This window comes from Ixodes scapularis, unplaced genomic scaffold (genome assembly GCF_016920785.2).
Source record: "Ixodes scapularis isolate PalLabHiFi unplaced genomic scaffold, ASM1692078v2 PGA_scaffold2__306_contigs__length_199485367, whole genome shotgun sequence".
Classification (NCBI taxonomy): Eukaryota; Metazoa; Arthropoda; class Arachnida; order Ixodida; family Ixodidae; genus Ixodes; species Ixodes scapularis.
Genome location: NW_024609857.1, coordinates 194,941,300 through 195,002,247, shown reverse-complemented (window position 1 = coordinate 195,002,247; position 60,948 = coordinate 194,941,300). Strand labels below are relative to the sequence as shown.

General features: G+C 45.8%; 2 protein-coding genes across 2 annotated transcripts; one reads left to right on the top strand and one right to left on the bottom strand.

The window, feature by feature from the left end:
• Positions 1–826: 826 nt before the first annotated feature.
• On the bottom strand, positions 827–21,676 carry LOC8053160 (protein FAM204A). The gene is made up of 6 exons (XM_002435920.4): positions 21,375–21,676; positions 19,249–19,394; positions 18,848–18,938; positions 16,135–16,224; positions 3,640–3,746; positions 827–986 (listed from the first exon to the last, which is right to left on the bottom strand). Exons 1-6 carry the CDS (start codon positions 21,558–21,560, stop codon positions 944–946), a joined length of 663 nt encoding a protein of 220 aa, XP_002435965.3. The 5' UTR covers positions 21,561–21,676; the 3' UTR covers positions 827–943.
• A 226-nt stretch (positions 21,677–21,902) lies between these two features.
• LOC115317132 (zinc finger protein OZF) lies at positions 21,903–45,100 on the top strand. The gene is made up of 3 exons (XM_029976694.3): positions 21,903–22,180; positions 22,239–22,355; positions 41,521–45,100. Exons 1-3 carry the CDS (start codon positions 21,979–21,981, stop codon positions 42,915–42,917), a joined length of 1,716 nt encoding a protein of 571 aa, XP_029832554.2. The 5' UTR covers positions 21,903–21,978; the 3' UTR covers positions 42,918–45,100.
• The last annotated feature ends 15,848 nt before the right edge of the window (positions 45,101–60,948 follow it).

Below are 60,948 nucleotides of genomic sequence, written 5' to 3'. Positions count from 1 at the left end.
GTGCCTTATCTGAACTGCAGTGTTGCACTATGATCCACATGAAAAGTTATTGTAGTTGTGGGTGGCTGGCATTTGAATGATATTTTTTCTTTTTAGAGCGCAGCTCTTAGGGGCCCGTTCCCGGCTTGAGCGGCGTCGGCGTCACCAAGGTCATCCCAAGGTCACGTGGCCCCCAAGGTCACCCCAAGGTCACGTGACACCCAAAGTCACGTGACCACCCCCAGGGTCACGTGACCTCCCCGATGACGTCACCGGCATCCACATCGTCATCATCACTGATGAAGTCATGAGTGACGTCACTGATGACCTCACCAGCATCCGCATCGTCATCGTCATCACTGATGACGTCATCAGTTACGTCACTGATGACGTCACCGGCATCCGCATTGTCATCATCACGGATTACGTCATCGGAGTCCGCATCGTCATCGTCACTGATGACGTCATTAGTGATGTCACTGATGACCTCACGGGCATCCGCATCGTCATCGTCACTGATGACGTCATCAGTGACGTCACTGATGACGTCACCGGCATCCGCATCGTCATCATCACGGATATGACGTCACCGGCATCCGCATCGTCATCATCACAGATGACGTCATCAGTGACGACACTGATGACATCATCGGCATCGTCACGTGACCCCCCTCCCCACGTCACTTCACCCCCCAGTACCCTTCCGTCCTCCTCCTCAAGAGCTGCGCTCTAATTCGGTGTTACAGCGAGTGGTAAACGGCTTTCACTTTTTTATACCTATTGTAAACAATGTAAGCCTTCTTGCTAAGTAAGTTTCTTCATTTTTAAGCAACATGCTGACACGTCGTACACCCAGCATCGCTCCCCCGACGAGTTTGGCACCATTTTGGGTGCCCAGAGCGAAGTAGGCTTTATTTTCAACTGGAAACCATTCCAGGCAGCTCCAGAACGTCTCCGGGCAGTGTCACATGTTCCCCTTCATCTGCCACCTCTCCTTCGCTTCAAACCTGCAAAACGGGCCCCATGGCATTACTGCACCACACCATCTGTACGACTTGCAGTTCAATTCTACACTCCAGCGAAAGACTACACAATTTTTGGTAGCCATGCATGTCAAAGTAGATGTACAAATGTCACCAGCCCACTACGACCAGCAGCAATAAAGTGAGAAAGGCTACAAGTGTGGTTTCATGTTTTTGAGGTCCGGCGTCTATCTTTGGTACAGGACAGAAAATCAATGTATATAATGAGACTCGAGAGAAACGGGACCCGGCTATACGATTTCCTAATTTCCAGGGAATGTGCGCCTGACCTGAAAACTGCAGGCGAAAGAAGGAAATGAGGTAATGAGGTGAGTGGTTCCCAAAGACAGCCTCGCAGGCACTAGACCATTTGCAATATCCCCCAAGCGCCCCGGCCCATCCTGGAGGAATCATGAGAACGGTGTTCCTTCAGCTCCTTAGTGATCGGTAATTTCGACCCAATTCATGATTACAGTTTTCTCGCGTAATTCGGGGTCACCCTGAACAAGCACCTGGTATACCCCAAGCACTTGTCATATCGCTTTTAAAATTTCTCCTCAATGTCAATGTTTTTTATATTGTGCATGTTGTCCACCATTCAACTGGGATGAGCTGTAGAAAATCTGTTACATTATTGTCATTCTTTACAGCTTAAAAGATGCTGATATTAACTTAGAAACACTAAAAATGCTATAAACAGCCCCGCTGACTCCAAACTAAGTCCTGGTTTTTGTTGTGAATTCTCCGCTTTTTAAGCAATTCCTGCTAAAACAACAATCACGAGAATGATAATATTGTAAAAGTTTTGTGCAGCTCAACCAGATTGAAAGGTGGATCGCATGCACAGTATCAAAAATGCTGACATTTGCGAGAAATTTTAAAAGTAATACGACAAGTCCTTGGGGTATATCAGGCACTTGTTCAGGGCGACTCCGAATTATGCACAAGAACTGTGTAACTATGGCATTGGTCGAACTTAGCGATCACTAGGGAGCTGAAAGAACACAGTTCCCATGATTCCTCGAGTGCAGGCCGGGGCGCTTGGGAATATAGCAAATGGTCTATTTGGTGCAGGAACTCTGCCGTCTCGACTCAAAATAAAGCTGTAAATAAGTTCATTCCCTTTGGGTTTTTCTTGATCAAGGACAGCTCCAATTTGGAGTTTTTGAGTTTTCCCCAATTTTGGTAAAGCTGGCATGGGGATAGCTTTTTGAAGTTTATAGGGTACATATCTAAAATACAGAACTCTAATTATAAGCACGAGGCTAAATCCAGAGAAACCGCAAGAGAGGAGGAGATGGGAGCGTGCAATGATGTCGGGGCGCCGACCTCCAATTGTAAAGAAGGATTAATGAATAGACGCAAAAGCCCCTGCAAACAGGTAAATGGGCAGCTGGAAGAAACACCTAGTTGTGACAAAGGAGTTGCCACTTATTCAGAGTGCAAGTTCGTCTGCTTCTTGCTCGAGGGGTAGCGACAGAACGCCGAGCTCTTATTGACTGATTAAAAACAAATGGTGGGTCGACCTCGAGGCGTCTAGCATTGAGGTCTATCCACTACCGTTTCAACTAAAGCCAATCGCAGCTCGGTGTTGTTCTAACGTCGCTGCAATTCCTGCACAAGAAGTGGAAGACTCGATCCCTGCATAGCCTGCGCAGTGTACCATAAACACTCGCAGACGGGTGACGTAAGCGCAAATTGCACCCACGCTGCCAATACAACTGCGGAGAAGAAAAAGACGAGATGGAGGCAACTACTATACTGATATGAACTTCGTTGTTATTTTCTGATAAAACTTTCGTTCTTTCAGCAACAGGGAAGGCAAATTGTTTACACATATCGTTTAATACGGCACATTCGTTCAACAATTAGCGAAGGCTGTTTTGACAGACGTAACCTGAAAGCTTGCTAAGCACCGCTGTTCTGAACAATCTACAGGCAAGGCAGTAAAATGACTTCCCGTTAAAACTGGAGCCCCCGACTCGCTGCATCCCCACGTTTCCTTCGCACCGCAAAGTTTACAACGACCTCCCGAGAGACAAGGGGATCTCAATGCTTGGCCACAAAGTGGTCGGGTTTCTGGTTCCTTCATTCCTTCTTTGGATTGCCCTGTCCCACGAAGGTCGGCTCACGCGGCACGAGCCAATAGATGAGAGAAGTGATCGCAAAATAACTACCATAGTTTTCAGATTAAAAACCCCTAAAAACGGCCCCCAAAAATGTTAGTATAGAAGCCCTTTCCACGGTCAGCAGCTGCATGCGTAAGATTGCTGCAGCCTATGCTATTACACTTCAGAACACCAGAAGGTGCTCTGCCATTCTCCCTTTGCCATAAACATTCGTATGGCCATATGGCACAGTTCAGGTTCATACTTATAAAAAAAAAAAGACGAGCAAGTTGCATCGTTGTATAAAACCCATCGATAAAAACACGACTTGTACGCCAGAAAATATGGTAAATAAAACAGCGGGGCTAATAGCACCGATAAATTAAAAGATTTAGATAAGGAACGTGACAGAATCTATCAAAGAACAGGTAAAGAATATCGCAGAATAATATAGTAAAAAAAAAACGGGCCCTTTGAGCAGTCGGTTTCTCCCGACGTTTGCGACCGTCCGTCGTCTGCTGGCAACTCACCCCCACGGTAACTTCCTCTGCCTCTTCACATACTCTTTCAGCTTCTTCGCTTTCTGTTCCTCAGCAAAGCGCTTGGCAGCAAAGGCATTGGCAATCTTCACAGCAAACTGCCGAGGAAAAATTGGGATGAATACCACCGGGTGTACTCCCTGTCTACCACATCCAACTTATGCCAAAACTGTTTTCGAGTTCCTTACTTCTCGGGAACGACTCGCACGGGGAGAACATTCCAGGGGAACTGACTATCGCCTAGGGAACACCTTGGATCAGACTCTTTTCTGAGCCGACCATTCGACATTGACGTTCGTAGCGCCGTTGTTAGAATGAACGTCACCGTCCTCGACGCATCTGGCAATTGACTCCCGCTCCCTGGGCACAGCAAGCGAAGACAAACCTGCTTCCGTGGCACGGCATTGCTCCACGTAGTTGGGACTCACGGGGCCACGCCCACTAGAATCTCACTTGCGCACTAAATCGTCGAAAGCTTGATGTGTACCTTTTTAGATGAAATAGCATTTCTATAATGCAATTCAATGCAAAGGTGCGAGCGAGCTGGACATAGATGACGAAAATAATCCCTGGAGAAGGGGAACAAGGGAGACAAAGTACAAACACGAATCTCCAAACACAGCTAGGTGACTGGTGAGGGACCGAAAAAATCTGCCTGGTCCGTTATCGACCCCGGAACCTCTCCATTCCTGGACCAGGCGGATTTTTCCGGTCGCGCACCAGTCAGCTAGCTGTGTTTGGAGATTTGTGCTTGTCCTCTGTCCCTCTTGTTCCCCTTCTCCAGGAAGTATTTTCGTCATTCTTGTCCAGCTCGCTTGCACCTTTGCATTTAATTGCATTATAATTTTAACCTTAAAATGCGAGCCTTTCACCCTTGATGGTGTTAGACTGGTGGCAGCTGGTAAAACCTGTTTGCTCTACTGACGTCTAACCCTTGGTTAGCTCAGTTGGTAGAGTGCTCCACTGGAAATGGAGAGGTCCTGGGTTCGATAACAGACCAAGAAGATTTTTTCGGTAGTGCACAAGTCACCTAGCTGTGTTTGGAGATTTGTGTTTGTCCTCTGTCCCTCTTGTTCCCCTTCTCCAGGAAGTATTTTCGTCATTCTTGTCCAGCTCGCTTGCACCTTTGCATTTAATTGCATTATAATTTTAACCTTAAAATGCGAGCCTTTCACCCTTGATGGTGTTAGACTGGTGGCAGCTGGTAAAACCTGTTTGCTCTACTGACGTCTAACCCTTGGTTAGCTCAGTTGGTAGAGTGCTCCACTGGAAATGGAGAGGTCCTGGGTTCGATAACAGACCAAGAAGATTTTTTCGGTAGTGCACAAGTCACCTAGCTGTGTTTGGAGATTTGTGCTTGTCCTCTGTCCCTCTTGTTCCCCTTCTCCAGGAAGTATTTTCGTCATTCTTGTCCAGCTCGCTTGCACCTTTGCATTTAATTGCATTATAATTTTAACCTTAAAATGCGAGCCTTTCACCCTTGATGGTGTTAGACTGGTGGCAGCTGGTAAAACCTGTTTGCTCTACTGACGTCTAACCCTTGGTTAGCTCAGTTGGTAGAGTGCTCCACTGGAAATGGAGAGGTCCTGGGTTCGATAACAGACCAAGAAGATTTTTTCGGTAGTGCACAAGTCACCTAGCTGTGTTTGGAGATTTGTGTTTGTCCTCTGTCCCTCTTGTTCCCCTTCTCCAGGAAGTATTTTCGTCATTCTTGTCCAGCTCGCTTGCACCTTTGCATTTAATTGCATTATAATTTTAACCTTAAAATGCGAGCCTTTCACCCTTGATGGTGTTAGACTGGTGGCAGCTGGTAAAACCTGTTTGCTCTACTGACGTCTAACCCTTGGTTAGCTCAGTTGGTAGAGTGCTCCACTGGAAATGGAGAGGTCCTGGGTTCGATAACAGACCAAGAAGATTTTTTCAGTAGTGCACAAGTCACCTAGCTGTGTTTGGAGATTTGTGTTTGTCCTCTGTCCCTCTTGTTCCCCTTCTCCAGGAAGTATTTTCGTCATTCTTGTCCAGCTCGCTTGCACCTTTGCATTTAATTGCATTATAATTTTAACCTTAAAATCCGAGCCTTTCACCCTTGATGGTGTTAGACTGGTGGCAGCTGGTAAAACCTGTTTGCTCTACTGACGTCTAACCCTTGGTTAGCTCAGTTGGTAGAGTGCTCCACTGGAAATGGAGAGGTCCTGGGTTCGATAACAGACCAAGAAGATTTTTTCGGTAGTGCACCAGTCACCTAGCTGTGTTTGGAGATTTGTGTTTGTCCTCTGTCCCTCTTGTTCCCCTTCTCCAGGAAGTATTTTCGTCATTCTTGTCCAGCTCGCTTGCACCTTTGCATTTAATTGCATTATAATTTTAACCTTAAAATGCGAGCCTTTCACCCTTGATGGTGTTAGACTGGTGGCAGCTGGTAAAACCTGTTTGCGCTACTGACGTCTAACCCTTGGTTAGCTCAGTTGGTAGAGTGCTCCACTGGAAATGGAGAGGTCCTGGGTTCGATAACAGACCAAGAAGATTTTTTCGGTAGTGCACCAGTCACCTAGCTGTGTTTGGAGATTTGTGTTTGTCCTCTGTCCCTCTTGTTCCCCTTCTCCAGGAAGTATTTTCGTCATTCTTGTCCAGCTCGCTTGCACCTTTGCATTTAATTGCATTATAATTTTAACCTTAAAATGCGAGCCTTTCACCCTTGATGGTGTTAGACTGGTGGCAGCTGGTAAAACCTGTTTGCGCTACTGACGTCTAACCCTTGGTTAGCTCAGTTGGTAGAGTGCTCCACTGGAAATGGAGAGGTCCTGGGTTCGATAACAGACCAAGAAGATTTTTTCGGTAGTGCACCAGTCACCTAGCTGTGTTTGGAGATTTGTGTTTGTCCTCTGTCCCTCTTGTTCCCCTTCTCCAGGAAGTATTTTCGTCATTCTTGTCCAGCTCGCTTGCACCTTTGCATTTAATTGCATTATAATTTTAACCTTAAAATGCGAGCCTTTCACCCTTGATGGTGTTAGACTGGTGGCAGCTGGTAAAACCTGTTTGCTCTACTGACGTCTAACCCTTGGTTAGCTCAGTTGGTAGAGTGCTCCACTGGAAATGGAGAGGTCCTGGGTTCGATAACAGACCAAGAAGATTTTTTCGGTAGTGCACCAGTCACCTAGCTGTGTTTGGAGATTTGTGTTTGTCCTCTGTCCCTCTTGTTCCCCTTCTCCAGGGATTATTTTCGTCATTCTTGTCCAGCTCGCTTGCACCTTTGCATTTAATTGCATTATAATTTTAACCTTAAAATGCGAGCCTTTCACCCTTGATGGTGTTAGACTGGTGGCAGCTGGTAAAACCTGTTTGCTCTACTGACGTCTAACCCTTGGTTAGCTCAGTTGGTAGAGTAATCCACTGGAAATGGAGAGGTCCTGGGTTCGATAACAGACCAAGAAGATTTTTTCGGTAGTGCACAAGTCACCTAGCTGTGTTTGGAGATTTGTGTTTGTCCTCTGTCCCTCTTGTTCCCCTTCTCCAGGGATTATTTTCGTCATTCTTGTCCAGCTCGCTTGCACCTTTGCATTTAATTGCATTATAATTTTAACCTTAAAATGCGAGCCTTTCACCCTTGATGGTGTTAGACTGGTGGCAGCTGGTAAAACCTGTTTGCTCTACTGACGTCTAACCCTTGGTTAGCTCAGTTGGTAGAGTGCTCCACTGGAAATGGAGAGGTCCTGGGTTCGATAACAGACCAAGAAGATTTTTTCGGTAGTGCACCAGTCACCTAGCTGTGTTTGGAGATTTGTGTTTGTCCTCTGTCCCTCTTGTTCCCCTTCTCCAGGAAGTATTTTCGTCATTCTTGTCCAGCTCGCTTGCACCTTTGCATTTAATTGCATTATAATTTTAACCTTAAAATGCGAGCCTTTCACCCTTGATGGTGTTAGACTGGTGGCAGCTGGTAAAACCTGTTTGCTCTACTGACGTCTAACCCTTGGTTAGCTCAGTTGGTAGAGTGCTCCACTGGAAATGGAGAGGTCCTGGGTTCGATAACAGACCAAGAAGATTTTTTCGGTAGTGCACAAGTCACCTAGCTGTGTTTGGAGATTTGTGTTTGTCCTCTGTCCCTCTTGTTCCCCTTCTCCAGGAAGTATTTTCGTCATTCTTGTCCAGCTCGCTTGCACCTTTGCATTTAATTGCATTATAATTTTAACCTTAAAATGCGAGCCTTTCACCCTTGATGGTGTTAGACTGGTGGCAGCTGGTAAAACCTGTTTGCTCTACTGACGTCTAACCCTTGGTTAGCTCAGTTGGTAGAGTGCTCCACTGGAAATGGAGAGGTCCTGGGTTCGATAACAGACCAAGAAGATTTTTTCGGTAGTGCACCAGTCACCTAGCTGTGTTTGGAGATTTGTGTTTGTCCTCTGTCCCTCTTGTTCCCCTTCTCCAGGAAGTATTTTCGTCATTCTTGTCCAGCTCGCTTGCACCTTTGCATTTAATTGCATTATAATTTTAACCTTAAAATGCGAGCCTTTCACCCTTGATGGTGTTAGACTGGTGGCAGCTGGTAAAACCTGTTTGCTCTACTGACGTCTAACCCTTGGTTAGCTCAGTTGGTAGAGTGCTCCACTGGAAATGGAGAGGTCCTGGGTTCGATAACAGACCAAGAAGATTTTTTCGGTAGTGCACCAGTCACCTAGCTGTGTTTGGAGATTTGTGTTTGTCCTCTGTCCCTCTTGTTCCCCTTCTCCAGGGATTATTTTCGTCATTCTTGTCCAGCTCGCTTGCACCTTTGCATTTAATTGCATTATAATTTTAACCTTAAAATGCGAGCCTTTCACCCTTGATGGTGTTAGACTGGTGGCAGCTGGTAAAACCTGTTTGCTCTACTGACGTCTAACCCTTGGTTAGCTCAGTTGGTAGAGTGCTCCACTGGAAATGGAGAGGTCCTGGGTTCGATAACAGACCAAGAAGATTTTTTCGGTAGTGCACCAGTCACCTAGCTGTGTTTGGAGATTTGTGTTTGTCCTCTGTCCCTCTTGTTCCCCTTCTCCAGGAAGTATTTTCGTCATTCTTGTCCAGCTCGCTTGCACCTTTGCATTTAATTGCATTATAATTTTAACCTTAAAATGCGAGCCTTTCACCCTTGATGGTGTTAGACTGGTGGCAGCTGGTAAAACCTGTTTGCTCTACTGACGTCTAACCCTTGGTTAGCTCAGTTGGTAGAGTGCTCCACTGGAAATGGAGAGGTCCTGGGTTCGATAACAGACCAAGAAGATTTTTCCGGTCGCGCACCAGTCAGCTAGCTGTGTTTGGAGATTTGTGTTTGTCCTCTGTCCCTCTTGTTCCCCTTCTCCAGGAAGTATTTTCGTCATTCTTGTCCAGCTCGCTTGCACCTTTGCATTTAATTGCATTATAATTTTAACCTTAAAATGCGAGCCTTTCACCCTTGATGGTGTTAGACTGGTGGCAGCTGGTAAAACCTGTTTGCTCTACTGACGTCTAACCCTTGGTTAGCTCAGTTGGTAGAGTGCTCCACTGGAAATGGAGAGGTCCTGGGTTCGATAACAGACCAAGAAGATTTTTTCGGTAGTGCACCAGTCACCTAGCTGTGTTTGGAGATTTGTGTTTGTCCTCTGTCCCTCTTGTTCCCCTTCTCCAGGAAGTATTTTCGTCATTCTTGTCCAGCTCGCTTGCACCTTTGCATTTAATTGCATTATAATTTTAACCTTAAAATGCGAGCCTTTCACCCTTGATGGTGTTAGACTGGTGGCAGCTGGTAAAACCTGTTTGCTCTACTGACGTCTAACCCTTGGTTAGCTCAGTTGGTAGAGTGCTCCACTGGAAATGGAGAGGTCCTGGGTTCGATAACAGACCAAGAAGATTTTTTCGGTAGTGCACCAGTCACCTAGCTGTGTTTGGAGATTTGTGTTTGTCCTCTGTCCCTCTTGTTCCCCTTCTCCAGGGATTATTTTCGTCATTCTTGTCCAGCTCGCTTGCACCTTTGCATTTAATTGCATTATAATTTTAACCTTAAAATGCGAGCCTTTCACCCTTGATGGTGTTAGACTGGTGGCAGCTGGTAAAACCTGTTTGCTCTACTGACGTCTAACCCTTGGTTAGCTCAGTTGGTAGAGTAATCCACTGGAAATGGAGAGGTCCTGGGTTCGATAACAGACCAAGAAGATTTTTTCGGTAGTGCACAAGTCACCTAGCTGTGTTTGGAGATTTGTGTTTGTCCTCTGTCCCTCTTGTTCCCCTTCTCCAGGGATTATTTTCGTCATTCTTGTCCAGCTCGCTTGCACCTTTGCATTTAATTGCATTATAATTTTAACCTTAAAATGCGAGCCTTTCACCCTTGATGGTGTTAGACTGGTGGCAGCTGGTAAAACCTGTTTGCTCTACTGACGTCTAACCCTTGGTTAGCTCAGTTGGTAGAGTGCTCCACTGGAAATGGAGAGGTCCTGGGTTCGATAACAGACCAAGAAGATTTTTTCGGTAGTGCACCAGTCAGCTAGCTGTGTTTGGAGATTTGTGTTTGTCCTCTGTCCCTCTTGTTCCCCTTCTCCAGGAAGTATTTTCGTCATTCTTGTCCAGCTCGCTTGCACCTTTGCATTTAATTGCATTATAATTTTAACCTTAAAATGCGAGCCTTTCACCCTTGATGGTGTTAGACTGGTGGCAGCTGGTAAAACCTGTTTGCTCTACTGACGTCTAACCCTTGGTTAGCTCAGTTGGTAGAGTGCTCCACTGGAAATGGAGAGGTCCTGGGTTCGATAACAGACCAAGAAGATTTTTTCGGTAGTGCACCAGTCAGCTAGCTGTGTTTGGAGATTTGTGTTTGTCCTCTGTCCCTCTTGTTCCCCTTCTCCAGGAAGTATTTTCGTCATTCTTGTCCAGCTCGCTTGCACCTTTGCATTTAATTGCATTATAATTTTAACCTTAAAATGCGAGCCTTTCACCCTTGATGGTGTTAGACTGGTGGCAGCTGGTAAAACCTGTTTGCTCTACTGACGTCTAACCCTTGGTTAGCTCAGTTGGTAGAGTGCTCCACTGGAAATGGAGAGGTCCTGGGTTCGATAACAGACCAAGAAGATTTTTTCGGTAGTGCACAAGTCACCTAGCTGTGTTTGGAGATTTGTGTTTGTCCTCTGTCCCTCTTGTTCCCCTTCTCCAGGGATTATTTTCAGCAGCATTTCTAGAGCCATCAGACCGTAAAATGGTGCGCGTCTGTCCGTCGTGGCTCGATAGCTGAAGTTAGCTATCGAGCCACGACGCTATCGATAGTTAGCTATCGGCTAAAATGAAAGGCGCAACCGGAGTCCTGTTTATCTTACTTTAATTTCCCCCACGCCCACACACAAACGGAGTTTGGGATCCGCCCCTGGCTGGTGGCAGTAGCTGCCAAGAAAGTGTGTGATCTCTACCGAAGGTTCCCAAAATTCCCTGCCTCTTGTGGCACTGTACATTTTGCAACAGGTCTATCGGTGTATTCGGGAATTTAGCAGCGTAGGAGTAATTGGTGCAAAGATGGCACCGCACCGAGGCAGACGAAGCTCGACGGACGTCTGGAGATGCGCAAAAGATCCCAAATGAGCATCTCCTTTGGCAGCATCCAGAGGGAAGGCATATTCCTTACGACTCATGTGCCCTGCATACCTTTTAATAGAGTTCCATACATGACAAATTGGGGCAATAAAATAAAATTGTCAAACCCTGATATTGACAGGAGTATGAGGTCTGAGCCCGCCTAGCTCTGAAACATTTGCCACGGCGTGTGGATGTGACAAACTTGTGTGGTACGAATCGGCGACAGAACACGCGACCACTGGTCCTGGCTGCAAACTGAGGAGGCTAGTGCCAATAGATTTTTTTGCCATGTTTTTTATAGCAATTAGTGCATGGAGCAAGGACAGCTCTAGGCTATAGCCCAAAACATCCACCCGCATCAAAAATATGAAATCGGAATAAACAAAAAAAAAAATTGTAGGGCCCATCCACTTCACATGAACATGGAGGACCAGCGAAGCTGTTATCTTTACAACTATACGACATCTTTACGATTCACACATGATTGCAATGAAGGACACATACATGACTTTGTTGTTTAATTGTCTTTATTTAATTCTTAGTGACTAAAGTGATCATTGCCTTATGGGCAAGTTCTAAACCCAATTTTTTTAGGTACACCTCGAGGATAGTTTTTCTGGTTGAGCCCAGGTCTCTTTATCAGCATCGCGGAAGCGAAAGAAAAGAAGGTTAGATCGGTGCATTGTGCCCTCAGCCTCGTCACAGCGCACTCTTAGCTGAGATAAGTCAGTGACTAATAATGCCAAGGAAGACTGACTCGCGCAAGTCGCCTCCTCTTTTTATTTATACTTGCCACGACCAATCGGAACGAAAGAGTACCGTTTAAACGGGAGTTTTTTTGTTAACATCCATGGACGCATTTTTCCCCAGATCCTAGCACATACAGTTTACCGTAAAATCCTGAAAGATTCCCCACCCCCAAGAGATAGCCGACTTGTATTTTTGGCTTGATTTGCTATATTTTTTTATACACTGAAAGATAGCTCACTCCTAGTAATAGTAGTGTTGTGATCAATGATGACCTCGGCGTAAATGCGGCTAGTTAGCTTTGGCAGAATATAAGTGAATGTTGCTGACGGGGAAGTACAGTCATCTTTGCTTCGTTGCCCCTCACCACCATAGCAAGCTTAGAAAGGACACGACCTAAAATAGCAACTTTTTCTTTTTAACTTCGCTCGATTGTACATTGAAAGTTAGCCCACTCCATATTTTTACCGGATTTGCATTCAATGTTAGGTGAGCTGTCTCTCGGGATTTTACGGTAAGCTCATTATAACAGACCTTGATTTTGACCAAGATTTCGGTCTGTTGTAAGAAGAGTATGTTGTGTTCAGATATGAAGTTGAGTCGATGGCATGTAAAGGAAAACCAACCAAACTTCACAAATCGGTATGTTATATCCAAATGTCTGTTGTAACCAGCTAGTTCTGTTGCAATGAGCTTAGACTATAACAGCTTCGCTGTAAAAAGATTTGTAGAAATATTTGTTCTAAGCAAGGACTGTTTTTGTCAAAACTCTCTCTTCTTAGACGATTGTTGGACGTATGCTCCTATATAGAATCGAGCACCCTGCCAGTCCCAGATCAGTGGAATCAGTGACTTGGGAGGCAGTTGGTCACCAGGGATTGCTACAATGTGTTTGTTCTCTTTGAGTCAGAGCGGGACGACAGTGTTCGAAACTACACTGGTGGTTCTTATCGGTTCAAGGGCAACTTGCCTTCCTCGTGGCAGTAACATTTCGCTTGAAATCAATCCAATTTCTGTCATCGGAACTGTAGCGGGATACAAAGAAAACAAATGATTACATTAAGGTATACTCAGATTTTAACCCATGTTCGGACTCACGACCTGTGCTTTGTAAGTACTGTTGCATTTTGAGAAGCGTGAAACGTTATAAGGGTATACTAGTATAGTGCAATCCACTTATAACGATAGCACATATAACAATGTACCGCTTACAACGATCAGTTCTTAGAGTTTCTAGACTGGAAATGACCAGTTTCTAGTCCAGTTAAAACGATAACCGGTCATAACAATTAAATTTTTGGGTTTTCTCATTAACGTTATACGTGGATTGTACCGTATACACAAAATTGTAAATTAAAGGGAAAATCCTAGTTTTTTTATGAGTTGTTCTTTTTACCGATAATCACCATTTTTAGCCTAGATGCAAAACAAATAACCGAAATACACCAATCTTTTCAAAGAAATAAACACTGGGAAAAAAAACACCAATTTTTCTCGCAAATAAATTTGAAAATCTATGACCTACTTATATCTACCGTAGGCCGCAAAATTTAGACTTTATTTATAAAAAGAAAATCGAGAATGTCTTTCGCGTTTATTTTTATTTTTAATAGTCAGTGTACTTTGGAGATTTGTTCCCCAACATAGGCTAAAAACAGTGTTCGTTGGCGACGAGACGTTTTGGTGGCGCCACCTTGCAAGCGCGCTCCTGTGACGGAGCTGGTAGGATGGGAGCAGACGACGTGCCATGTCAAAGCACGGAGTGACTATGTTAGTTCGCATCTATGCTGATTAAAGATGGCTTATTATTTAAAGAAACACGTATGACGTGTCCGTGAGTGATCTTTCTAATGAATAACACTGCCAATTGTTCATATACAGTCAAGCCCGTTTATAACGAACAGCAGGAAGTGCTACGATCAGTTCGATATGGCAGGTAGTTCGATATAGCGAAAAAAGCATTTACAACAAACTTCCACGATGAGTTTGTTGTAAGGTGAGAGCTTCTCTTTCTTTCTCATCTCTTCATTCCGCCTTGTAACAACGTCCTAAAAAGTCTTTTTTTTTTTTTTTTTTTTGTTTTGCATGTTGCACAGTTTTTTTTTTCTTTTTTTTTTAATTTTATCTTTTTTTTTAGTCGCTTCTCTTTGTGGTCAAACGCTTTGGGATGGAAAGTTTTTTTGTTTTTCTTTTCTGTGCGTGAGTGTGTTTTTATTTTAGCCTTTTCCCCTTCTGAGTCACTTTTGTTCGCTCAATTTTGTTCGCAACTTGAGCTTTTGGAATTTTCGTTCTTTCCTACCTCTTTTTTGGGGGACGGGACAGGCTAGAAGACGATTGTTTGCGCGTTTCTGGAAGCCTTCTCGGGGGTGAAAAGTTCGATATAACCAATATATTGTTTGTTATAAAACATACTTTTTACATGCATTTTTATTTAAATTTTTCGTGACTTCGATATCGTCAATAATTCGCTGTACATGGGTTCGTTCTAAACGGGTTTCACTGTAAAAAGAAAAGAAATACTTCAAATGTTTAAAAACAAGCCTGGAGCCTCACATTACAGCTTGCACGGCATGTGCCAGGGCTATTCACAGCCTCTCTGATTCTTGCTTTTTCGGATCTGTGGAGGCTGCTGCAGAAAAAGGCTTTGCATTCACCAGGGTAAACGACGTGCTCTCTTCTTGGCTGTGCACGCGCGCACTGTTGCGTTGCAGAGCGCCACACACTTGCTTCAGCTATGCAGCTTGCCGATACCAACGCTTCCACCCAAGTGTGGCTCGACAGTTGCTGCCGAGCAAATGCTCTTCAGCAGCCAACGCTTAGCTCCTCCCGGATCGAGTATGTGGCAAACAAGTGACTGTCACACAGCAACCTCTGCTCGAAAGGAAAGCATTATCATAGTACAACAGTACATGCAAACCACAGACAATGAGTTTGGACAAAGGGTCAAAGTTCTAACATTTGTTAATATAATCATCGAGAGCTTTTTGTTTTCTCTTTATCCTGCTTTCCTGCCCTTGAAATGACAAAATTTTCTTTGTTTTAAGGAAAATGTTTCTGCCACAAAGAAAGCAAGCTGCTCTTGCTTCTTTTCCAAGATTCACCCGATAAGGACGACCAGTGTGGTGCAAACACTGCCATCCAGGCCTCATCCTAATAGAACAAGGACATAGTGACCGTCAGTACTGACCGACCCACTGACCTAACTCTCAAGGAACTGTCCCCCCAGTGATTCTGATGATTGGGTTCTAGTGAGGTACTTGATGTTAGGTAAAAACATGCACCCAAGCCACATCCAAGGGAGGATTTCTATGAAAACTATCCTCAGTTGGAGCAAACATTTTCACAATTTGGTGTTTTTCGGTTTTAACCACTTTTGTATATCTGACAACGACGGATGTTCACCGGCGTTTTCGGTTCAAACCGAGGGACCTACAACCCGCTTCAATCCTACGAACGTCAGGGTTAGGCTTAGACAGTGTTTAGCCAAAGAGAGAAAATCATCTAGCCCAGTGATCATCAACCCCTCACAGCCTCGCTCAGCCACGGTCAGCCAGCGTAGATGGCACCACTCCCTACAGTGTTTTTGTACCTTGCGGAGGCATGACAATGCCACTCCTCCGAATACTGCATAAACCGCACCAAACAACTGTTCTGACCACTGTGATTGAAACTGCATACCAATGTACGCACATAAGAATACAGTATCAATTGGAGTACCTTTGGCTCGCGATAAATAAACCCTCGTGAATGGAGAACGTTCTGAAACGACGATTGCTAAAAGCTTTGTTTGGGCTAGTTGGTCTACGAATATTTCGGGGTAAAACAGTGCAACGACGCGAATGAAGTAAAGACGGGACAGTACACAGCGCGGACTAGCAACTGAAGGTTCATTTTGCTCACACCCAGTATATAAACGCACGAGCGAAAGCCAAATGAGCAGAGTGCGAAGGAAGGAAGAAAAAACACCGTCTCATCTTTTACACCGTTTTACCCCGAAATGAGAAAATGAACGAGTGTTCAGCATTAGTCCCTACAGGCAAGCGGGCTCGAGGCCTGTGGGTTTAATTAGTCTGGAGATCCCTTCGACCCAGAGAGAAGAGGCCAACTTAAAACGAGGCGCCGCTGACGTCGGCCCACCGAGCTGCAATGGAAGGGTTCAGCAGCCTGGTTCATGATTACCTGTCGGTCGGCCAGGTGATTGCTGAGCATCTCGGCCCTATCCAGGTCCCCTTCTGCAATGGCTGCGTCCACCAGACTCTCCAGCTCTGTCTGGGAGGGACAGCCAGCTCAGCCAGGCAAACAAACAAAACTCACAGTGAATTGGCACAACATGCAGTATTGAAGGTGCCATCGTTTACATTTCTTTAGAAAACGTTTGAGCATCCTTTCTAGGAGAGAAGGAGAAACTACATGTTTATGAATTTACCCGCTAAATTTACCCGGGGAAACTGACTTCGTACAAAGGTCATGTAACGTCAATTTTCCAAATAAACTTAGCAGAAAAACTGAATTAGTGTTTGGGTCACGTGGCATCAGTTTCCCCGCTGAATTCAGCGAGAAATGCATGGATGGGTGGATGGATGGATGGACGGACGGACAAACAATATTTTGAGATTGGGGTGGGGGGGGGGGGGGAGTTCTATGGGAAAGCATTTCATGCTCTAGAAGCGACAGAAGCGGGCATGTACAAATTTGCAACATCTGTATTCGTCCCTTGGTGTCTTGTGCTTTCATTCCCGAATGAAGTCCAGCAGTGGGTAGCCATTGTTGAGGGATGCCCTTAATCCTTGGACCTGAAACTTTTCCGACAAAGGAGTCTTCTAAAACTATGTCACATCCAGTCTTGGTTCCATACATGCACCCGACGTTCTTAGTTACTCCTGGTGACGCAGCAAACCCTGTTGCACATCATCTTAGGGCCGAATGCAGTATGCATAGTCCGTGCTAATGCAGAACGCAATTGGCTAAGGACCTTTTGTTAACCAATGACAGACATTTATTCCTGCCACCAGAATGGGAGTGCAAATTTGCCGAGAAATTAAGCAAACGGGATTAGTGAGGAATACGCACATTCGAAGCGAGCGATGAATTTCGTTCCGGTGCAGATAGGATACGAGCGTAGACGTAGGGACGTTGTTACGATACCTTTGCAACTCTATGCAGCCGAAACGACTCAAACAATTGAGCGAGTCTGTTATTTAGGAGCCCTCGCTCGGATTCAAGCTTTGGAACTTGCTTCCTTATGCGACAGATTTTTCCCCGTGTTGGTGCGATATATTAGTAAAATAAATGCCTATGATTTACTACGCCGAACTGCACCCCAAATGAAGGACAAAATCCACAAACCACGCTCGTAAACGGCCACTGTCGCGAGGTTTTTTGACAAGCTTGCAGCCTCAATCTTGCAACTCTTTGAGAAAGTATTCTTAATAACAAATGCAAACTGTGAGTCCAGTTAATAAAATTTTCCTTCTTCGGCGGACAACACCATAGGCAGGAACTACTCTACTCCCTTCGGCACCTGCAAACACCGCGGGTATGGCTGCCGTGTTCCAGGCAATGAGCAGCATTGCGTCCCTGGACAGAGCTTAATGGACCATTTTCGAAAGTCTGTTGAGCCAACGCTCGCGGCCGCCATTTCTTGAGCACCAGGGGCGCGATTGGATCAGAGTCTTCGCTTGACGTTGATGTACCACTCGTTTTCGGTACACGTCATGTGCCGACGCAGTCTTCGTGTCCAATGCATGTACGTGCTCAAAGAATGGCACACTTGTGTGCCGTATTTGCTCCAGCAATGGCCGTGCCATTTATGAACAAACCCTGTGGGTCCGGTTCCCTGCAGAGGACGAGGACAGCGAATCACCGCAATCGGTAGAGGAATGGTAGCGATTTAAGGAACAGAGATAACATATTTGCGCAAAAACGCTATCTACACGGATCGAATTTTTACGGAAAGTCACATTCTCGACCTTGTTATTTGCTGCGTATTTCGTACAGAACACAATGATTGGCGGCCGTACATGTGCTCTACAGGTAATTGATTGTAAGAAGTGTGGCTATTACTCAAGCAAATACGGTAATTGCCACAGCAGCTACGAGGTGGCACACACTTTTGAAAGGGCTCTATTAATCTATTAAGGGGACATTGAACTCCCACAAAAAAAAAAAAAAAATTTATTTAAGTGTGGGATAGAATACCTACACCACAAAATAAACTTTCCCACCCAAAAAAAAATATTTTTAGTGCAAAGTTTCTGCTGAGAGTACTCATTTCGGGTTAGGACAGGGTCCAAAGCATGCCTCTACATAGAAATGTCGACCCCAAAATAAGAGCATGTTCCAGAATCACTCAAACGAGTCTCGCAACATACCTTTTTTTTCGAAGAAAAGTTGGTGTTGCCGCATGAGTGTCCTGTCCAGGCATTAAAAATTATTTTCTGGGAGTTTCCTTCAACGCAGGAGTGTGCACGAGTGGCGAGACAAATGCGAGCCAATTTCTAGGAGTATACGCTAGTTTCTTATCATTTATTTATGGTCTCGCGTTTATAGTTGTTTTTTACCAATTGGTCCAGTTGTCTGCCAAATATTTTTATTGCGTTCATAAGATTCGCGGGATCGACTTAAAATTATTGTTATATAAGCGTGTTGCGATGACCCCCAGAACCACCAAATATTTCAGAACCACCAAATATTTCAGATTGTATTATATAGTACAGATAGTCTGTTCAGCGCATTTTGCTCGTGTCATGTTTTTCTAGGAAGGTTTATGGACTGCCGGTCCTCACACACAGGCAGGAAAGTGTTTTCGTGACACAGAATGCACCGTACGATTTGGAAAAAAAAACCCACAATAAGCTAAGTACTTGTTAAGAAAAAAGCGAGTGAGGCTCACCTTGGGGCCGCAGTCTCCGTGGGACACTGGTCCGGCCAAGTGGTCGTTCACGGTGAGGAACTCCCTCACTCCGAACCAGTCCGAGCTCTCACTGCGCACAACCACACAGACAGGCAGTGACAGGTAGGTCATTTTGGATCTAGCTGCCACTGCCAATGTACTACAACTGGAGCCGAATTTTGAGCCCCACGGTTTACATTCTGTAAGCTGTAGGGGTCAGTCCAAGTGGAGCCCAATTGTGAAACAGGACTCTGCTGGATCCAGCCGGGAATGGCCTTATAATCCAGCCGAGCCAATTTTCACCCGGGAATGGAGAGGGTGCTGCTTTAGATGAAATGGACATAAACCCCTCTCGAGGCCCCGCCTCGTGTCACGTCAGCACAGTGGTGGGCGGAGCTCACGTTTGAGTGGTGCCTTCCGGAGCAGCGTTCGCTTCCCTGGCGAGCCTCTTCCTGAGCCTACACCGCCTGCGCTGCTCGGTTCTTCTGCTCAGGGCGGCCGTCCTTTCGCGCAGCTGACTGGCCTCTCCGCTTGCCTCTTGGAACCTCTGCACACCGAGACCACAAACTCAAATGCACTCTCAGAGGTACTCGTTGCATTTGATACAAGCTTCGTTGACGAGGAGCACGTCGACCACACCGTTGTATTTTGCCCGTTCTCGATTCGTAAGAGGCTGCTCAAACGACGTCTCACCGTTGGACGCTTGCAACTATTCGGGAGTTAAGGAGCGACGGGGATGAGGGAGATCTCACGCTTCCTCCCCCGTGCCGTTAATTTGCTTCAATGCCTGAGTGTCAGCGTAAGCATCCCCTGGCAGCCCGCCCTACGCCACTACTGCCAGGGGATGCTTACATTGACAATCGAGTTTTAGGTTCGTCACGGACTACAACTTATACGTTTATATCTTTTTAAGCGCGACTTGCACGTGAGCGATGGGCAAGGGGCCGAGAAGGATGTCAGTGTTATCGGAAGCATTTAGCGATCACACTCTCGACAACAGGGCTTGCTGCGCGCTGACGAGAGTAGAAGCTTAGAGACGTACATGAAGCGGCACTATGCGATTATGGCAGCAGTGCTGTTAGACGCAGAAGACGACACACTGCTTCCAAATAAAAGAAAGATGCTTTTAGAATGGGCGCACACGCAACGCAAAGGACATGGAATCAAAAAACAGTTGTACGAGGAGCGCCTCGAGGGCGGCGTTGATGAATATTGACAACTCCTTCGGGTGCCTCAGACGACATGAGCAACAGTGCAAGCCACAAGTTATGCAATCACAATGTCACCGCTAGCGTCTCGCTGAGCGAAATCAGTAAAGTTGCCAGACACATGAATAAAATACTGCCAAAAGAGAACCCACGCCAGGGCGGGCAGTGCTTGCGCGGCCCACCAAAAGCTTCCCCATCCCCCTGGGATGTCTACGTCAGCGCAGCTCCGCACAAAAGCATGACATTGTTACCACATGGCCCCCACTGACTCCCAATTGGAAAGCACAAGGCCTCACGGCGCCTGCGCGTCGATGGTTTCTTTCACAAATACTGCACAGCACCATCAAGGCTACTGCCGTGAGCTATACATGGCTTCCATCAACGTCACATCATTCGCCATTGCTCCGTACCATGCTCCTGTGCCCGCACCTTCTGCAGCCTACATTTGGCACGATCAAACTTGCTGAGAAGAATAAATTCGATGGTACGGAATCTATGCTGTGGAAGGGACGGGCACAAGAGCATGGCACAGAGCAACGGCGGCTGGTATTGTGCCATACGACGTCTCGTGCAAGGTATGTATAGCAAGTTACAGTTCAAGAAGGTAGGGCAAGGGAAAGGAAGGCTGGGAACAAAGAAGCAGACGGAACGCTGGAGGAGGAAACATCCTTCTCTCTCCAGCCTTCTGTATGCTTCCTCCTCCCCGGCCTTCCTTTCCCTCGCCCTAGCTTCTTGTGCTGCAACGAACTATAGCAAATGAAGTACTAGACAGAGCCACGTTCTCTGACCAGTACCTTTGAGAGCCTTGCACGCAGGGGCGGACGCAGGTATTTCTAGAAGGGAGGGGGTCAGGTGTTGGTCAGCGTACCCAATCTTTAAACCCCCGTTTCCACGCCCTAAATTTTTACACATGGAGAATTCAAGAGCAGGATTAGGACATCTGGGACCCTCCTCTGAATCCGCCACTGTTTGCACACGACATATGAAGCTAAAGAAGTTTGTACGCGTGGTTTACGGTCTAAGCACGGAGAACGGACGGCAACCGCTCTGTCGTAACTTTCACCACCGACAACCAGATATATTGATCAACAAGAATGCGCCGATGTTATGGTTCTGCACGATCGCGACGATGAGCGAATGGAGTCAACTGTACAAGGCAGCAAACTTGGCCAGTTGCTAAACGTTTCAGCGAACGCAGACGAAGAAAAGGAAGTTGTGACCTGTCGTGGTGTCTGCGCCTACTGAGCTGTTTATCCCCATCATGCACAACCAACCTAGCTCCGAGTTAAAAGCGTGGGCGCACTTTCTCGGAAACGCACCATTCGTAGATCGGGGCGCACGTATAATGGTGCCGACGAGGTCTGCGACAGAAATTTGGAAGAGCCCGAAGAAGTTCGAGTCGGTGACCCCTTCGGCTCTATGGGCCTTCTCACGAAAATGTCGATTTCTGAAAGGTCCAGCTCTTCGTCGTCATCGCTCAAAGCCGGGTGGACAGCAGCGTTCATTCTTCGCTAAATAAACTAAACTTAACTAATGCACCACAAATCACCACCGAATAAATAGAGACGTTCCAACTCGGCGAACTTCGGCCACTTCGGGCAGAGCAGCCGACACAGAAATTGGATTGGATTGAATTACGGCTTGGTGAAGGGTAACGTTGATTAAAGGGTTAAAACATAACACGACATTTTGACACTTATTTTTTGGTCTATTTGTGTTCAATGGAGCATTATCACATCAAACATACCAATCTCTGGTTGAAAATGACACGAAAAGGACTTTTAAACCGAATAAAACGAAATGCTTCGTTTGTAATGCCCGTCTAGGAACCTTGACAGTAGGGGTGTCGCGAACTTTCTTCGAACCGAATTTTTAGGTCGAACATTTGGGGTTCGACTGCACCACGGGCCGTCTGACAAAATAATGTCTGCTCTCTGTGTCGTGTGTGGTGCGACCAATTATTTTGACAGCAAAGACACCGCAAGGCTTTTTAGATTTCCATCGCCACTATTGCATCCCGAGAAGAGAGCAGCTTGGGTCGCTGCAGTGAGGAGAGTGCACCCGGACGGCTCGCTCTGGGAGCCTCTCGGGGACTGTCACATCTGCAGCGCGCACTTTGTCACAGGTACGGCTCCGTAAGATTCTGGCGAGCTTTACTCGATTAATGCGACTCTTAACTCTAGGGCGGCCATCGAACTTCAAGGACCGCCCTGACTTCGTGCCCACCGTGTTCAGCCGCTCAAGAGCTCCGGGCGATACCGCACTGCAGCCGTATAACTTCTGCGTGGAGAGGCAGGAAGGTAAACGCTGGATTTCTCTTGCCACCCCCTGCTGCGATCTAGGAGAAGCACCCGCTCTTGCGCTTCGAGATCACACAGGAGGCTGCACGTGCGATTACACGCACTGTTCCATGCGAGTTTCGCTTTAGCGTGTGAAGCGTGTTTCACATGCAGCGGTTTTGGCCCTAGAGCGGCGCGATTTCTGCCGTCACGGCGCTCTGGCCAGCACCAGCGGTTGAGCGGCACGAGCGCCGTGACGGCAGAAATCGCGCCGCTCTAGGGCCAAAATCGCTGCATGTGAAACACGCTTGACACGATAGCGCTCCGGGCGCGAAGCGAACCCAGTTGAAAATTCCCATTAGATTCCAATTGGAATTTCCAATTGGTCACTGCAATAGGAACCAATCGGAACCCATTAAGTTTCCGACGAGAACATTTTTCTGTCCAATTGGTGAGACCAATTGGCCACAGTGCTTCCAATAGGAACCCACCAAAACCATTTGGTTTGAATTGAAACCAGTTAGAATTCCAATTCGATCCAATGAGAATTTTTACCTAGGAAGAGCATGCATCGGAATCACAACTCAAACTCCTCATAAAAAAAAAATAAAATAAGTACCACTGGCAAGGTTGCTAGATTAGCTCAGTTATGGCGAATTTGCGTCGTTCTTTCTGCGCGCTCTCGAGCGCTCTCTCCAGAGCGCGCGAGATCGGGTGGTGGAAAGAAAGTGCTGTGGCCTGATCGGCTGGTTCATTCCGAGGGCGCCTCTCCCTCTCGGAGCGCTCCCTAGCACTCCGTCTGTAGTCGTCGGAGTGTGGAGCGGCGCAGGCGTCATGTGGTACTTGGACGGGAATCACGTGGTTTTGTTGACGATGGCCGGCAGTGGTCTGTGGTGGTGTGCGGGGTCTGGCATGACGGCGATTGATATAGACCAACACACTGCCCTGACGTCACGCAGCTGATGTGGCGCTGTCGAAAACGCGGTGAGTTGACAACTTTTTCCGAGCATTGGCTTTCGTTCTGTTCTGCAAAAATCAATTCGCATACTGCTGCTTTTGTTTTTTTTTACATGCCAATGGGTAAAACAATTTACGTCACAACCGTTATTTCATCACGTTGCGAGCATAAATTTTGCTCAATCGTCCACCGTATGTTTGTTGTTACACTTTATTAAGATAAGGATGGCGCGACGGCCTGGAGGGGATGGTTTACAGGGGGGGATTAAAGAAAACGAAAATTAAGGCTATATCCTTCGGTCAATGCCCGTCGCGCGCGCAAAGTCCCAGAGGGACAGCAGCGTCTCTTTCGCACAGGCACTACTCTTGGGGTTAATCCAGTCCTCGTAGGCACGCACATTGGGGTCTAGAAAACAACTCCGCTCAGTTTGGGGCCCCGCACACTCCCACAGTAGATGTCGGACCATAGGGGGAACGCCTGTAGAACATGTAGAGCAGGTCACCGCCGGGCTGGGAGCCTCTGTTGACTGCGCTGACTCGGAGTGGGAACTCGTGTGTGAGGTGGATGTATCGCCTAAGTATTTTGTAGCAGGCGGGCGCCCTCTCTTGGGGGTGTAGGTTCTCCATCGAGCCAGGACGTCTTCATTAAGAGCCGCCCCGGTGCGTGCTTTATGAATGAGCACTTGTGCACCTCTAGGCCGACCTCTCGGCAGGGGTAAAGGGTTGGCTGGGGTCTGCTCCTTGAGACTAAGGCGATCCGCCTTCTTGGCTGCAGCGTTTTTTTTCCAGGGATCGGGGTCGAGTAGTGCAGGTGGGACCGAAATATCCGGGTCGGAGCGGATGCTTGACTGCGCGCTCACACACGCATGAGCGGCCTCGTTGCCTCGGCCGCCCGCGTGCCCCAGTACCCAATCCACCCGCACCTCTATGTTGTGGGTGAAGAGCAGTTCAGCGCATAGGGTCTTAATGCGCTGGCAGAGGGAGCCCTGACGAGGTGTGAGCCCAAGCCTGGTGACGGCCTCTCTGCTGTCCGTATAAACCAGAAACCGGATGGATTCAGGGGAGCTGGCTTGAGGTCTGTTGGCCTTCAGGTGGGCTAGTGCCAGATGAATGGCGTCTAGTTCAAGGCGACAGGTGCTGGGGTCTTGTGAGTAGTGGTATGTCTCGGCATGCGCGTCAGTGCCGGTGACCCAGGCAATGGTGGCTCGTTGGGTGGCTTCACACCAGGCAGATGGCTATTGATGGCTATTGGTGTTCTATCTTTGCGGTCGGCTAGGGATGCTCTTTCCTCTCGATGCTCTTCCCGGCTCGTTCTTCGGGTGAGAGGCTTGGGGAGACGCGCCATGAAGTCTTCCCATGGAGGGACATTCTTGAGGATTGGGTCTCGCGGCCTCCGTGGAGAACGGCGAGGTACTTGGTGTTGGTGAGTCAGGAGCAGCTGTCCAGCCACAGAGGACAACCGTCGGCGGAAGTGGCCCGCGTTACGAGTGTCAATTATCGCTTGACACTCGCAACACGGGCCACCTCCGCCGACGCTTATCCTCTGTGGCTGGACAGCTGCTCGTATCTGTAATATTTTTTTATGCATTTTTAACATTAAGAGGTTTTACCTCCGTGACTGGGCTGAGAATGTCGGAGCGCTCTGAAGCCAGCAGTCGTAATCGGCTGAAAAGGATTCCGAGTAAGTCTGGCGGCGAGGAGGGCGCGCTCTGCTGTATCAAGGTCAGAGGAGAGAGGCAACCACCCATTAGAGACCGAGACGGCAGAGGACATAGACACCAGTGTGGCGGCGAAGGCAGCGGGGCTGTTGTAAAATGCGGTGGTGCAACAGCAGCCCTCTACTCCGACAACCACCAAACCCGCGATGCGGGAAAAACGAAAGGGAAGGGGGCAGAGAGTGTTCTTGGTAGGGAGCTCTAATGTATTTAGGTGCACAGCGGGGATCGCCAGCAAGGTCGGGGGAGATGGGAGAGCAAAAGTTGCAGCCCTACCATGGCCGGGGGTTTGAAGGAGGTGATGGACACGGCAGTAGAAAAGTTGACTGGGAACAAGGGTGAGGAAAACCTTTGGTGGTACACGCAGGATTGAATGACGTCCGAGACAGAGAAGGAAGGGACCTGGCCACACGCATGGAGGAGGGAGTGAAGCAGTGAGGGTCACAACCTCCGGGATGGTGCACATTGTAACATGCACCGTCCTGGAGGTCGGGGGCCGAGGAGTAGGTGCAGAGAGGGCAGCCCAGGAGGCTAACAGGACCATCGAGAGACTGAGCTCTAAGAATGGATGTGAGGTCAGGAGAGTCCGATCCCTCCGTTCAGCCGAGACGGCATCCACCATTGGGAACTGACAGGGATGCGGGTGGGGCGTACGATGGGCTGTATAGCAAAGGCTTTTTTAGGAGCCGGCAGAGCCCCCTGGTGGCTGGCTCAAAAGCAAATAGGAAGGTTGGGAGGAAGCCTCGCAGAAGCAAAAAGGAGCAGCTCAGTATAGAATTTATAAACATGCAGGGGCGCAGAAATAAGACGAAGTGGGAAGAAATTGCGGAACAATTAAATGATGATTTTGTAGCGTATGGGTTGGCAGAGATGCATCTTGGGAGATATGGAGGAAATACCCTACTTGGCAGGTTATTTTTGGGTGGGATTAGTGTTACCAACTCTTCATTGAAGGAAGTTGTGATGGAGGGGAGGGGAGGGGAGGGGAGGAGAGGAGAGGAGAGGAGAGGAGAGGAGAGGAGAGGAGAGGAGAGGAGAGGAGGAGGAGGAGGAGGAGGAGACAGAGAGACAGCAAGGAAACATGCGTTAGCCTTTCTCACCACGCAGTGGCAGTTGCAGAAAAAAAAAATTATAAAGTATCTTATGAGGGGGGGAGGGGGGGTGAGGGCAATGCGAGAGAGAAGGGAGACACAAAGGGGTTTTTTCAAACGATGATGATGATAACAAACGCTACCCAGCACCAGTGTCGCCCTGACTTTTGGCTTGTCATGGCTTGCAAGCTAAAGTGGCTAAAGCCTCTCGCAGCCAATGCTAGTCACCACAGTAGCCACCATAACCACAGCGTTGCTTCGTGAGATTCATACTTCGCAGCGTGACACGCATTGTTGGCCGTGCATTAAATCACATAAAATTTTTAACTGGACGGTCTGGGCCTAATCCGGGACATATAACTGTCCTGACAGGGACGATGCGGGACTCTGGACGCTTAATAAAAATTAGGGACGGTTGGTAACCCTAGGTGGGATGCAATGGATGTGCACGGGAACATGAATGAGGGAGATTGGGAGTGCTAGTAAAAGGACAGGACTGGAAAAGGGTGAGGGAAAACTGCAGAGAACACATCTGGTTAAAAGGTTAATATCAGAGGTTTCGACACGCTCATAGAATTTGTATATCTCAAAACAGGAACTTATTCAAGAGAGGAAAATGAACAGCACTCAACGTGTATTTCCAAAGATGTTGGAGAAGCTGGAACTAATCGGGAAATAGTTATCTTAGGAGACATGAATGCACCTTAGAAGATTTTAACTGATATACAGATTTTACAGGGACGATGCTATAAGAATTCTGCGATACTCTTGATCTAGTGCTTGTTAAAGGGACACTGACAGGGTATTTATGCTTGTCAAGGTTTTTATCTGTACATCACACATGGGTGCCCAACTATACTCTGTTTCATGATTACTTGGTTAATTGTGGGGGCTAGGGCCCTGCGACCCAATAAGAGCGTCGGAGCGAGCCACGTGACCCGACATCATGGGAGCACTTGTGTCACTACGCCATATGCGAGGCGCGAGGACCGGAGGAACTGGCTGTCGTCTGCTAGCTAAGAGTCGTCTGCTCCGAAACCAACCAGCTTTGGATGAACGTCCACCGCAGCAACATTTCCGTTTGCTAGAATAGCGAGCACTTCAAGAACAGTTCATGAGACAACCATACGCTCAATTTAGCTGCAAATCTGTGACGAGTGCTAATGCCAGGACACAGTGCAATCTTTTGAGCGGAAACGGCCGATTACACGTCTGCGATTGCCAACGGCCACAGCACTACAAGAAGAAAAAAATCGGGAGCGGATACGGATGTGGCGTCACTTTTTTGGCTGAAATATAATTGAATCTCATAAATTTGTGAATTTTTATTTTTCATATCCTCTTGTTAGAGATGGAATCGCGTGAGTTCAATTGCCATTGAAAGAAGCCTAGGACTACTTTTTGTCGCGGACAGCGTTGTTGCTTTGGCGGGCGATAATGGGGCCCCCGTGGCCTCGACCATGGAGTGTTATCACGTGCCCTATTGGGTCGCGGGGGGCCGCAGCCTTCACAGTTCGCCAAGTTATCGCGACACGGAGTATACGAAACTCGTTTTCTTTCCGCCCAAAAATCGCCGATCGAGAACTGGCCGGTTTTAGTCGCGTTCACTTTCTTCTCCGTTTTCACATACCGTTTTCTATGGTTTAGACACAACCACCAAATATAATCAAAGTCGTGAGTCATTGAAGGCACACACTCAATATTAAAAATAGAAAAGAAATATGATACTCATCTTTCGTGGCGTCTAAACAGCCACAAATATCTTGAGTCAAGAAACAAAAGTTGCACAGCCACGTGACTTCTGCCAACTCTCTCCTCCTCTATATTTCCTCGTCCTCTCCACTCCGGTTTCAGTTTTGAGCAGTTGCGTTTTTCGCTTTATTAAAAATATATCTGATGCTTTAGCAAAATATTGATTGGGTAGTCTTGTGACACCATAATTAATTGCCTGGCCAAAAATAAAACAAAAAGTTTGGGGGGTGACAGTGCCCCTTAAACGCCCAAGTAAAATGCGAAGGAAAAATAAGGTGGGAGAGAAGCAATTTACGCTCAACATTTGATTACTGTCTAATGTCTAGCAAATTGTATAACAGGACATATGGAAATAGAGGAAGAAGGAAGTGATCATAAGCGACTCAAAATAAAGTTTGGTACAGCAGAACCAGGGACACATTCTTGAACGAGAAAGTCTATTGTCCTTAAACGATGCCCAACTACAAGAACTATCAGAACGAATTGAGACTAGTATCCAGATAACTGGAGAGAGAATAGACTGATGACGATTTAGTCAACACTTTTAAAAGAGAGTTAGAGAAGTTCAAAATCAAACAAATAGGAAGAAGGAGAAGGAAACATGAACTAAAAAGCTGCTGGGACAGTGAAGTTAAGGCGGCCATTACAAGGTGACAAGAGGTCTCAAGGGAACACAGATGGGCGGATAAAAGGGGACATACCCGCTGAGGTAGCATCAAAAGAGAATACATTTCAGCAAAGAAAAAGAGAGGCATCTGCTCTAATCCAGGCCAAGATTGGTAGAGCTGGAGTGCAGTAGATGATGGAGGTAAATCGAAATGATGGGAATGCAGCAAAGAGATTCTGGGAGCACATTAGTGCACAGTGAAGAAAAACAGAAGGGTTCCATTGTTCATTGGCCACACAAGAGGGGATAAGTGTAGAGGGCAAGGAGGCAAGAGAGTTCAAACAGTCGAGGCAACATTCGCATAACTTGAGTCAAAACAAGATTGTACAGAACACAAACAGCAACAGAGCACAAGAGAGAACACGAACGAGACAACTGAAAGTACATGCTGGAATGGCTACAGACACTAGGTATGAAAAGCAAATTAAAGTAGACAACTGATCAAATAATAATGAGGGGAGAGGTACCCAATGATTGGAAACCAAGCAGAATGAGATTACTATATATAAAGGCAAGGGAAATAAGGGTAGCATAACATCATACCGCTCAATAACAGACTAGCGCTGCAGGTAGTAAAAAGAATGGAAGAGTGAGCCGGAAACATTTTAGGTGAGCTACAAAATGGGCTTTGAAGAAATGGGAGATTAGATAATAGCTTATTCATCATCACTGCATGTATAGAGGTGGCACAGATGAGTAAAAAACCGTTATGGAATGCATTTCTAGACATTAAAGCGACGCACGACAATGTGAGTAAGGAAAAATTCTGGGTACTGCTGAGATAGTATGATTTAGCTACACATTTGATTAGGATTTTACGACAGGTATACAGAAATAACAAGGTTGTTATAACATGGGAAGCAGAAAGAACAGAACCAGCAGAAATAAAGAGGACTCGGGCAGGGTTGTCCCCTATCACCTCTACTTTTTATGACATACCCGAGTAGAATGGAAAAGAGATGAGAAGAGTGCAGTCTAGGTTTTGATGTGTCATATATGGAGAGAGGGGGAAAAGTAAACCAAGTTATACGAGGAATGTTCTATACAGACGACATTGTACTGTTAGCAGATAGCCGGGATAGGTTACATTAAGATCTGTGGAGATGAAGGAGACTGAATGGGCCTAAACCTCAGTAGCGACAAATAGGGAATAATGGTTTCTAAGGATGAGAAGGGGGACCCACTGAAAATTTAAGACATTTTAATAGAACACGTAGAGAACTATAAATACCGAGGAGTGGGGCTGAATGGGGGAAAACAATACTTGGAAGAATAGGAAGAAAATGTGCTAAAGAAAGGAAAAGGGAATGCAGCAATTATGAAGTGTAGGCCGCTATGGAATTACCATAGATATGAAGTTGTTAAGGGAATATGGAAAGGAGTCATGGTGCCGGGGTTGTCTTATGGCAATGCAGTATTATGCATGAAATCTGAGGTCCAGTCGAGCTTAGAGACCCGGCAGAGAAGCGTGGGCAGACTGGCGCTCGGTGCCCATGGGAATACACTAAATGAAGGAGTGCAGGGAGGCATGGGCTGGGCATCTTTCCAGGCTAGAGAGGCGATCAGTAAGTTGAAATTCGAACAAAGGCTGGACACAATTGAGGATATGCGATGGGTGAGAAAGGTATATAAGCATCCCTACATGAAAAGTATATGAAAACTGAATTTCCCCGCTAAATTTGGCGGGGAATCGAATGAGTGTAGGTCACGCGACATCAATTTTCCCGCTAAATTTAGTGCAATTACGACGACGTCGACGACGCAAAGCACTGAAACAAGCACCTGAGAGCTGCGCTCTAAAACGAGACTTTTCATTCTTCGGCTGCTTTTTTGTACACCTCGGCCACAAGATGGTGTACTGTCCAATGTCGCTTGCTCCCAAAACGTTTGGCAGCTTGACACATGTTTTTTTTTTATATATATATATATATATATATTTTTTTTTGTCACGCTGTACTATGGCACTTTGGGAGGTGAAGATATGGTGTGAAGAGGCACGTGTGAACCCATGAGTGATGTAACCCTTTCCTTAAAATATACTAAAAAACATCAAGAGACAAGTCAAATAGGATCAGACAAATTGGTTATGAATAATGGCGTGGTTGTATTAAAGCGGATGGCTATATTTTAGTTTTAAGTGCCTGGATTTTGGAGAGCGCTTCAAAATCGACCATCGAAGAGATCGGTGCATCTCGGGAGATCCGGCAGATCCAGGGCAGTCTTGACGTCATCATGCTGTGCAGGACCAATCATATTTGAGTTTTGTCACTTGGAGGCGTCCAATGCGTTACAATCTCGCATAGTCGAAGTACCCGAGGGCTGTAACATATAGTGAAGCCGGTGGAGGTGTCCCCTGCCTGTGTGATGGCCGACCAACGCGACGAGAGTGGTGGGTATGATGACATTAATGAGGACGAAGACACCGCCACATCACCAGTGGCCATGATGGCCAATATGCAAATCGGTCTAGAGCCATATTTGTATGACACGTCAGCCTTGTCTTCGTCGTCCGCCACAGATAACAGCTTATTCACAAAACAATCTTACGACAAAAAAGGTCCGTACAACAAAACCTATATACGAAGAAATCCGTATTCATGAATCAAAACTTTTTTTAAGTTTTGCGCAAGTTACGACGGATTTCTGCGACAGCTCCAGAGCTGTACGCACTTCTTACGATCATATCCACGTGGCTTGCAACATCGCTTGATAACGTCATTTCCATGACCGACGGGTATTTCTGCACGCTTTCCGCGCAGATACCGACTTCAAGCAGCAAGAGACAAAAAAAGTACTTGAAATTGATTGCCACGGAGACAAACGCTGGAACCACAGTTGCTCGAAAAAGCTTCATCGACAACGATCCTACTACCTAGGAACGCTAGGCCTAGCAAGGCACTTTGATGCAACGTTGCTCCGACGACCCTGGCCAAGACCATCTGCCCACGTACGGCTGGCTTGCTGAATGGAATATGCCCACACAGCCTTTGCGGACCCTTCTTGTATGAATAGTTTGAACCCTGACCTCTATTTTGGGATAAGAAGGCCAGTCGTCATATGGATTGCCTTCGCTACATGGCTACATACACTTTTTTTAGTATGTCTTATTTATTCCAACGTAACAGAACACCAAAATATTTCGAGTTAGAGCAGTTTTTGGGAGTCACTCAATGCCGGTCTAATCTTCCTCTGCCAAGCGACAAGTCAGCATCGAGCTGCGATTGTCTAGTGGCCCAGCGGTTGATAAAATCGGCTGTAAAAGATAGTTCCCAAAGCGGTTACTAAGAGCGCTGTACCAGTGTGGTTCCGCTCTGAGTGTGAACAGGCATTTACGTGGCTCTTGCTGACACTCTTTTAGTTCAGACGTATCTTTCTCAAACGTACCAAACGTCCGGGCCGTCTCCTTTTAACAACTTTGGTAATTGTGTTCACTTCGTAGCGATCGAGTTCGTAGCAGTCAACTAAGGCGGCTATTCCATCATTGGCATATTCGGCATTCAGCCACTTTTAAATCGTCATTTCTTAGCGTTGACATGACATTGCACGGACAAAATCCCCAAATGACCTCAATCAAGCGTTGCCAAAAATACCAGAGTTGGCTACCATCCAATGGTAGCCAACTCTGTTCTGACTTTTTTTCAGCAAAGCGTGTTGGTACTACGTTCAGGCCAAAGCAATTTCTATGAGAGAGCCTACTTTCCGTTGTGGCACTGCTCTTACTGACAGGACGTCTTCTTGACATTCCATCGAAGCTTCACAGACATCCACGAGGCGTTTTTTGGTTATCGTTTAATTCAGTTTAAAATATGTTTTCTTGCATTTTCCTACGAAATATGGCCATTGGTGAAGTCCCAGTTTAACCTACTTCATATTGAAGCAAAGAGATGAGCTTCGGAGTTTGGTTTCCATACCCCTTTAAACAGACACTAGTTTTTTTATCTATTGAGCATTCCTCAAAACAATGCACATAACCACATAAAAAAAGGCCAAGTTTGTGGTTGATGGCTTAAAAATCAGCCCTAGCGTAATCATCGATTTGTTTAATTTGCTTAGACCTAAGACATGTAGGTATGTTCAATTATAAATCCAGTAAAGAATTATCTCTGAGACCAGGCATATGCGTTATCCTAAAGATGAGCTCGGGCGGAGTTGTTAATATAAGGTCCAGCAAGGAAGCAGTTGATACAGCTATGCGCGTCAGGTGGGAAACCATTTGTGAAAGATGTGAATCGAGATACAAATTTGCAAACTGTGGATTCTGAAGACAAGGAACTAAGGTTAGTACCGTATTTTCCGGGCTATAGTCCGCAAAAGCAAATTTGGGGTAAAAAATAAAAGTTTATGTTTAGATGGTTCGCACCCGGTGCATAGTCGCCCTGCCGTGCATATAGTCGCCCTGCCGTGCATAGTCGCCATGCTGTGCATAGTCCCCATGCCATGCATAGTCCACACCTGGCGCTAAGTTGGCGTGAAAATCTTCTCATACACGGCACACCTAGACAAATGTCTGCTTTTTTAGCTCACAAAGGCGCTTGTATTATACATGAATCATAATTAACATGCTCTTTCATTCACAAAATTCGTCACGTCTCGTCATAATGTATGATCTTGAAAAACAACATTCCTGTATAGTCCGCATGCGTAGATAGTCCACACACCCTAAAATTTCAACTTTTAAACATGTATAGTCCGCGGACTATAGCCCAGAAAATACGGTACCTCCATCTGACCGTATTATGGAGGGATAATTAAAATCACCCAACAGTATTATCAGTGCGTTTGGAAACCAAACAACTCCTGCATTGTTTGCGTCACAAAGCTGCATCACAAAAGTGCCAGTTTTAGTGGGAGGGCGATAACACACGCTTATAATATATTGTTTGTTCTTTAAATTGAGACCAACCCATGTAAGTTCAAGCTCGGATACAACATTAACTTAAAACAATGCAATATTTTCTGTCATGGAGATCAGCACTTCACCACAGTTTCTTTCTTCCCTGTCGTGACAGTATATATATATAAAATGAGATCGAAGTTCGTGCCATGCCCCTTTCTGAGTGGAAACATCTGGAGCACAGGGTACAGCAAAGGTGCCGGTGGCGTGACGACGGGTGCTCGTCACCCAGTCTACGTTCTCGTCGTCACACCGCCGGCACCTCCACTGGATTCTGCGCTCCAGATTTGTCCGCTCAGAAAGGGGCATGGCACGAACTTCGATCTCATTTTTAATAGAGAAATAGACGTCGCACAAGCATAATTTTTGAATTTCTAGGATGGTCTGGACCTGTACAATAAGTTATTACCAATAACAGACGATCTCGGAAACATCCTTAGTGCACCTTTGAGCACCCTGACTCGGCCGTTTCTGCCAGGCCCATTGGCGAAGTTGAACGGTGGAATCGCTTTTCTATCTATACTCCGTTTCACACTTAGCGTGCGACGCTGTCAAAGCTACTGGCACGAGGGCGTGGCTTCATCTATGGTTTTGTTTGTGCGACAACGCACGCAAATGATCAAAGATATCAGGCCCCACGCTCGCGCCAAAAGCTTTGACAGCGTTGCACGCTAAGTGTGAAACAGAGTATAGTGGCGCTAAAGTCGCGGTGGTGGTTGATGGTGATTGGATGAGGTCAAACAGCACGGTAGGAATTGTAGCTCTGAAGTTGACACATGTTCAGTATTGCACGCATTACTGGATAAGAGTGACCGGTTACAGTTACTTCGTTGAAAAATGTCACTGATTACAGTAATCAATCACTGCATCACAAAAGTAATTGAAAAATTACCAGAAATTAATTGATTACATTTCACATTACTTTTATTACTAGATCCAAATTCATACATATGTTCAAAGTGGTTACATGTTGTTTCTTTTTGTCTATTGTTAATAAAATTCATCACTTCCTTTAATTAATAGAATAGGCGTAGAAAGAGAGAGAGAAGGATAAATAAACAGCCACATGCTGGGCTAGTTTTGGTATTGGTATTTATTGCGTGCCCGAACACCGTGAAGGCTTTGATATTGATGCACATAAAAGTCACAATGAGTTGAACATGCAAAGACGTGAAATACGGGAATGACACATCAGCCATAATAAAACAAATTACACACGCAACTCGGTATTCAAAGTAAAATAAGGCATGGAAAAGAAATCATGCTCCACAAGGCTAATTACAATAAAGTTGAATTCTATGCATTGTTGACCCTTCAATCTGCTTGTCAGGGTAAAACGTATCGCAGAGTCGCGTATGTTTAGCTGGCACACGTAAGCTTGTACTACTCAAAATATCAGGTACATTGAAACGACCTTGTATCAGTTTCTGTAAGACCACCACATCTCCGCAATGCTTGCGGTCAATTAGGGTTCTGAGGTTTAAAACTTTTAACAAGAAAATTATACTATAAATAATCTCCTGTTAAAATGCCTATCGTACACTATGCGTAGCAAACGCCTTTGTACCATTTCAATGCGTCTGCAATCGCTATGTGATAGAAAGTTCCACACAACAAACGCAAATTCAAGTCATGGCGTAACCAAAGCACAAAATAAGCGTAATAAAGTAGCAGGTGCCTGGAAGTGTCGAGTCAAACGTGAGATCATCCCGAGCACTCTAAGACCGGTACCACAAATGTTAGTGACATGAGATTTGAGCAATAGTTTACAATCTACTAGCACCCCGAGGTCCCTAGCTGACTACATCAGATCGAGCTATAGTGCAGTTTCCCAACTTGTATTTAAAGTGTAAGGGATTATTGTGTCTTGTTAGCGAGATTACCTTAGTTTTGTTGGCATTCAAAGGCAAGCGGTTTAATAGGCACCACTTAGAAATGCTCAACACATCAGATTGTAGCGCTTCACAGTCTTTTTCGGAATGAATATGTGAAAATAACTTTATGTCATCAGCAAATAAAAGCATCCTGGCAGATGTAATACACTTTGAATTATCAATAATGAATACTAGGAATAGCAATGGCCCCACTACTTCAGGAGTACCCCTGGGGTACTCCTGAAGTTGGAGAGAATGCACTTGATAAAACATCAACACGAACAAAGTTTCTTCTCGATGACATCCGTTTGTGCGACATCATTTCCAGTAGAAACCCTAACCGCGCATCCGCCCATTTCACATTAAGCGCCCATATCAGAATTTCTAAGATCTGAGAAAATATGCACAGTACATTTATATTTAAAATATTGACCGGACAAGCGCCCATCCCCCATTTTTTCGCGATTATCTCTATATTTTGAGTGGGCGCTTGCCCAGTATTTGATGGTATAGTAAAAATAATCAGAAATAAGATAACCTTCTGTTCTTAATGCATCCTATTCAAGCACTGGTGAACTCTTTCATAATGGGGGACTGGTGGAGGGGGTGGGGGTCTTTGTCATTCATGGCTAGATCAGGTCAGTGCAGAACACACTTGTGGCAAAACCTTGACTGTCCTACATATTCTGTGGCACTGTAGGTACTTGGATCAAAACCGACGAGCATGTTTTGCGACTATTTTTGGATCCATCTCATCCCACATTTTTGCTATACTCCGTTTCACCTTATGTTGTACTGCAGCGAAGGCTGGAAGCGCGAGCTCATAGCGTTGACAGCTGCCGTTACTGCACGAGAGCTTGTGCCGCCGAGATCTGTTCCAGAGTAAGGAGCTCGCGCTTATAGCCTTTCCTGCGGTACAACATAAGGTTTGAAGTTTGAAGTTTATTTGGTTTCTCACGGGCCAGGCCCGGTAGGGAGGTAGAGACAAAAGGCATTTCTGCCTGACTGGGCCTCTACCCCCCACAGTTCATTACAGCACAACTTGCATTAGTTGCCATATACGTAAAAAAAGTAAACAAAATACATACATCTACATAGCTACAAACATGCACACTTGTTACACAAAATCTGTCCTCAGATGAATATAATATTTCAAGAAATAAGAAAACAGTTTACAAAACGCTCTGAAATTCTAAACCTAGCTAGATAATGCCACACAAAGTTGACTATCATTCGTACGACATTCATTCGTAATCACTGACGTATAATCACAAAATCAACAAAGGAGCAAAAAAAAGAAAGAAAAGAAGCAAAATAAATAGGAAACAATTCACAAAACGTTTTAAAATTCTAAACCCAGCTAGATAATGTCACACAAAGATGACTATCATTTGTACGACATTGATTCGTAATCACTGACGTATAATCACAAAATTATCGAAGGAGCAAGAGAAAAAAAAAGAAAGAAAATCACAAAAGATATGTACACAAAAGGTTACAGCCATGTAACAAACACATTCGTCATTGCAACACTGGTAGGCGCAAAAACAAAACAATTTCTACTACGCGTAATATATATCGTTGTGTACAAGGGTGTGTCTGATGTTACTTTTATATTTATTAAATGATACTGCAAAATCAGTACGCCCTTCAAAAATGTTTAGTAATGTAGGAACCTGATAATTTAGTTTTTGTTTTCCATAATTTGTCCTGACCTTAGGAGCCTTGTGTTTGGCGTTTCTGAGAAGATAGGGTTGCGATGGCACTTCATCCATTTGATAGAGTTTCTCTTTGTATATTGTCTGCATAAGTTTAAAGTAATAAATCTGGTTTGCTTTAAGCATGTTATGTTTTGCAAAATATAGACTGCTATAAAAATCACGAACATTTCCTTGATAGTTTTCTAAAATGCGCAGAACCTTTTTCTGGAGAATGATTAATTTGCTATAATTTGTGGAAGTGGTTGTCCCCCATGCCATAATTCCGTAACAGAGTTTTGAGGAAAACAAAGAGTAATATAAGTTTTTAATAAGCCATTTTGGTAATAAATTTGCTATTTTATATATACAGCCTAGTGTTCTCGATAGGTCCCCTTTTAATTTGCTCACGTGAGTGTTCCAAGTAAGTGTTTCATGAAACCAGACGCCAAGAAACTTTTGTTCTATAACCTGAGATATGGGAATGCTATTATATATCAGATGTATTACACTATTGTCGTGCTTATTGATAGGTCCAAATATAATGTACTTTGTTTTGTCCACATTTAGTTTAAGCGTGTTTGTTTCCAGCCAGTCTGAAAGTTCCTGAAGATAATCATTTGCCTGTTGTTCTAAGGACACTTTTGTATTGCTGCAGAAGAAAACATTTGTATCGTCAGCGTACATCACCATATGTGGGGAATTTGGGATGTCTGTTATATCATTTATATATATGAGAAAAAGTAGTGGCCCCAGTATGGAGCCCTGGGGCACTCCATGTTTTATTTCTAATTGCCGAGAAGCTGCGTTATTGACATGTACAAACTGTTTACGATTTCGGAGGTAGGACTTGATTAGGTCAGACGCTACGCCACATACACCACAAGTCTGAAGTTTTGACAGTAAAATATTGTGTTGTATCGAATCAAAGGCCTTGCTCAAATCTAGAAATAACCCGAGTGTATATAGTTTATTTTCGATGTTGGTTATAATTATGTCTTTAATATTCGTAAGAGCAAGCTCAGTCGATTTGTCCTTTTGAAAGCCATATTGGGACCTAGTGATTACGTTGTATTTTGAAAAAAACCTTTGTAATCTAACGTTTATCACGCTTTCAAATATTTTTGAGAAAATTGGCAAAACAGATATTGGTCGGTATTTTTTTAGGTCATTTTTGTTTCCCCCTTTATGCACCGCACTAACCCTTGCGACTTTGAGTTCGTCTGGATATATTCCTGTTTGCAACATGTTGTTTATAATATGTGCCAGGACTGGGCTTATTATATTTGACACCATTTTAACTGGCAAAGGTTTTATTTCGTCAGCCCCAGCCGCTACACTCGTCTTTATATTTTTTATCAAATTACTAACTTCGCATGGGGAAGTTGGCTCAAGCATTATAGAGCTTGAGATATTTGAAGTTCTATTTGTGGAAGTGATTTTGCTGTCAGTTTCGCTTTCTCGCGGAGCACCAACGTTTATAAAATGCTCATTCAGTGTATTTGCAAGTTCTTCACCACCTATATTTCTACCGTTTATGGTTATGTTATCCACACCACACCGGACGTAGTCTTTATTTGTTAAGCTATTAACCGTTTCCCACTGTTTCTTCGGGTTATTGTAAATACTATCAAACTTGCTCAAAAAGTGTTCAGATTTTGCCCTTTTAAGGTCGGAACTAAGCTTATTCCTGATTTTTTTAAATTCACTCAGCAGCGCTTTATCACGCGACCTCACGAAACAATGGTACATGTTATTTTTTATTCTAATTCTCTTGTATAGGTCGTCATCCACCCATGGCTTACGGAGTTTGGGTTTTGACGTTTTTCCCTGTACTATAGGGAATGCACAATCATACAACTTCTTAAATTCACCTAAAAACTTGCTATAAGCAGTGTCCGCGCTTTCTTCTAAGTAAACGTCTGTCCAATCAAAACTCTTAACGAGTTCATGAAATATGCTAAGTGTTGTTTCGTTTATTTTTCGGTAGCAGTAATTAACTGGGTCAATTTTTTTGCCTTTTTTCGGACGGCGGCTTAGGCAGAAAATGGGCAGGTGGTCGCTAATGTCCTGTGTGCAAATTCCAGGGTATAGTTCAGTTTGGTTAATGTTTGTTATGCATACGTCTATTGATGTGGCACTCTCACTTGTTATTCTGGTTGGTAGCGATATCACGTTTGAACATCCATAGGACAGAATGAGGTCATTTAGATCGGTCGCGTGAGACTCATTTGCAAGTGTGTCGATGTTTATATCACCCATAACCATGAAAGAGTGCTTCGTTAAACAAAGAAAATTGAGCAAGTTGTCAAAGAAATCAAGAAACACAGATTTGTTTCCCGTGGGTGGTCTATATGCAGCAACAACAAACATTGTTTCCATGCGAACAACTAGACACTCAATATCTGCATTGATTACAGAATATTCGTCCACAACAGTAAAAGAAATAGAAGACTCTAGATATATCAAAATTCCACCTCCTCGTTTTTTATCTCGGTTTAAATTTACGCAGTTGTAATTCGCAAAACTCGGCGGTATCTCGTCTTTTCGCAACCATGTTTCCGTGAACAACAAGGCATCAAAGCGCAAGCGAAGGGAATCAAAAAAGAAATCAAGGGCGTCTTGTTTCCTTCTTATACTTCTGGTATTTAGATGAATTGCAGAAAAACATGGCTTGTAATTTCTGTATTTATCATTGAATTGCTCACTATTAAAGTATTTACATGACTCAGCATACATAAAGGTGAGGAAACGGTATCAAATGACGAGTGCAAAAGCTAAAAGTCTATGCCATTCTTTCCAAATCAGCCGTACACAGAATCCTTAAAACATTCAAGCCATCATCCTTACGCGCAAACACTTTCCCACCCGTAGTCCAGACGTACTTCCACCTAACCTCTTTCTTTTTAGCAATAGCTGCCCCCAGCAGTTGTTTGCTTTGACGTGTTAGGTGCTCATTGACGAACACAGGCGTCGTCGTCCTAGCCAAAGTGTAACCAAGGGCTGCAGCAGTGAGCTTCTTCTTTTTTGCCTTCATAAGTACAGCATTTCTCTTCGTGCGTTGTATGAAGCGCACGACGATGTTTTGCTCGCCTGGTTTTGGTGTTGGTACCCTATGGCAGATATCTATGTCTGAATTTGAAATTGGCTCTTCCAGTACGTCACCAATCATTTTGATGACGTCATAGGGATTGCCCCCCTCAGGCACTCCTTTTATCTCGAGGTTATTTGAGCGTTGGTACTGCTCTAATTCCTCAATCCGCTGACTCAGTATTTTATTTTCATTTTGCAGCTCACAGTTTCTCTTAGTCAGTTCCTGGATTTCCTTCCTTAGCTGTTTTACGTCGCTTCCAATCGACTCAACTTTGTCGCAAGTGTCGCTGCAAAACTTCGTACTTTCCTTTAAACTACGTAGGTCGGCTCTCAATTCGCGACGAAGGTCGTCGAGCGCCTTTGCAAACTCCCTAGATTCCCTAGCTTCCTTGCCGTCCTTAGTCATGATGGCCAGACAGACACAAGAAATACACGGTAAGCTGTGTTCGGCAGCAGTGCATACAAACAAACTATTCGGGGTGCGAAAAGTCTCTCACCTGCGAGCAGAGTAGAATGCTTATAACAGTGCCTGTGTTGCACCGCTGCCGAACTGAGCACGAAGCGGCGACCGTCGCTCCTTTAGTAGACGATGGCAGATGTTGTGGCCCGTGTCCTCTTGGGTACGCTGTCTTCTCCCAGCACGTGCGTCGTCGATCACGCTGTTGACGGTCAAGCGATGACGTTGCCGATCCTAGCTTCAGTGTGGGCGTATCTGCGAGCAGAGTAGAATGCTTATAACAGTGCCTGTGTTGCACCGCTGCCGAACTGAGCACGAAGCGGCGACCGTCGCTCCTTTAGTAGACGATGGCAGATGTTGTGGCCCGTGTCCTCTTGGGTACGCTGTCTTCTCCCAGCACGTGCGTCGTCGATCACGCTGTTGACGGTCAAGCGATGACGTTGCCGATCCTAGCTTCAGTGTGGGCGTATCTGCGAGCAGAGTAGAATGCTTATAACAGTGCCTGTGTTGCACCGCTGCCGAACTGCAACAGAGTATAGGAGATGAACCTCTTGTACCTTTCAGTAAAGTTTTGGAATTTCTTAAAATAACAGGCTATCTACACTTGTTATAAGTCGTCCTTTTTCATCATGTTTTTTTTTTCAGGTAATTCTTCATTGATTATAACTTTTATACTTACCTGAAATTCATGTCCATATCTTTTACACTATTCATGTTCATACTTTTATTGCATCACCAGCTACTGTAGCTCTGTCTTCTCCTTAACCCTTTCCCGCAATAGTTTATGCACCTGGTGCATTTTGGCCTAGTTGCTCTGGCGCCATAAAACTCTATTCAATCAATCACACGACATGACGTCGTGATGCCGTGTGATCTGACGTCACTTGACAAATTTTCTCTTAAAATTTTGCATGAATATGCATGTCCCATGATGCCAGTTCTTGGCGCTTTTCATGTCTGCCCTAATACATGTGACATCTTTTTTATAGGTGAAGGAGCTGCACTGGTGGGGGAGGACATCCACTGCCAGTTTAGAGCCACTGAGGACATCTGGTTTAAGTGCTGTTTCTGTGGCTATGTCACCACAGATCAGCATGAAATTATTAGCCACCTGGCCTCCCATGGTATTGAACAATTCAAGTGCCAGCATTGTTCAGTGTTGTTTGACTCCAGGTCAGAATTGCAGTGCCACTCTCAAAGGCATAGAAGTGATATGTCGTCGAAATGTCCCAGTTCTCCAAAATTGTCCCCCAGAGGGCAGGTCTGTTTTACTCACACAAATGCCTATAAGTGCCAGCGCTGTCATTTAGCCTTTAAGGAGCATGGGGGTATGACCAAGCACTGTCAAAAACACTTAGCTGAAAAACCTTTCAAGTGCAAACTATGCCCTAAAGCCTTTGCACATAGGGGCAGTCTAACCAACCACAGTCGAATGCACACAGGTGAAAAAGCTTTCAAGTGTAAGCAATGCCCCAAGGCCTTTACTCGGAATAGCGATCTGACCGCCCACAATCGAATGCACACGGGTGAAAAACCTTACAAGTGTGAACTCTGCTCCAAAGCCTTCACTCGACAATCTACCCTGGCCGGCCACATTCGAACACACACAAGCAACAAACCTTACAAGTGCAAGCAATGCCCTAAAGCCTTCGCTCAGCGTTACAATCTGACCGTGCACAGCCGAATACATACGAGAGAAAAACCTTACAAGTGTAAGCTATGCCCCAAAGCCTTTGCTCAGAATATCGCTCTTACCCTACACAGTCGAACACACACAAGTGAAAGACCTTCTTACAAGTGTAAACTGTGCCCCAAAGCCTTCACTTGGCTATCAACCCTGACCAGCCACGTTCGAACACACACAGGCAACAAACCTTACAAATGCAAGCAATGCCCTAAAACCTTCGCTCAGCGTTACAATCTGACCGTGCACAGTCAAATGCATATGAGAGAAAAGCCTTATAAATGCAAGCAATGTGTGAAAACTTTCAGTCATAAGGGCGCTCTAGCCATTCACTATAGAATGCACGCAGATGAGAAGCCAAATAAGTGTAAGCTGTGCCCAATGGCCTTCATTTGGCCATCAGCCCTGATTAACCACATTCGAACACACACGGGCATCAAGCCTTACAAGTGCAAGCAATGCCCTAAGGCCTTTACTCAGAGTCACCACCTGACCCTTCACTACCGAACACACACAGGTGAAAAACCTTACAAGTGTGAGCAATGCCCTAAAGCCTTTTCTCAGAAAAGCACTTTGACCCTCCACAATCGAACGCACACAGGTGAAAAACCTTACTATTGTAAGCTGTGTCACAAAGCCTTCACATGGCTTGCATCCCTCAAATACCACAATCGAATTCACACAGGCAAAAAACACAAGTGAAAGCAATAGTGTCGTGTGAATATTCGAATAGTAGTTTCAAATAAAATGGTATTCGATATTCGCTTCAAGATATTTGTGTTTTTCGAAGTTTTGATCACGGTCGGTTAGCCCCGTTGAGCAGGCTTTTTACCGAGCATGGGTGCACTGCGGAGAAGCATCACCCGCTCAAGCGAGCTTTGCAGGTGTTGTTTCTCTGCAGTGCTCAGGCGCTCGGTAAGGGCGCTCAACAGGACTAACCCGCTGCAATCAAAATTTCAAGTAGAAATGAGGATTTTTTTTGTTAACAAAGCGAAATCCAGAAGTCGGAACTAAGCCAATTTTGGCTGAAATTCAGAGTATATCTGGGTGTTCATCATTTCCAAAAGGTATTAATCTGAAATCAGTCATATGATGCAAGAATAAGAAACGTAAAGGTGGCTGTGGTACAGGGTTCAATGCTAGTCTGATAAGCACACATTCTTGTTTATCTCAGCTTCGCTTCACATGGATTTGGCTCTTTTAGAAAAGAAAGTCAAAGCCGTTTACAACTGTAACGCCGAATTAGAGCGCAGCTCTTGAGGAGGAGTAGGGAAGGGTACTGAGCGGGGAGGGGGAGGGGAGGGTAGACCCCTCCTCCTTCTCCTCCTCCCCTCATTCTTTAATATCTTCTGGAGGGGGGGGGGGGGGGTTCACGTGACATCGGGGCGTCACGTGACCTAGGAGGCGTCGCCGGGTTGCATGCAACCGGCGACTCCGGCGGTTGCAAGCAACTCGGTTTAAAACGCAATCTGGTTGCACGCAACGCGTGTTTGCGCCAACGCCGGTGGGTTGCATGCAACGCGACTTGCATAAATCCTGAGATGCATGCAACGCGGACTAACCTAAGTTGCATGCAACGCACGGTTACTTTGACGGCGACGCCGCTCAAGCCGGAAACGGGCGCCTAAGAGCTGCGCTCTAAAACCAACACAAATATCAGTTGCGTGCATAGGATGAAAGCACACTTCCAAAGTGGGATGGTGCACGCCTGGTGTATTTAAAAATAAACGGAAAATTTGACAATGTTGGTACTTGCATGAATGTGAATGTTGATACCAGTAAAATTTTCAAGATTAAAGTGGCTATTATGCAATAGTATTTACAGGAGTGGTCCATTTGCGCCATTTTGATAAATTCCCCCTTGCCTGCGCCTTGCTGCGCCCAAAGGGAAAAATTGCGCCAAAGTGAACAAAGCTGTGAACGAATTGGCTTTTGGAAGAGTTTATGTTTTTGTCTGGCAACTGTAGAAATCCAGTGGGGTTTGGCCATCACAATCCAATCGAGGTTTCCGGTTCCGCGGCATTGCTTCACAGTTTTCGCACTAATTTTACCGACATTCCTAACGCAATGCAGTTTTAACAGTTTTAGTTGCATTTCGAAGCGCACTACTGAAGATTAGCAAGCACAAGTTTTTGTTTCTGCTCGCTCATGTTAAGAAGGATGACATTGCTTTATAAGAATGAATGTGTTCACACATGATTCCCATTTTGTTAGCATGCTCGGTCCGGGACTGCTTGGTTAGAAAGTGTTGCATTTTTTCACGTCAGGTGATGTGAATCGTTGATCGTACTACTTGGTACAATGTCTCTACATTAGGGAAAACCCGGGATATTTTATAGATGATTTGCTCGTTTCACGAGATAAGACTGCATCGTGCCAATTCACCTCTATCCAGAGCAGGGGTTTCGAAACTCCGGCCCGCTGAGCCGCTCCGTCCGGCCTGGAAATGGCCGCAATCTTTCCAGCGATGCCCGGCCCGCGGCCCACTCCTCTAAATGTCAAAATGAAAACACGTGAAGGAAAAATAATAAAAAAAGAGGTGGGCGTTGCGTTGCACTTGAAAAGCGTAATCGGAGATATAAAAAAAAGAACGAGAAAATCTGCACCAAACGTGGCTTCTCTCGCCATAGTATTTATTGTACATTGTCATCAGCAGCATCACTATATTTGTAGTTCCCTGTTTCATGTTTGTGTAACTATGATCTGTCATGGCTCTTGCATATATTCTCATCATCAGATCTAGCATTCTCAGTCTTTTGCCCTGTGTTAATATATGCACTTTGATTGATGCCCGGTGAGTTCTATGGGTCACAATTACTTTGTAATGTCATGACTAGCTACCTATTCCATTTAAAAATAAAGTATATATGTATTCAACCACCTTACTTGTTTTTGCTGTTTTTAATTTTTGTATTTAAATGCTGGACTTGTCTATTATTTCCTCATTTATGTAATCTTATCTATTTTCTGACCCTGGAGACTGCAACCGGCCCCTTAGCCAAAACGTAGACGCCTAATCTAAAGTTAAATTGGTACTCTCCCTTGATTTCTCAATGGTTATAGTTGGCACGCTTACATCAATCCTGCTCATCTTTGTTTACTGGCACTAATGAAAAGAAGACACGAATCTCACTGTTTCCGGCACAGCTTCACAGCAGTCGAAGGGCAATTTGACTATTGGAGACTCCAGCGAAATCGACGCCGCGTAGCGGCAGCGCCAAAAAGCTCAGGAGAGGAGGTAGGTTCGACTCTGTCGTCTGCTATCGCTGCTTGGTTCTCGTAAGCAGCGTAGAAACTAACATCGTTTCCAGTAATTAGTTTTATGATTCCACCGTATCATTCCTACGCACTGACTAGAAGACGGTTCCTACCGTCAAAAAATCGCTTTTCTTTCAAATGTAACACTGATTTTACGCTGTAGTGCAGGAATTTGTGGTGGTCCGCGTGCTGAACGACAAAAACGACCTCCTTTCGTCCGCCATTTTGCCTGAGCAGCGCCGCGTCTCCAGCTCGACGCTCGCCCTCCCGTGGCGGAAACGGGAAGCGCTCTAGTGAGGGTCCCCCGATTCTCCTGCTCAGCGGGCATGGCGAAACTGCTCGCGATCATGGCTCGCGAAATGTCATATCCGAATGCAAAGAACACTATTCACGGTCTCAACGTCGTGCTGCAGCCGGTATGAAATTGTACCTCACTGGAGAGTTTTAGGATTGCGCATAGAAAGCGCATAGAAGCAAACGCAAGCGGTGTGCATTTGGGATAGAGTTGCGTGCCCCACGTTGTGCGTGCGCCTCATCACCATGCGCCATCCAAGACCGCAATTTTGGACTCCGCGCACTCTCAGTATAGAACACGCAAAGCTAACGCCAGCACACAGCGCGTGCGTTCTTTCGTATACGCAATAATAAGACTCACTACAGTTTCACCGGCTTCCAACGCAAACGAACGTGCTGCAGTGAGCAGACGTGCAAGCAGGTAGGCGTCCCTTCGAACTGGAAAGGCTGAGATTGGCAAAACGACGGAGCGTAAAAATGAAAGTAACTAAGTGTTATAAAAAGATTAATAATTAAAAAAAAAATTTCTTCAATTTTCTTTTTTCTATGTATGGGCATTTGATCGTGAAGGATATTGGCGGCGACTTTGGACGTTTTGCCGTTTGTCAAAAGTCGCGACTTTGATAGCAAAATATACTTTACCCACAATTATTGTAATTTTACATGGATTTCTCACATTAGCTAGAATGTTTTCATTGATTGTAGACTATTTTTATTTTATTTCTTGGTAATTCAAAATGCCGCAATTGGCAGCAGTGGTGATAAATAGCACACTTTTGATTCTCATATTTGTTCGCCCGTTTAATATTAGATCATAAGCAGCAAATTATATTACAGCTTAAAAATTACGTATTAAAATATTTGAATTTTAATATTAGTATTATTAATACAAATCGCGGCAATGTATGCTCCCAATTAAAGCCAAGATCACAAAAATACGCCATTTAATCATAATAGACTTTCCAGAAAGGTAGAATTTTGTTTTCTTTTTTGCATATAAAAAACTCGGACAACGTTATCAAGATAGACGAACAGTCAAAAACTGCATGTAATATAAAGTCCTATGCGTCACGCGTTGCTATAAAAAAAAACAAAAAACAAAAAAACACACACTTCAGCTGTCTGACTCGGATTCCGTCTTTGGGTTGTTGCAGTGAGAACGGCGTTTATTATTTTATACGTTTTGTGGACATATTGTAAAAATTGGAATGATTCTGTTATTCTTGTGCTGGGAATAATGTTAAACCAATTAATCATCTAAATACCAAAGAAAACATTAAAAGGCCCGCAGTTCATTATTTACCATGAAAATTATGTGAGCGAGAAAAGGCAGTGAGAACGCACAAATACTATTTTTTCAACAACTACAAATAGCCTGAATCGAACATGTATGTCACAACATGAAGTTTCCGCGAACAACTTCGCTAAGTAATTACGATGTGAGACACATCTTGAGTTATGAAAGAATCCGAAATTAAGGCCTATATCGAGAAATTAAATCTAAATAGAGGTTAGTTTCGGTTTCGCCTTAGAATTAAAACGCTCATCCTTGCGTAAACATTACGCTAAACACCGTTTTCGTTTTCAGGATAAAGAGGTGACATGCGCTTATAACACCCTAGCTTCCTCGTATTACCAGAAATAGTTTGTGTGGCTCAGTGAAGCCAGCACACTAGACAGGCTCAGCAGAGGCACGCATCTCCGACCCTCACTATAACCGCCATTTTGGAAAATGAGTGGCGCCACCTATAGTTAGTTGGAGTCGACCTCACCGGCGGATAGAGGGCGCTGACGCACTCGGCGCCATTAGGTTGCTTCAATTTAGTTGGTTTCGGTTTCAACGTGAACGCGGCTACGTTGCTGTTTTACGTTGATTTTGCTTAATCTTGTGATATGATCATTCCCTTGTAGCATACAACCAATGAAAAGTGGTACTGAGCCGCTTGGAGGACTACGAGGTGTATTTTAGCCTAAATTCTGGGCTTTTTTTTACCAACTTCTTTGATGTATCTGGTTACGGTCGGTTGCGAGACGCCTGACTGATGTACAGGGAAGATTACCATCGTCTACGGCCGTGCGCGTTGACACCAGTTTCCAGAAAAACAAACTAATGAAGAGATTAACACGTGAATCTAAAGAAGCACATCCACAGCTTGAATAGCAATGTGCTAAATTGGCCAGAACAGATGAACTAGCGAGTTTACTACTCACTGTCTGGTTTTCGTGGGCACCCAACCTTTAGTGAACTTCGCAGACTAAAACCGTATCGTGTAATGACGCAGATAATTGATCTAAACAAATAGTATCGTCTCGGCCTCTTTTTTTTATTTTTTATTCAGTACTCGAGCATACAGGCCGAGTAGGAAATTCCTTGAATTATCAACCGTGTTAAAGTACTCATAAGCAGCATTTCGCGATATTGGCCCTAGGAAATCAATTATTTTTATATGAACATTTGCTTACTCAAGATATAATGTAAGTGACAGGCCCGTCAAATTAAATCTGGCATTTGTGTTCCGTAAAATTGGCCAAATAAAATTAAAGGGGAATACCTCGGAAAGTTTTGCTGAATTCTAGCGCTAGGCATCACTTCACGGACCTGTATGAACAGATATTTATTTGTTTGAACAGAGTCACTTTGTAAATTTCGACGTCGCTAGTTTTTGAAAGTAAACCTCTATTCGACATCGACAATCCTGGACTCAAAGAATTGTGATGCACACGGCTTTTTTCTTTTTTTTTTCCTCGCGTCAAATATTGCGAATTTTAGACAGGGGCAAAAAGTACAACAACGTACGAAAAAAATAACAATAATAATAAGTGTCATTATTGCGCATGCGCCGAACCCCAAACCGCGTTCTGGATTTGCAAATATTAACGACGTTATTTCTGTGTGCAGGCTATTCTAAGACTCGCTACCGTTAAATTGCCTGTGGCAGTTTCTAACGCGGGAAGTCCCTACATTTGTGTTAAAATAAATTAAGTGAATGGCACTAATAATCTAAATATAATCAATAAATCACTTAAATGACTTTCGAAATGGGAGCGAGCACGGTACACATGTTTTTAAACTTCACAAGTAAACCGACGAACCGAATGTTTACGTCGCAAAAAAAGAGATTGAGAATCTCATACACATGTAGGTGTGATATTATGAAGAAACGAGTCTCCTGATGTTCACGTACCACTACTTCTAGCCTCAAATAAAATACAAGTTCAACGTTCGTTGTCTATCTCCTCCGCGAGTTTCCTCACATAATCTAAAGAAACTGTTTTCGATATATTATTAGTACAAGGGACGATACTTTCAGGAAATACAAATAGTCTCCTTGCGCCGACTATTCTTGACGCCTTCCGATCCTAAATGCGCGATATAAATATACGCGCTTCTATACTGCGAATGTTCCGCCTCTATTAGTAAACAAACCTCAGTTGTCATAAGGACCTTTGAACCCTCGTGATGTCTTCGTCGTCGAGTAGACATACCGGACTACAGTTTCCGAAGTAAGGCAAGAAAGTGCGGTGAAACGCGACGAAAAACCCGAACACAACGCATCCGCCAAGGCGCGGAGGGGAGAGCGGAGCAAGCAACCTAATGGCAGCCGCGTCTTGTGATTCCAAGATGGCAGCACCCATGCGGGGGAGGATGAAAAGGTCTATAGTTCGCTGGAGTCGCGAATAGTTGGTGACAGGGCAAGGGGTGAAGTGGAAGCTCCTCTCTCATCTTCCCACTTCTGCAGAGCGAACACTGGAGAGGGCCTCCTAACAGCGTTCGCTCTGCTACAGTGTAAAGTTTAGGGAGGAGATTCCACTTTACTCTTGACCTTTCTCCAACTGTAGTACAATAAAACTGCTAACTTTGGTCTTTTTTTCTTTTTTTCATTGGGCATCTCGTAACTGATCGCATGAATGCACGCTGGCATCACTAATATGAAATTGCACCGAGTTGATAAGAGGGGGGCATGGAGCAATTCTGCTTCAAAGATTTTTTTTTTTTTTTTTTCTGATGCAAAGGTGCTCTATAACGTGATTTTTTCTCCTTCGAAACTTGCTCCGAAATCGAAGCTGGCTCGACTACCACTGTATTTAGACACATATGCCAACCTGCACTCATCATTTGGGATTCTTTTCATTTTTTGAATTCGAGATTGAAGGAAAGATGAGACTTATAAATCCCCTCGGTTAGGTACTGCTGGGCGTATCTATATAGGTGTAATTTTATGTCAAATTCGTTGTTTCCTTAGCATCACAGTGTACGTATTGGGACTTTTTGAGGTCACAGTCCATAAGGGTAGTTGGATTAAAATTAACAGCTTGGAAACGGACAACTGGAAGATTGGGAACAACCTTTATTAGTTCAATTGGGTTTTCGTTTAAGTATGATGAAACAGCAGTTGGAGAAACTGCAATATGCGATTAGAAAATATTCGGCCAAAACCACAATTCGCTTCAACCTCAAAATCCACTGTTCACACATGACCAGAAAGCAATGTCCGGAAACCTGAAATTGTAGTCTGATCATCCCCAACCGAACGTATATTGATAAAAGGCCGCCGCCATGTTGCTGATGTTGCTGCGGCTGCTCACCGTATTGCGGCTGCTGCGACTCTCGCGCTTTCTATCAGCTACACTCTGTTTCATACTTAGCGTGCAACGCTGTCAAAGCTACTGGCGCGAGCGTGGGGCTTGATCTCGTTGATCATTTGCTCGAGTTCTCGCGCAAACAAAACCATAGATGAAGCCACGCGCTCGCGCCAGTAGCTTTGACAGCGTTGCACGATAAGTATGAAACAGAGTATAGAAATTTTCGGCCGCTCTCTGGGACTGTGAAGACCCGCTCAGCGTGGTTCTCTACCTACGCTTTTGCGGTTTTGCATTCGACGCTTTCTAGCCCCTCTTGAAAGTTTCCACTTCATTTTTTTATGCGTGCTGCGTACCCTTTCTGTGTTATCTTCCTTTGTGAGAAATAAGGCTGGTAAGTGTCTGCCATTCAAGCTTTCACGGGAAACGAAAGACGTGAAGGACGCCGAACGGCCCTCGACGCGATTTTGGGAACATTGTTCTCCCCCCCTCCCCGAGGTAGTCCGCGTAGAGTCCTCAGTCATCTCCAAAAATAGTTGTCCGGGCTGGGGTGGGGAAGGGGTCAGTCGCGTTCGTTCTTTTGCCTTGGTGCTGTTGTGAAAAAAGCAAGCTGTTCCCAAAACGTGCCCCAAAACGAAGTCATCTCGGATTCCGTTCGATCGTCAAGATGTGACTGTCGTCGACTGTGACTGCTATTTGAGATCTTTCTCGAATAAATTCTTTTCGGATAACGCTGCATCGTGTGGTACGTACAATCTATTTTTCGATTTTAGCACTTGCTAAATGGTATGTGCGTGTCCTGTCCATCGGTAAACATGTTCTTTGTGACCGTGAAAAAAATTATTTTTGACAGCTAAGCGCCGTGTTGTTTGACATGCGGCGAATTGCGCGGCGCCGTCAAAACTTACCGTAACTAAAACAACAAAAAACTATAACTATACATTCCAGTCGCATTCGTTCTGTCGAGCGCGTACCCAACAAAAATACTATACGTTAGTTAATTTTTTTTTTAAATGTGGTACAATGTTTTGTCAATCACCTCGGGAAAATACATGCACCAACACAAAATACAGCTCGAAAAAACGAGAATTTAGCCACCAGCAGCATTTGAAACTGAGCCTACGCAGTCTGCGCCTGTCGAAATCACAGTCCACTCGGTTAGGGTTACAGAGACGCCGGTGACAGTCTAGCCTCAAACCCAGTGAATGGGCTCGAAAAGGGTTCGCTGCCCCTGGGTTGCAAAAAGAGATCTCTGGCCGCCGCCATTTTTTGCGAATTGAGCGACCTCTATCAGCCAGAGATTTCTGCCACCCGCCTGAGCTGTGGAAACCCGGTCAGCGTGACTCCCCACCTGCATTGTTCATTCGGAGTTTGCCGGCTTTCCATGGAAGATATTACTTTATTTGCCTGTTTAGGATGCTTGCCCTTTGTATGTTATCTTCCACTGTGAGAACCAGGGAATACCAGGGCTCGTAGCCTGCTCGGCCTTCGCAGGAAACGAACGAAGAGAGCGAACGCCAAGCAGCCCGCGACGCAGGCAGTTCGACGTTCTTGGAGGATTACTTCCGTTGAGATAAAAAGCTTTCCCGGCTATGCTCCGGGTCTTCGCGAAACATAGCTGATAGGGTCGGCTCGGGGTGTGGGGACGGAATAGGCTCCTTGCACTGACGTCACATCGCATACTTTTGACCACCTTGTAAAAGTAGGAGAGGGAGGCTGCTTTGGTAAGAATTTTGAGTGACAGGGTAATCTTCTATAATCTTGTGGGATGAGAACAGCGACGCCTGTGCTAATCCGGGAGGCACAAAGGAGGATCCTGATAAGAGGGGAGCTCCTTCTTCCCCTTTTTTCTGGTGGTCATCGGAAATGACCTCATATGTTCATTTGCTTTGAAGCTGCGCAAAAAGGCAGCTCTCTTCTACATGTGTCCCAAAACACGCCGGATTCCGTCCGATCCTCGCGAAGTGACCATCGTCGACACTGTCATAGCCTCCTCTATATGACACTGTATATTGGATATGCTGTTTTATTTGAGACCTTTCTGAAATCCTGTTCGGATAACGCGGCACCGTGGGGTACGTACAATATATGCTGTTCGATTGATGGAACTCGTTGAATTTCATGTTTTGGGCGGGGAATATGCATGCAGTCCGGATGTCCTGTGTGGTCAAATATTTTCAACGGTTAAGACCTTTGTAGATTGACACGGCTGAGTGTATGGCGCCGTAAAAAGATCAACATAAAATGAAACGAACATTCCAGTTGCAGTTGTTCTGTCGCGCACAGATACACCAAAACAGCTTACATTTCTTTGTTTTTGTTCCCCAAAATAGCACAATGTTTTCTTAAAAATTCCGAGAAATTCTGTTCGCCTTAGAACAGAAAAAAAAAAAAAAATAGAACGCGGCAATTTAGCCTCCACCAGCGTCCGGAATTACGCCTACGCCGGCTGCCACAGCCCACTGACTAGAAAACCCACAGCCCAGCGCAGTCGGGCAACAATGCCGTACCCTCTCAAAACCAGGGACGCGCGCTGTAAATCGCTTCGTTCGAGACTGCCGCTGGAAAGATATCACAAATTCAGGCTGCTTGTGAACCCGGCTACATTCGAATGCGCAGTCAAAAGCCCTTGTAAGTGCAAGAAATGCAGCACAACCTTTGCTAGAATGGTGATCTGATCTCCCACACCCGTCTGATCTCACACATACACAAAGAAAAAAATCTTAAAAGTTTCTGTCATAGCTTTCACTCAAAAGAGAACTGAATGACTACATGCAAGTTCACACATGCAAATGAACCCTACAAGCGTAAAGGGTGTCCAAGCTCAGTGGCTGTAAAACCCGCGAAGGCATTTCGTCCGGCCCACGGATGGCTGAGGTCTTTCCCGTGATGCCCAGCTCGTTGCTTCCAACGCAAAAAGCAGCAGCGCTTCGGTGCGCATCGTAAATAGTCAAATAAAACTGCACCAAAATGTTGCTTCTCTTGCCATACTATGTATTGTAGATTGTTATCCCCGGTGTGACTATTCCTAGTCCCGTTGTGTGTGTGTGTAACCAGTTTAAAAGTGTGTCCTATATCATAACTATTGCATATAGTCATCAGATCGGCCACCCTCATTAGTCTTCTGCCCTGTGTGCAAATGTGATAGTCCCTATACAATTTGATTTACGTCTGGTGAGTTTTCGGCGTCACAATTATTTCGTGACAACATAATTATAGCAGCCTATTTGTTGAATTGAATTGAATTTGGAGTTTTCTGTCGCAGCAGCAACACAAACCGTAGTGCACCAAACACGTGGTGAGTGAATATCACAAGACTAAGGGTTTATTATTGCACTAGATCAAAATATAAATATTGTCGTGAATGAAAATGATGAATCGCCAAAAACTAAGCTGTGCAACAATTTTAGTGCTTTGTATAAAAAATTTGAGAGTTGGTGTCTCCACCTTTCTGAAGTAAAAAACAAACAAAAAAGCTTTTGTCTGCATGTCGCAGTTTTTATTTTAAAAATGGACATAGATTGAGGTTTTCGGCACCTCTCAATTCCTTCACCATCTTCCGAGTCACGTGCGCTGTGACGTCAATAGGGGACGCACGGGGTTCCGGTGAAGTTCTCTCTCTAGAGCCATCAGTCAGCGGCGAGCACTCATCCGCTCGTGGCCACGTGCTTGCGTAGCCAAGGTGCAGCGCGATCAACATGGGGAGAAGAGGAAAGTCTCGTCCGGGTCCGGCCAACACTTCCTAGAGAAGAAGGGCGTAGCGCTCCGAGTGGTTACGCCACAATGTCGGAGGAAGGAAGGCCATGGCGCAACTGCGTGAGAAAATCACGTGAAAAAAAAAATGTTTCTTGTCGAACAGCGCTATGGTGTTCGTGCGCGTTTACCCGACATTAATCTACGTTTTAAAAGCGCAGCCTTATACAATTTAATATACATATAATATAAACTTAATATCCCGAATGAAAAATCTATCAATGTTTGGAAGTCAGTGTTTTCTAGTGGACCGCTGACTGTGCCTGACTGTACGTCAAGCATGTCTGTTAGGCCAATAAGTTACTCTGACCGACAGTCAAACTCCTGTCAGACTCCGCTTGTCGGCTTTCTGGTGGTTTCCCGGTGGCAGTCGGCCGCCGCGAAATGCCATCAAGATGTCTTGGTGGCGATTCTGATTGTACATCGATTGGCTCTGACTGTACGTCAGAAAGCTTTGACGTGCAGACAGACGTACGGTCAAAGGACGTAAAGTTCGTTCGGATACCACTATTTCGTCAAATCTATGAATACGAAAAATAATCTATGCACGAGAAAACGATTTCGGGACGTGAGCCCATAAAACCGCTGATGTTAGAGATATGACACGCAACCGACCGACAACCCTGATCAGAAGCCCGCCGAAACGCCGAACACGCCACTTTTGCTTTCGCCCATAGAGGATTCGCCAGCTTCGCCGAGCTTCCATGAACGATCGCTCTCGACTCGTTTTGTTTGCCCGCTTGCTCCAACCTGTCGATCCTGCCCGGGCTCTACAATATCTTATGTTTTAGTAGAATTTCTACTCGACAAGACCCAGCCTGTCGTGAGTTCCGACGATGTAAGGGACTTTAGCGGTGTAGTTGAAGACGACAAGGTTTACCAGGTCTACTGGGCCGGAGACGCGCGAACAAAATGATCGTTCTACGACGCGAAAGTACTCTACATGGCAGGTGAGTAAAACTGAAGTACGGCGAATGATGTACGAATGCTTTGCATAACATGCTGAAGGCTGAACTGAATATGCAGCCGAAGCATTCGTTAGAGCGATGCGCTCATTGTCGGAATCTCGCGCTGCAATACTAAAATGCTCCTGAATCGGTCCGAGAGGTTTGGACTAGAAAGTTTATACCTTTCTATCTGGCATGGGCTATTGTCCTTACCGCTGTGTCGCACCTCATTATTATTGTTTCATGAGGAGTGCAGACAAAAAGCGTCCGCGAGCGTAGTTCAGATATGTCTGCTGCTCGCGTTCGTCCGTGGAAGCCAGGGCTGTTTGTCGTAGCATGCATGCTTGCTCTCTAGCTTCAACGGAGTCGCATAGGTTTTGTGAAATAAAGTGTATACGGTCGTCCCGAAAGGTTCAGACATCGAGGGCGTTTCTTTGAAACATACTTACGGTATGTTTACATACTTATGTCCCTTTTGCCTGGAAAACGCAAATTTCAAAAGGGGGAAAAATAACAAAGGACGGGTACACACTTTTCCTGATTTTTGATGTCCTGAATTACATTCATTTTAAGGATTTGTGAACCGTCTCACAGCCATGCAAGATGGCCACCTCGGCTTGTGAACCGTTATATAGTCATCCAAGATTGCCACCTCGGAATTTGAGCTTTATATAAAGAGTAAAGCTATACGCACTCCGGAGTGCACTTCAGACGGATATGGCTATACGCACTCTGCTACACTCGTATAAAACGAATGGTGAAACCGAGTTTCCTAAGCGATGACATAGCATAGGGGTTAAGGTGTCCGCTTTGTACGCAAGCGGACGCAGGTTCGATCCGCGGATGACCTACTTCTTTTTTTCTTCGAACATTTTGTTTTGTCGAGGCATTTGGTGATATCTATGAGTGCGTATACACGAACTCATCTCTGTTACGTTACGGCGCTGTGGTGGCGCGTCGGACGCACTTCCGGTCCGGGGCTGTGGGCGGAAGTGCCCATGTGAGACGTGTATTCCTGCGTTGTTTTGAAAGGAACCAGACAAAAACCTGCCTTTTCGTCAAAATGCCGCGACTGGGGCTGTACCAAAAGTGTCGAGAAAGGTTTGAAGGTCAGTTTTCATGCGCTCGGTTCGTTCGAGAACGTGGATATGTGCCGTGAAAAGGGAAAACCAGACGCCGTCGGACCACGATTGCTTGGGCGAGAAGCATTTTGGTTTGAATTCACGGATACTTCTGGTCATCAAATTTATTTGTTTTGTTCCAAAATGAATGCCGGAAAACCGGCAAGTTGTACGGACCACCTGCTGACTACGTTCAGTGCGTCTTCAAGTTCAAACGGCCGCCTGATCGTTCGAACTGTCGTCTGCTCTTTCAAACGTTTCTGCTTGTCGTCTGCTCTTTTAGAGGACACCGGTCCGTAGACCAAACGTGGGCCCGGCACTTGAAGTAAGTGCAGGCCCCAAAAGACATATGTTTGAAGGTTGGTAAGCAGGCTCGACGTAAACAGTAGATACAAGGAGATGTTGATCATTGTTACCAGTGGCCATCACCGACTTGTTATGCCTGATTCACTTGGTTAGATTCTGCTTGCTATTTTCAGTGTCGACGTCGACATCTCAGCTACGGTTCACGCTTTTGCAGTCCGAGCGACGTCGCTACTGAAAATTGCGAGCGAAATCTCATCATGTGAATCAGGATTTAGCGTACATTCTGCGGCGTCCACGCGGAATGAATCGCCGCTTGTCAGATGATTCACGCGAAGGCTTGCGGTGTAACGAGCCTTGGTAATTTCACTGACGCCGCTCAAGTAGTCAGACATCGTTAGGAGGACGTAGAATCAACCATTCCAACGCCAAAAAGAGCGCGGGGACTCACACTGACGCCGACAACATCGCATTTCAATGGTTTGTTTATGGGCGACGGCGAGCTTCTTGCCCACACCCCCATCGCGCATCCGCGGCGCCGGTGGCGTCCGCTAGGGGCGCTCCGGGCGCTCCGGTTTGTTTGTAAATATGAGTTGGTGTATAGCCATTTCGTTCGAAATTCACTCCGGAGTGCGTATAGCTTTAATCTTATATAAATGCTGCCCTTGTTGATGAAATTCCCTTGGCAGTGGCAGTCAGACGTCATCTGATGGACCATCAGGGCACGTCCCACCAGGGCTGCTGACTGGCAATCAGTGTCCCAAATTACGTATCTTGATGGAATTTTCAATAGGGATACTACGCGTTACCAAGGTTGCAAGTACCAAATTTATATTTATGAGTATCCCCGTAACCGCGGGACTACGTGCAGTCCCGCAGCTCCCCACACTTTTCGAATGAACCGGCTCCGATCGTCTTCCCTCATACGGGTTCCGATTCTGGTAAATTTACGTTGTTTGTGAGCTGCTGACTGTCTGAAAAGGAAAGCTGAGACTTTCAGGATGGTAGGGAACCGAGAAAAATCCAGTCATCGTCGCAGGGAGCGCATTCGAGCAGGAGATGGGTCGACAACATTAAGCCTTTCGTCGCCGCTGCTCTCGTGTGTGGTCCTTTTGAGAGTTGTTTCCGTCTACCCGTCGCTTTTTTGTCGTCACCGCCAGCGGCGTAGACTTTCCATTTTTCCGGGGGGGGGGGGGGGGGGCAGGCTGAGAAGTTCTCCCTGGGGGGGGGGGGGGGGGGGAGGGTGCTTTTCCGCAGTTTTTTTTCACACCGGCAATATCAGAGGCCAGATTCACGAAACGATCTTACGCCAAAAATGTGCGTCAGACAAAACAAGAATAAATTCGTATTCACGAAACGAAATTATCAAAAGTTTTGCGCCGTTACGACGGAATCCTACGAGAGCTCCGAAGCTGTCTTACGTACTTCTTACGATCAAATTAGCATGGCCGACAGCGTCGCTCAGTTACTTGGGTCGCGACGACTAACGGATGTTTCTTTTTCTATACGTGCTCTTCTCACGCGTCCCAACTTGAGGCAGCAAGAAAAAAGTAAAAAGTACTTGAAACAGACCACGACGAACAAGACCGCTGTATCCACAAACACCCGGGAAAAGCTCCAACGGCCACGATTCCACCGACACCGACCAAGCGACCTCGGCAGATAGGCCTAGCAGGCAATCCGACCCGGCGCAGCGGTGCTCCGACGGCCCTTTTATAAGACCGTCCACGACTTGCTGAATGGAATATGCCCGCGCTACCCTTGTGAACCCTTCCCGTATTATAGTTTGATCGCTGATCTCAATTTTAGATTACGAGGTCAATCTCTTCCTCTTGTCATCTCCTTGTTTTCCGAGGCAGCGGTGACGGACGCTGTCGTCGAAAAGGGACTCCCATCGATTCTATCTCCTTGTTTTGTGTGATATAGAGCTCAAATAAACGCCGTATGGATTATCTTTGCAACACGGTATGTACACTTTGTTATTAGTATGCCATTTTTATTCTGACACGACTGCACCTCACTGTCGATCGCTATAACAGTTCGTGGGTCGCAATCAGAGGTCGGCCCTTTAGGTCGCTCTCACTCACCCTCACAGCCACACTCACCTAAGCCCCTCACTCACCCTCACCCTCACAGCTACACTCACCTTCAGCCCCTCATTCACCCTCACCCTCACAGCCACACTCACCCTCACTGAACCTCACGGCCTTCACGCCCTTCACACACTCATGGCCCTCACGCACTTACCGCCCTCATGGCCCTCACGTCCCTCATCGCTCTCACGGCCCTCACGCCCCTCACGCACTCATGGCCCTCACGCCCCTCACTCACTCATGGCCCTCACGCCCCTCACCGCCCTCACGGCCCTCACGCACTCATAGCCCTCACGCCACTCATCGCCCTCACGCCACTCACCGCCCTCATGCCCCTCACTCAGTCATGGCCCTCACGCCTCTCACCGCCCTCACGGCCCTCACGCCACCCACCGGCCTCACGCACTCACCGCACTCACCGCCCTCACCGCCCTCACGCACTCATGGCCCTCACGCCACTCACCGCCCTCACGCCACTCACCGCCCTCACGCCACTCACCGCCCTCACGCCACTCACCGCCCTCACACCCCTCACGCACTCACCGCCCTCGCGGCCCTCACAGCCCTCACAGCCCTCACGCCCCTCACGTACTTATGGCCCTCGCACCACTCAGGCCAGCTTCAGATGGGGCAATTTCGCCCAGAAACTTGACGTCGCAACACCAACAACACGGGCCGTCCGCGATCATCATCATAATGAAATTTTATTTTTCTTGCACTATTTAGACACAATTACGCGTTATAAACGTGTTTTTATGCATTTAAATCTCGTTAAGAATACTAATGTACCTTTCTGAAACAGTTTATTTCCAAAAACGATCGATTTCAAACCAGAACCAAGTCCTTCGGTGTCATCATCTCCGGCACGAGGTATCACGTGAAAAAAATTTGCGTCCCTGATTGGATGCAGCCGCTTCAAACGTCTGGCGCAGCATGGCCTTCGTCGCTTTTGCGCCATTAAACCGTTAATCATCATCATCACCGCTTCAAACGTCTTCGAATTGCTCCGAGTTGCTTGATTATTTCGAGCCGGACCCCATTTCAGCAATTCGTGTAAACGTGGGTAAAGCTAGTGAACAACCCGCCATCAACACCAAAATTACTGAGAAAGATGCTCCGTCTGAAGGGTGCCTCACACACTCACCGCCCTCACGCCCCTCATGGCCCTCACACACCCATGCACTCACGGCCCTCACGCCTCTCATGCCACTCACTGCCCTCACGCACTCATGGCCCTCACACCCCTCACCGCCCTCACACCCCTCACGCACTCATGGCCCTCACGCCACTCACCGCCCTCACGCCCCTCACGCACTCATGGCCCTCATACCCCTCACCGTCCTCACGGCCCTCACGCACTCACGGCCCTCACCGCCCTCACGGCCCTCACGGCCCTCACTTACCCTCATACTCATGAAATTTCCTGCTTCAGAAACTCGCTCACCCTCACCTCACTTGTGAAGATGAGGGTGAGTGAGGGTAAGTGAGGGCCCTCATGAGTGAGGTTTGCCGAGGTATGGTCGCAATGCCGGTCCAACCTTTCTTTGCCTAGTGTCACGTCAGTATCGAGTTGCAATCGTAAAGGATCGGTCCCGACGCGCTTACCAATTCGCGGTCCAACAGCGCGAATCCAGCACTTCGATCAAACGTGCGCGTGCGCTCCGAGTGTGAACAGGTATTACGCGGCTCTCGCTGGCACTCTCGTAGTTCAAACGTATCTTTTTTAACGTCGGCTCGCTCCTGCATCTCCGAGGCCGCGAAAAACGGCGTGGCAATTTGTTCCCATCTACGTCGCTTTGCAAACGACTGACACGGGCCGTCTTTTACCAACAATGACAGTTCTGTTGAGTTCGTAGCGATCGAGTTCGTAGCAGTCATCGGAGCTGTGGCGTAGGCAGAGGGGGGGGGGGGGGGGGGGGGGGGGGGGCGGGGGCGGGGGTCGAAACCCCCCTCCCCCTTCGAAATGCCAAAGCTATCCCCCCCCCCCCCCCCCCCCCCAAACGGGGCCCGCTCGCTCCCCTGCTCACGCAGTCGGTTTTGCACGAGGCACGGAGCAACGGGGGAGCACGGACCGAAAATTATTTCTGGGGTAGAAAATGCTCAAATCAATAAAATGTACAATATTGCTTAATTCGTGTTTATTCGATGAGATGCGGAACTTGATCTCAGATATATAGAGAACGGATATTTCGAAACATCGGTCGGGTGAAGGATGGCAATTTCAAGGCAAAGTATAGCAAACTATCCTCACTGAGATACACAGTTCAATCAAACCAGAGTGAACATAATGAAACGAACACACGGTGATAATATAAAACAATCCCAGTGATGTAAGAACATAATAGAGAGTTTTAGAGTAACGTACGCAATTTTAGCGCACGCT

Coding starts and splice junctions, on each gene's coding strand:
- LOC8053160 (XM_002435920.4), bottom strand. CDS start 21,560: ATGAACGCTGCTGTCCACCCGGCTTTGAGCGATGACGACGAAGAGCTG. Junction 18,939..19,248: donor CCGGAAGGCACCACTCAAAC/GTGAGCTCCGCC, acceptor GGTTGTGCGCAG/TGAGAGCTCGGACTGGTTCG. Junction 16,225..18,847: donor ACGGAGACTGCGGCCCCAAG/GTGAGCCTCACT, acceptor TGTCCCTCCCAG/ACAGAGCTGGAGAGTCTGGT.
- LOC115317132 (XM_029976694.3), top strand. CDS start 21,979: ATGTCTGCTCTCTGTGTCGTGTGTGGTGCGACCAATTATTTTGACAGC. Junction 22,181..22,238: donor CAGCGCGCACTTTGTCACAG/GTACGGCTCCGT, acceptor TCTTAACTCTAG/GGCGGCCATCGAACTTCAAG. Junction 22,356..41,520: donor CTGCGTGGAGAGGCAGGAAG/GTAAACGCTGGA, acceptor TCTTTTTTATAG/GTGAAGGAGCTGCACTGGTG.